Below are 72,089 nucleotides of genomic sequence, written 5' to 3' on the forward strand. Positions count from 1 at the left end.
GTGCAGAAACAAAAGTTCTCGGAATGACCTGAAACTTCATGGAGATTATTTTTATAATTAATCAAAAAATATTGGCAAAAGAATCAAGGCTAGGGGGCCCACACCCAGTCCACGAGGGTGGGAGGCGCACCTGCCCCCCTGGGCACGCCCCTGCCTCGTGGGCCCCCTGGTGCTCCACCAACCCCAACTCCAACTCCATATATTCATGTTCGGGGAGAAAAAATCAGAGAGAAGGATTCATCGCGTTTTACGATAAGGAGCCGCCGCCAAGCCCTAATCTCTCTCGGGAGGGCTGATCTGGAGTCCGTTTGGGGCTCCGGAGAGGGGAATCCGTCGCCGTCGTCATCATCAACCATCCTCCATCACCAATTTCATGATGCTCACCGCCGTGCGTGAGTAATTCCATCGTAGGCTTGCTGGACGGTGATGGGTTGGATGGGATTTATCATGTAATCGAGTTAGTTTTGTTAGGGTTTGATCCCTAGTATCCACTATGTTCTGAGATTGATGTTGCTATGACTTTGGTATGCTTAATGCTTGTCACTAGGGCCCGAGTGCCATGATTTCAGATCTGAACCTATTATGAATATATGTGAGTTCTTGATCCTATCTTGCAAGTCAATAGTCACCTACTATGTGTTATGATCCGGCAACCCCGAAGTGACAATAATCGGGACCACTCCCGGTGATGACCGTAGTTTGAGGAGTTCATGTATTCACTATGTGTTAATGCTTTGGTCCAGTACTCTATTAAAAGGAGGCCTTAATATCCCTTAGTTTCCACTAGGACCCCGCTACCACGGGAGGGTAGGACAAAAGATGTCATGCAAGTTCTTTTCCATAAGCACGTATGACTATATTCGGAATACATGCCTACATTACATTGATGAATTGGAGCTAGTTCTGTGTCACCCTATGTTATAACTGTTACATGATGAACCGCATCCGACATAATTATCCATCACCGATCCAATGCCTACGAGCTTTTCACATATTGCTCTTTGCTTAGTTACTTTACCGTTGCCACTGTTACAATTACTACAAAACTGCTACTGTTACCTTTGCCACCGTTACCGTTACTTCCATATTACTTTGTTGCGGGACAAGCTGCCTGGCAGGCCTATGTCGCGTCCGAGAGAGTTGGGCATTGGCTCTTTGGCAGAAGGCTCGTGCGAAGGCCGTGAGGGTGGCGGAGGACGCACGTGCCAAAGCCTTGAGTCCAGTCGGGCCCAAGCGCCTCATCTACGCTTGTCGGTACGTGGGCCGGGTGCACGCTTCCAGCAAGGAGGAGTACCTGTTGGCGCCGGATCACCACACCAGTGAGATCGTGCTCGCCCGCCGGCAAGCCGCCAATCAGCACCTCGCGAGTTGCAAGGCTGAGGAAGAGGCGTTGTGTCGGCGCGCTGGGAAACGGCCGCGCACCAGGGCACTTGTGGCGCGCTGCAAGTGCTCCTGCGAGCGCCGTGGCTTTTAGTAGGAGTATAATTTAGTTTCGTAAGGCGATCTCATTAGTTTTGGGATGCAAATGATTAATCGCGAACGTTCAGGAATTATTAGCGTCCTTAAGTAAGTATGTAAAAGGGAAAGTTTGGAAACCTTGTGTATCCGTACGCATTTTGTAAGTACGTGCATATAGCACAAACTTTACTACTCCTATATACTATCGCACTACACGTCTCTCTCTATATATGCTTGCAGACTGTGCTGCTCCCTCCGTCCAGGTGAATAAGTCATATTTGGTTGTGCATCGTGACCAAGAAGGAGGGAAGACTTATACACCTAGGCGGAGGTAGTACTACTATTACTTATGTACGTGCAAATGCACGTTTTAACATTACGATGCGGTTTTTGTAAAAGTAGAAAAACAACACTAGTCAAGCTTGTGAAACGATTCAATGCAAAAAAAATGCAAAAATGCTCGTTTGATTGTTTACTTTTAGCTTCCTTCTTTGTGGTTATTTCTATGTCGTACTTTGTACGGAGTATCTCACTGGTCGGAAAGGCATGCAAATTCCCAAACCGCTTCCTACACCCTGTATCGAATTTTTTGCCTAAGGCTGGTCATAGTTGGGAGTAACTTATACTAGTGTCATGCATATGACACTAGTCTAAGTTACTATCTCCATAGTGCAAAGTAACATAGTAGTAGTGTCATAGGTTGCTTCATTTATTAGCTCATAGACTCATTTTGCCTCGAAAAACGCTATGTTACAGTAACATATTATGTTACCACAAGCACCTCTTTCCTCATTAAATACTTGCCACATAAGCAAAATTGTCTTGGGATGTGTTAAGTTACTATCTAAGTTACCCCCACTATGGCTAGCCTAACAAGTTGTGTTGTGCAATTGGAATTCCAACTTGAGTACTACTACTAGTAGGAGTACCAGGGGCCAGTTCTTTTAGGCTTCTAGATTAGTAATCCCATAACTACTACCTCCGTCCTGGTTTATTGGTCCCCATTGTAATCTGTGTCAAATTTTAATCATAAATTTAACTAATGAAATGTTAGTGCATGCCACATGCACTAACATTTTATCAGTTAAATCTTTTGGTCAAAATTTAGCACAAATTACAATGGTGACGAATAAACCAGGACGAAGGTACTAGTAGTAGTTTAGAGGCCCAAATAAATGAGTGAGGCGCCTTAGGGGGTGTTTGTTTCCAGGGACTTTTTGGTGTAGGGACTAGAAAAAGTCCCTCTTATAGACTTTTTAACCAAACAGGAGGGACTACTTGGGACTAAAAGTTGCTTTTTGGGACTTTTCCAACAATGCCCCTCCCTGCACCCATTGCCCCGCCGGCCCATGGTGTTGTTTGGTTGTTATTTTTCTGTATACTAGGGGTAACATGGTCATTTAATAACCTCTAGGGAGGAACTAGGGACTTTTTAGTCCCTGGAAACAAACAGGGAGGGACTTTTTAGTTGGGACTAGAAAAAGTCCTAGGACTTATGAACCAAACAGGGCCTTAATGTTACTCTCCACTGTGACTAGTCTTATGGGAAAAGTCGGGGAAGAGACGACTTATTTTTTAAGCCGCTAAAAGAATTGTCCCTAGGAGTAGTAGCTAGGGATACTAGGAGTAGTAGCTAGGGATCGAGTGTGCGAGATGAACCAGAGACGAAATGCAAAAAAGACGGAGGGATGTGATGGTTGCTTGTCCGTTTATTTTACCAGGCCACTTATTACTGGGAGTGGTTGGGTTTTGTGATATGACGGCTTTACTGCCGCGCCACGAGCGTGGTGAGACCCGCGTGCAGCGCCGCCCTCTACACTAGTACTACATCGGTCATGGTTTATTAGTCCCCCATTGAATTTGACTGAAGATTTAACTGACAAAATGTTAGTGCATGTCAACAAAAACTATATCGTTGGATTTGTATTTGAACATAGTTTTCAATGATATGATTTTAGGTGACATGCATCAGCATTTGTCGTACAATATATAATGTTAGTTCAATTTTTGGTCGTACCAATCTATAGTAAGGTGCCCGTGCGTTGCACGGAACAGTGAAATGCATTGATCGGGGAGTTGTTTATTTTGACAAAGGATGTGGGGGTCATCTCATGTGTAACGGGTATCGATAGGTTTCTTTGGATATTATTTCATCTCTAGAGCTCACAAACATCCATGTGAAATAGATAAAAAAAAGTATCTTTTGCAAACAAAAGCGTTCAACTGTTCAACCTGCATCCAAAACTTGTGAAGAAATAACACTTATTGTGCTTTGCAAGAAATGATCTTTAAGAATTAGTTTTTGAGTATCGATTGTTATACATGTTGGCTACAGATGACATGACCCTTTCTTATAGTCAACAGTTGGCTATACTATTAAGTATTAACCATGCCCTTATACACCTAGACGGAGGCATTAAATCAGGATGACTTGGAAGGGGGCAGAGGAGATGTAAGAAATGGTTCATCATAAGTGTTTCACCAGTACTGTAGTAAAACTTTCATACATGGAAGATTCTAGACTAAACCATAAATGGATACACTTTTATTCATGTGCGATACTCCAATAGAGCAACATCATGCATGGAAGTATCCACATGCTTAGACAGCGGATTACATTGAGCGAAGACTAATGATCAACATTTAACTTGGTAATGCATATGTCCAGGTGAACCTCCTTGGAGTCCCCGTGCACATTGTTGGGGGTCAAATCATGCCATGCGTCTTCCATGTCCACATTGGTGGGAAGGTCCCAGCTCGGCACAGCCCTAGTCAGCTTGACGTAGCCAGTGTAGCAGCCCACGTACCTCGGGTAGTAATAGTGAGCACGCACCCGTACATCGGCCTCGTGTCAGTGTCAGCGTCAGCGGCGTCGCCCCTGACGCACACTACAGAGACGGGGCGGCGGCCTGCGCGGGCCTCACCGGTGCCCACGATCAAGAGGAAGACGCTGTCGTCCTCCTCCGAGACTAGCAGGCGGCGGTGATCCTCCAGCGACTCCGGCACGGTGAACGGGTAGCACATCTCATACTTGATGTTCTCCGCCAAGGGCCAGTAGTGATCGCCGCATGCCTGCGTGAGGTGATGCACGATGTCTGCCGGCGAGCCCCAAAACGGCATCGGGCACTCATAGCAGTAGACGAAGGGCTCCTTGGAGGCATCGACCAGGCCGTCCATGAAACGGGAGTGGCTGTAGGGGACGTTCCGCCAGTTGAATATATGAGCAAGTTACTACGAGATTTAGTCCGAATAAGCACAAAATAAATCATGCCGGCTATAACAGAGATTAAACTAATCATGTGGACTAGCATAGTAGATGAACAGATCGAATCTAGGACACGGACTAGAAACATGAATTCTACCACGATTTTGAACAGGAAGGACAGAAACACATACGGTGCAACGGGAGCAGCCCCCTTGGCGTTGAGGTTGTCGCCCATGTCGTTGAGGAAGAGGTTGCCGAGGTCGGGGAAGAAGTCATCGTCGGTGAAGTCGTCGCTGCCAGCAGTCGCGAGAGTGCGCTCCCCAAATTTCAACAGCACCCGCCGAATGGAGCGCGGGAGGGAGTGGCTGTAGGGGACGTTGCGGCCACCGAATGGAGCGCAGGAGTAGCCCACGAAGCAGTAGATGGTGCTCCTCCCTAGTCTCTACTCTTATCTCTATATCTACTACTCTTCTTTGTTTTTTATAATATACTAGTTCTAGCTGTCAAATCGAATAGTACTACGCCGTCCGCTGCATGCCCGGCTGAACACGCCTCCTCGCCTCCATCAAACCCCTCCGTTAAACACGCATGCAAACCGAGAAACCTACTCCGGCCCGCGGGAGGAAATTTGCCGGTTGACGTTGGAGAATAATAGAGTCACGTCCAATCCATTTGAGTTAATTGTGTGTATGATTCTCCCTCTATAAAAAGTTAATCCATCCTTAATCTTGTATTCTAAGTACTCTGTGGGTTCCACTGTCAGTACAGTATACATGACTTGCAGGCTGGCTACAGATTCGTACAGAAAGTTAAAATGAAACAAATCCATCCTTAATCTTGTATTCTAAGTACTCTATGGGTTCCACTGCCAGTACAGTAGCGAAAGAAGTATATATTAAAAAAAATATAAAAAGCTAAAGTTTAGGACAGAATTCGAACTCAGGTCATCGCACTGCGAGCATCCGGCGCGGACCAGTACACTAGGTGTTCATTGCGGACAATGCAAGAGGTAAACCTTTATAACAATGAGCCCGTCCGTTGCAACGGATCCAAAGTAGAATAAAACATAATCACAAATTTTAAAGAAAACGGTTTAGTTTTGATATACATATCACTAAAAATATCTTATGTTTCACTCCAAATATATTCTTTGGGCTGTTTTGATGAAGTAAGGGAGGAATGTGGTTGGTTTCAAGATACTAAGGGGTTTTGTGTAAACTGGAACAGAGAAGTGGGAATTGTTGCAAAAGGCCACAACTTACATCACAGTCGTTAGATGCAGATCTAATGGTCAGAAATGGCGGATGGCGGACACACCATCATCACCAACTGAGTCTTTTATAGGAGTAGGAGTAGAGAACAAACCGAGTTGGTGATGATGGTGTGCCTGCCATCTTATAATATAGACTGTCCGATCTATATCTGACGGGTAGAAAGCAAACAATGACAATTTTACAAAAGATACCTGCACCTCTCTCCACATTTACAGATAAGGCCTTGCCTTGTTCATCCTTATCTCCCACAACCTCATTGCTGAGCAATTAAAAAAGTAAGTCTCTGGAACAATCTGGCATGGTGGCCACTGCCGACGCCGTCCATCCCCATGCCTCCGCCCAGTCCGACCACCAGTCACCACCACGCCCCACTCCTCACCTTATCTATCATCTTTCTCGAGATATCATTATTTCGATGAAATGGTCGACATACCATTTTTCAATAAAATTCTCAAGATATCATTAGTTTTTACACATGGGATTACTCCTGCATGGGTCAATCACAACAGGTCTTTTGTAAAAAAATGCATCTTCATGTTCCATGCAATGCACGGGCATCTTGCTAATTTTTCTGCATATAATTCCAAACACCATGTAGACACGGTCTTTGACCATTTTACAACTATGTTAGTATCATTGTTAGTGGTCAGCCGGTGCAAGTTATAATCCCGGGTGTTTTAACTTTTTCTTAGTAATGATATCTGGTGATTGTTCGCCACGAGCTCAGTCCTGGCAAATACCATGTAACCATTGTTGGGGAACGTAGTAATTTCAAAAATTTCCCTACGCACACGCAAGATCATGGTGATGCATAGCAACGAGAGGGGAGAGTGTTGTCTACGTACCCTCGTAGACCAAAAGCGGAAGCGTTATGACAACGCGGTTGATGTAGTCGTACGTCTTCACGATTGACCGATCCTAGCATCGAAGGTACGACACCTCCGCGGACTGCCCATGTTCAGCTCGGCGACTCCCGCGAACTCACGATCCAGTAGAGCTTCGAGGGAGAGCTTTCGTCAGCACGACAGCGTGATGACGGTGATGATGAAGTTACCGACACAGGGCTTCGCCTAAGCACCGCTACGATATGACCGAGGTGGATTATGGTGGAGGGGGGCACCGCACACGGCTAAAAGATCAACTGATCAACTTGTGTGTCCATGGGGTGCCCCCTCCCCCGTATATAAAGGAGTGGGGGAGGGCCGGCCCTCTCTATGGCGCGCCCTAGGGGAGTCCTACTCCCACCGGGAGTAGGATTCCCCCCCCCCCTTCCAAGTAGGAGTAGGAGAGGGAAGAAAGGGGAAGGAGGGAGGAAGGAAAGGGGGCCGACCCCCCTCCCAATTCGGATTGGGCTTGGGGGGGCGCGCCCCCTCCTTTGCTCCTTTCCCCTCTTTTCCACTAAGGCCCATATACCTCCCGGGGTGTTCCGGTAACCTCTCGGTAATCCGGTATATTCCCGATCTCACCCGGAACCATTCCGATGTCCAAATATAGTCATCCAATATATCGATCTTTATGTCTCGGCCATTTCGAGACTCCTCGTCATGTCTGTGATCATATCCGGGACTCCGAACTACCTTCGGTACATCAAAACACATAAACTCATAATACCAATCGTCACCGAACGTTAAGCGTGCGGACCCTACAGGTTCGAGAACTATGTAGACATGACCGAGACATGTCTCCGGTCAATTACTAATAGCGGAACCTGGATGCTCATATTGGTTCCTACATATTCTACGAAGATCATTATCGGTCAAACCGCATAACTACATACGTTGTTCCCTTTGTCATCGGTATGTTACTTGCCCGAGATTCGATCGTCGGTATCTCAATACCTAGCTCAATCTCGTTACCGGCAAGTCTCTTTACTCGTTCCGTAATGCATCATCCCGCAACTAACTCATTGGTCACATTGCTTGCAAGGCTTATAGTGATGTGCATTACCGAGAGGGCCCAGAGATACCTCTCCGACAATCGGAGTGACAAATCCTAGTCTCGATCTATGCCAACTCAACAAGTACCATCGGAGACTCCTGTAGAGCACCTTTATAATCACCCAGTTATGTTGTGATGTTTGGTAGCACACAAAGTGTTCCTCCGGTAATCGTCAGTTGCATAATCTCATAGTCATAGGAACATGTATAAGTCATGAAGAAAGCAATAGCAGTAAACTAAAATGATCAAGTGCTAAGCTAACAGAATGGGTCAAGTCAATCACATCATTCTCCTAATGATGTGATCCCGTTTATCAAATGACAACTCATGTCTATGGTTAGGAAACGTAACCATCTTTGATCAACGAGCTAGTCAAGTAGAGGCATACTAGTGACACTCTGTTTGTCTATGTATTCACACATGTATCATGTTTCCAGTTAATACAATTCTAGCATGAATAATAAACATTTATCATGAAATAAGGAAATAAATAATAACTTTATTATTGCCTCTAGGGCATATTTCCTTCAACCGTTAGATTTCCATCTGACGGTGGCCTGTTTTTAAGCCATAGTATTTGACAAAACCGCCACCCTTACACACGTACTGTAACTGCGTCGCGGGCATTTGCAACTGCCATGTCTCCCAGCGAACGTTTGCTGGAGATTGGAGTTAGCACCGATGGCGGTTCATGGTCGTTCCCTACTCGAGCATTGAACTTTGTAACTATTTTAGATTAGAATATACTACTCCTCCAGTCCTACTCCACTACTACTCTACTCAAGCAAGTTAGGGCATAGTAGTAGGTACTGTAGGGAGTACCAGTACTGTGATCACTCAAGCAAGTTGTCTGGCATCGATATGACCCTACGCTGCTAGTATGTGTCTCGTAAGTCAAGCGGCATGCTGTAGTCATCATCACCTGTCCACTTCCCGCAGCACATATTCGCTTCTCCATCTTTGTTCGCACATAATCTCGTCCAATCTTCCATCCTTGCTAAGGCGCCTCCCCCCATCGTCCGAAACCCAAGCACTAACAATGGCAGAACCGAGCAGCATCCACCGAAAGAGTGGCTGGAATTCGCTCCCCACAGAGGTAATCAAGCTCATTGTTTCGCGTGTGGACAATCTCAGTACCATGCTGCTCGCCGCGTGCTCGTCGGGGCTGTACCGTTTACTCAAAGCCCTCAGGCCGGAGCTTTTTAAGCCAGCTCCTTGCTTGCTGATGCCGCCTGATCTTCAGAAACAGCATGTCACGCAGCATAACGATCGTAGGGTGGCGAGCATCAACCCCCTTGACTGCGATCCGATCCCCGTCACGCTCAACTACATTAACGGTATGTACTGGGTCGGCATGAACACATCTTGGATGGTGCTCGTCGACGATCGCGGTAGCTGGATGCTCGTGGAGGTCTACACCCGGCGATTGATCCCCCTTCCTTCGATTAACACTGCACTGCTTTGGCACCGCGGCCCAGAATACTCAGAATCTTACAGTAGCCAACATGATACCAAGTTTGATTTGCTCAAGGTTGTAATCTACCAAGTGCCCACAAGATCTGCGAATTATAAAGACTTCAGGCTAATTGCATTCTTCAACCGCGGTCTCGCCTATCTGACAGGTCACTGTGGTAAGTGGATAAATCTGCACGTCCATCGCAGGATCATACATCCTCCATGGTTCTCTGATGCCATTGAACACAAGGGCTTCATTTACGCTGTCGAGTCCTTCTATGGCTGGACGTATTGCTGGCCTATATGTTACTTTCCTATGATATCATGATGGCTTGCTTATATTACTGTCAACATTTACTGAAAAAATATTCATGCTCATAACATGTTGTTCTTAAGATTGACTACATTAAGAGCCCTTTTTTATTTGACTCCAACTTGATATGATGTTGTAGGCCGCCTGGTGTCCCTACCCTTCCTAATCCCAAAACCTTTCAAAGAAAAGCGGCATGGCATTTGCAGGTGGTTCCTGGCTCAATCAGACGACGGCGAACGATTGATGATCGTTCGCATGTACCGGACGTGTTGTTTCACGGAATACAATCACAGTCACTGCAAGGTCTTTGAGCAGGATCCCAGCTTCTCTGGGCCTTCAGGAATTTTTGACTGGAGGCTGGTAAGTAGCCTTGGTACACTCTCTCTGTTTCTCGGACTGAATTATCCGATTAACCAGGAGATAACCGACGGCAAGGATCATGATGGCAGTGCGGTTTCGTTCATCGGGCAAAACTATGTGTACACAGTGTACCATGCGTCTCTGCATGCACCATACCCTGATATGTGCTGCCACGCTCTGCAGCCCAAAGTAGGAGAGATGGTCGCAAGTATCAGACTTCGACCTGCTGGCTGGAGTTTCCCCCGTCAGGCACCCATCTGGTTCAAGCCGTCAGCCAATCTCCATAGCTTAATAAATAGTAACGTCTAGCTGAGCCAGTTAGCTAGATGCGTACACTTGGTGTAGTAGGATCTTTATTTAGTTTGATGCATACACTTGTTCTTTTTTTGGTAGCCCTTTTGTAATGATGGCTGATGTTTGGTTTGGAAGAGAGAGCTACGCTTTACTCTTCTGGCCTGCTTACTGCTTCTGTTGCACCCCCAGCCCTGGTTGATGATGCTGCTGTTTTCAATGTACAATCAGTAGTATATTTCGTATGTTGGTTGAATAAATGTGTTGTTAGAATGACAAACACAATGTTTTGGAAGTCGTTGCATGGTCCGATCCTTTAGTGCCCCATATCGTACGTAGCGCATACTATTTTTGGTACGAAACACATTTTCCACTTGTTGATAACATGCATCCCACTGATGAAGGCCGAATAGAGGAGCCCATAATTAACTTGAAGGTAGGCTCTCCCATGAATCCGACCAAGGTACATGCTCATGTTCCCCTAAACATGAATAAGTAAATAAATAAATAAAGATAAATTCTCATGCACCAGTTCTTTAAATTCACGATTTAACAGGAGGATATTATTTCCTATGATAGTGTCGTTACATTCAGTCGATATAATTCTTAGGCAAAGATAGCGACCTATCTTCTTTCTCCCACCATTTTCTTCCTGCAACCAGCGGACCCATGCAAATCGTAGTCAACGTCGTAAATAGTTCAAGTCCATTTTTATTCTTCAATAAGAATGTCCAACCCAGCCCAGCACATTGGCGACAACACTTTATCCTCCGCCTTGGTGCGCTCGCCGCGGCGCCGCCGTCGGGCCCTGTCAACGTAGTGAATCGGGAGAGGACTGTAGTTGTGAGTATGACAGTACGGACCCACCAGGTCCACTCCCGAACATAAGCAAGCGCCTCTTTTACTACTCAGATGCACCCCTCATTTTTTTACTCTAATCCACCCTGCTGATATCTGGGACCCACATCATTTTCAACGTATAGTCAATTAACGACAGAATTGCACAACTTTTTTGAGGTAGTAATTCGGAGGAGGAGGCTATAAACTGGGTTGTGCGGTCTCTGCGGCCCGTCTAACAACATGACCAGTCCAGCAGTTTTTTCTTTGGGAAAATAGGTAGCCCACTATTTCTTTTTGAAGAATACTCAAGCTAGGCCTATTTGTTTTCTCCCACTTACTGGGCTGCAAATCTTTCAAGATGAGGAGGGATGCATTCCGGCCTGGCCAAAGAGTATGGTCAGTGTCTCTTAAAAGTAATATCAAAGGGTTGAAAATTCCAAAAAAATTATAGCAAATGGGAAATTAGTTTCTATTTTGTTTTTGTTCTTCACTGATATTTTATATTTCATTGGATTTAACATTACATAGTACTAATTTATTTTTAAATTTGTGTTAGTATGGCTACTAATTTTTGGATTAAGAATATTTTGTTCCCCAGCAAAAATTTGCGAATTTTCAAAATTTCGCACATATTTAGTTCAATTTTTTAACCCTGGTACTGACAGAAAATGGGCAGCAATTCTAAAAATGGAAAATGTGCTGCAATAAATTCCATATGAATTAGAAAATGAGTAAAAATTATAAAAATAATAGCAAATGGATTGTACACGCCACAGATTTCGAGGCTGACTTGTTTACGCAAGGCTTTGTCAGTCAACACACGATTCTAGCAGCAGTGACTGTTGGATGTCCATCCAATGGCCGATGTGCTTCTTCAATCTCTGATCTTCCTGCTCCAGCCGTCTAAACTAGCGCCGGCGGGACTGCCTGCTCCCACCTCTTGTGGCCCGCTATGATGTCGCGCAGGCTTCATCGGCCCACCCTACTCCCTCCGCTGGCCTGGCCGCACGCAATCAACTGCCTCCTTATTACGTGAAAAAAATGATTCCTCCCACTAACATCTGGGGCGCACCGGTTGGGAGGCTGACCTGTCGGCCTACTAAGTTGACGCGTACGCAGGGCTTGTTAACCTGGTCAACAAACGATTCTAGCAGCAGTGACCATTGGATTTGAATCGAACGGTCCTGCTGCTTCTTCAATCGCTGCTCTTCTTGCACTAGCCGCCCAAACCAGCGCCGGCGAGACCGCCCGCTCCTGCCTCCCGTGGTAGGCTGTGCTGCCGCGGAAGCCTCACCGCCCCCTACTACTCCCACCGCTGGCCAGGCCCTGCGGCGACGACAACCTCACACCGCAGCCGAACCAGTGAACCCTCGCACTCCTCTCCGCGTGGGCTTCCACTGCCGCATCTTCCCCGGCTCCACGTCGTCCCCTTCCTAGGCCTCACCGTCGTCCACCGCCGTGGTGCTCTCGGCGCGACGTGGTCAACGTGGTCAAGGAACGACTTCCATCGGAAGAGTACTGTACGTGGAGAGGCTGACAGCTGGGTCCACGGCCGCAGCAAGGAAGTTCCTCCTTATTACGTGCAAAATAATTATTCCTCCACCTGACAGCAGGGACCCACCGAATGGGCCACCGTATTTTGTGAAAAAACGTTTCCCCCCTGACTACTGGGACCCACCAGCTACATCTTTGCATGCAAGGAAGTGCCTGACAGTCGGGACCCACTCGGTCGAAGCGTACGTAGCGTTGTCATTCTGGTTGCGAACGTGTACGTACATACTGGTCGATGTAGAGGCGCGCACGTGTCGTAGTAGAGGCGCGCACGTAGCATGTACACGTATGTACAGCGGCCAGGTTGCAAGAAAGTAAATACGACCACGTACGTACATACCGGCAGGGTCTCGAACGCCTACTCGCGCATACGTACGGCCAGGGCTCGTGTACATGGCTGGGTCGGAACGGAGAAACTGCGTCCTCGTCATGTTCATGGGGAGCCAACCGGCTAGGTAGGAACGGAATGCGTCGTCGTGTTCATCGGGAGCCAACCAGCTTGGACAGAACAGCCGATGGAAATGAGGCCTGGCGTACCGCAGAATGGAGGAAATGGCCTTGTGTTCGACCGGCCACGGTGGAAACGGGATCCTGTTCATCGGGAGGGGTCTGGCGTACCGCAAAACGGAGGAAACGGACCTCCTACGGTCGAAACGGGGTCCTATTGCTCGGGAGGGGTCTGGCGTAACGCAAAACGGAGGAAACGGACTTGTGTTGGAGCGCTATGGTCGAAACGGGGGTCCTGTTCATCGGGAGGGGTGTGGCGTACCGCAAAACGGGACTCCGCAGGATATTGTTCATCTCCACCTTCGACCTCCTCTAGCCTCCACGGGCTACTGTTCATCCACCGTCGACCTCCTCCAGCCTCCACGTTCGACTGTTCATCCACGGGCTCCTGTTCATCTAGCCTCCACCGCGCGCTCCTCCACCGGCTACTGTTCAACCAGCCCTCTCCACGGGGGTCCTGTTCAACCACCCCTCCATGGGCTACTGTTCATCCAGCCCTCCACCGGCTACTGTTCAACCAGCCCTCCACCGGCTACTGTTCAACCAGCCCTCCACGGGGTCCTGTTCATCCAGCCCTCCACGGGGTCATGTTCATCCAGCCCTCCACGGGGTCCTGTTCATCCATCGGCTCGATCGGTCGGGGTACTGTTCATCCAGCGGCAACGGCCTCTACTTCCACGGGTTCCTATTCATCCAACCCCCACCGGGAACTGTTCATCCAAACCCCACAACAACGCTCATTATTCATCCAGAGGCAGCATCGATTGGCTTCAGTTAGCAGCAGTAGCGAAGGAATCACTCGGGTTCAGTTAACAGCAAGGGATCGATCGATCGCTCGGGTTCAGTAATGCGTAGCCTGAAGTGCAATGCTCGGGTTCAGTTAGAGCCCAACGCCTCGCTCGGGTTCAGTTAGAGCCCAACGCCTCGCATACACGCCCGTACATACGAGAGAAACGCGCATCGCTCGGCCCCCGACCACCCACCGTAACCGGGAACTCCCCTATATTTTCCTCTCCCTCGCTTCTACCACGGTTTTTTCCGTCATGGACGGCCCAAAGAATGTCATGCAGCTGCATCTCCGGCCGGCCCAGGATGAAAAGCCCATTTTCTGTCATGATTTTTTGTCATAGAAGTAGGACCCCACCACATCTATGATGATACCGGGTTTTGTCACAATTATCGTCATAGAAGTGTCATAAGTATGACGAAAAAAATTTCGTTCGGCCCAAAATGTCACGGATGTGTCTTTTTTTGTAGTGCATGGGTATGTTCAAAGAAAGAAGAAACAACGATCTGCTTGAACTATTGAAAAGTGTGCATGCTATGGTTGGCAGAATGGAAATCAAAATGGACATCACTCCAAGCTCTCATATTTTCAAAGGACTAAGCCACCCAGTTTTAATCAAGTTGCTGACCCTCTGGAAGCCGATGACTGGCTAAGGACCATTGAAAAGAAACTGGACATAGCTCGTACTGAACAAAATGATAAGGTTCCATTGGCGACCCATTATCTGGAAGCAGCCGCAACTATTTGGTGGGACAACACTAAAGCTATGTGGCCAGCAGATAAAGAAATCACATGGGATAAATTTAAGGATCGGTTCCGCAAATATCACATCCCTTCAGGTATCATGAAAGTCAAGCAGCATGAGTTCCTAGCTCTCACGCAAAGTAACTTATCCGTCACCGAGTATTTGAACAAGTTCAATCATTTTCCCTCTATTCACTACATGATGTGGCCACCGAAGAGAGAAAGATCGACAGATTCCTTGGAGGACTGAATCAACACCTCAGATGCACTCTCAGTATGCTTGATTTTCCAGATTTCCAGACTCTGGTAAATAAAGCCCTGATTGCAGAATGGGAGCACAAACTTATTCAGGACAGTAGGCCCGTTCATGATGACCGCAAGCGAAAGTTTGAGCCCAAGAAGGAAGGACCCATATTCCAGAAGGCTCGTACCTGACAACAGTCACATATTGAGTATAAGCCCAATTAGCAGCAAAATGTTAACAAGACCACTACCCAAGTCAAGAATATTGTGACCAGCCCAGTACACGAAGATTGTCAGCGTAGCAATGCGTGTTTTACTTGTGGGCAAACCGGACACTACGCCAGACAGTGCCCCAAGAACGGCAAGTCAAATGCTCCATTCAAGCCGCAAGTTAATCACATGGGGCCATACCCTGGCCAGAAGACCATCCAAGGGCAAGTTCATCACCTCTCCACAGAAGAAGCCCAAGAGAACCTGGAAGTCGTCCTTGGTAAGTTTTTCGTTAATAGCATACCTGCAATAATTTTGTTTGACTCTGGGGCTTCCCATTCTTTTATTTTGCCGAGTTTTGCTGCCCAAAACAAGTTTTCTTGCTCGATTTTGGAAAAGAGTATGATGGTACAATCCCCGGGATCGTTGCTCAAAAGCAATTTGGCTTGCCGTAATTTGGAGATTTACATCAAGGGAGTCATGTTCCCAGCCTCTTTAATAGTCATCGAGTCTGCCAAGTTGGATATTATTTTGGGAATGAACTGGTTAACCAAACATCAAGTATGAATCAACTGTGCGAACAGAGAAGTCACATTGACAAACCAGGAAGGCCAAACCACAAAATACTTTGCTCGAAGAAGCATGCCCAAGAAAGAAATGGTCTTCGCAGCTCTAGCTGAAGAGTTTGATTTAATTCCTGTGGTCAGTGAGTTTCCAGATGAATTTCCTGAGGAACTGCCAGGAATGCCGCCAGACCGCGAGCTTGAGTTTGTAATTGACCTTGTGCCCGTGACCGCACCTTTATACAAGAAGTAATACCGGATGCCTTCATCCGAATTAGTGGAATTAAAGAAATAGCTTGATGAGATGCTTCATAAAGGATACGTTCGTCCAAGCTCTTCACCATGGGGATCACCCGCAATCTTCGTGGACAAGAAAGGCGGCAGTCTTCGGATGTGTGTGGATTACCGTCAGTTGAATGATTTCACTATCAAGAACAAATACCCGCTTCCGAGGATTGATGATTTGTTCGACCAACTCAGTGGGGCAAAAGTATTCTCCAAGATTGATTTGAGGACAGGATATCACCAACTTAAAATCAAGAAGAGTATATTCCTAAGACCGCGCCCACCACTCGATACGGTCTTTATGCATATACGGTCATGTCTTTCAGCCTCACCAATGCCCCTGCTTTCTTCATGCACATGATGAATAAAGTATTCATGGACTTCTTGGATAAATTTGTGGTGGTCTTCATTGATGACATCCTCATATACTCGAAAGGTGAAGAAGAGCACAAGGGACATCTCAGAGCAGTCTTGCAAAGACTCCGTGACCATCAGCTATATGCGAAATTCAGCAAATGTGAATTTTTGCTCAAGCAAGTCGGATTTTTGGGGCATGTTCTTTCAGCAGAAGGCATAGCTATGGATCCAAGCAAAGTGAAGGATGTGCTTCATTGGACATCACCCACAACAGTGACTGAGATCCAGAGTTTTCTTGGATTAGCCGGGTATTATCGTCGATTCATTGAAGGCTTCTCTAAGATTGCCAAGCCCATGACAAAACTCCTCAAGAAGGGTCAGAAGTTTGTATGGTTTGAGGACTCTGAGAAGAGTTTCAATGAGTTGAAGACCCGATTGACGTCAGCACCTGTGTTGACCCTACCCGACATCTATGGTAGCTTTGATGTATAGTGTGACGCATCCAGGAAAGGTATTGGATGTGTGCTGATGCAAGATGGCAAGGTTGTAGCCGACGCATCCAGACAGCTACGACCCCACGAAGGGAACTACCCAACCCATGATTTGGAATTGGCCACAGTTGTGCACGCATTGAAGATTTGGAGGCACTACCTGATTGGCGAAAGATGTCAGATATTTACGGACCACAAGAGTCTCAAGTATATATTCATCCAACCGGACTTGAATCTCCGACAGCAAAGATGGCTCGAATTGGTCAAGGATTATGAGCTTGGAATACATTACCATCCCGGTAAGGCCAATGTGGTTGCCGATGCCCTCAGTCGCAAGCCTGCCAACCTGAACGCCCTGATGGAGTCCTTGCCTCCCGAACTCCAAGAAGAGATCGCTCAGCTTAACCTGGTTATTGTTGAGGCTGACCTCGCCAGTATATTAGAAGTCACCGCTACCCTCGAGGAAGAAATCCGCATGGCCCAACTGGATGATGTCGTCCTGCAACACCATGTCAAGCGTATGCAAGAAGGCAAGACCCGGGATTTCTTGAAGGATGAGCAAGGTACGCTAAGGTTTCGAGGTCCGATTTGTGTACCTGAACAAGCAGACCTAAGAAGGAAGATCTTCGTAGAAGCACATGAACCTTCATACTCAATTCACCCAGGAGGTACCAAGATGTACGAAGACCTTCGACAAATATTTTGGTGGGATGGAATGAAGAAGGACGTTGCCTATTTTGTCGCTTGTTGCGACATATGTAACAAAGTAAAGGCGGAACATCAGAAACCCGCCGGACTTCTCCAACCTATGTAAGTGGGATGATGTCTGCATGGATTTCATCATAGGCCTGCCAAAAACTCACCTAGGCAATGATGCAGTATGGGTTGTGGTGGACATACTGACAAAGGTAGCTCACTTCATTCCTATCCGAACCACCTACCGAGCCGATCAACTCGCACAACTATATGTGTCCAGAATCGTTAGTTTACATGGAGTGCCAAGAACTATCACCTCCGACTGAGGTTCTCTCTTTACCTCAACATTCTGGTCACGTCTCCATCAAGATTTGGGGACCGCACTAAAGTACAACACCGCCTATCATCTTCAGACAGACGGGCAGACTGAGCGAGTAAATCAAATACTCGAAGATATGCTCCGAACATGCGCTCTGGCCCAAGGACCCAAGTGGGAAGATTGTCTACCTTATGCTGAGTTCTCCTACAACAACAGCTTCCAGACCAGCCTCAAGATGTCACCCTATGAAGCTTTGTATGGCTATAAGTGCCGCACTCCGCTAAACTGGTCTCAAACCGGAGATAGCCGCATTTTCGGAACCGACTTAATGATGGAGGCTGAAAAACAAGTCAAGGAGATCCGAGATAGACTACAAGTAGCCAAGTCCCGACAAAAGAGCTACTATGATTTCAAGCATCGACATATCAGTTTCGAACCCGGAGAGTATGTTTACCTCCGAGTCACCCCCATGAAAGGAGTCAAAGAGGTTTCAGGCCCGAGGAAAACTTGCACCCAGATATATTGGCCCATTCCCAGTTATGTCCTGAGTTGGTATAGTGGCTTACCACTTGGACCTACCATCGGAATTGTCAGAAGTGCACCATGTGTTTCATGTCTCACAGTTGAGAAGGTGTATCTCGCCACCCGAGAAAAGGACTGATATGGCAGAGATAGAGCTTGCTAAGGATTTAACCTATGAGGAGAAACCGTTCCGAATATTGGAAGAAATGGAAAGAGGCACCCGCAGTAAGCTGATTAAATTTTATAAGGTACAGTGGGAGCATCACACTGAGGAAGAAGCAACCTGGGAAAGAGAGGACTCTTTGAGAGCGTCTTATCCAGAATTGTTTTCCCAAGCAACCGAATCTCGAGGATGAGATTCATCTTAAGTGGGGGAGGTTTGTGACACCCTGGTTTTTGCCATCATGATTTTCTTTTGCCTTTTTGCTTTTATTTGGATTTTGAGTTAATTCATTTGGACTTAGCACTTGGGCATTGTTTTGATTTTCACCCAAGTGACACCCCTCACCTCTCACAACCTCTCTTGACCTCTCATTCATCACCACATTGCCTTGGAAGAAAAATCTTCTAAGGAAAATATTCATTTTCACCCTGAAAATGGAATATTTTCACCTTCACTCCAAAGCAACCCCTCTGTTTATTGCCCACAAAAATCTAAGAAAATTCACACGACCCCTTTGGACAGTGCCTCATCATCCTATGTAAAAATATCATGTGGTCATGTGTCCCAATTTTGGTAGGAAAATTTATTTGCATTCTGACCAGAAAATGCAGTTTGTACAGCAAGTGCATTATTCCTTGATATTTTGGAGCTGAATTTTCTTGAGCATCTTCACCTTAGTAACCTAACACTAAACCCCAAAGCTCAGCTCTTAACTCTTCCTGGTTTGATCACAAATTAAGCCACAAGTTTCTATCCAGAAACTCTTAGTAAGTGTTGTGATCAACTCACTCATCCTGGTAGTTTGCTTACTCCACTCCTAGCCTAAACACTCCACGGTCGACAGCCTAGACAAGGTTTGGCATCGCCTGGGCATCACCAAGGCACAGTGCACATGGTAACCGCGTGACACGGGCTCGGGCATGCAGTCGCCGTGCTCTGCGCCGCGCCCGAGCCTCTGTTGATCTCGTGCTCGTCTCAGCGTCAAGCCCAACATGCCGCACCGCGCCACCAACCTCGCTTCACCTCCCCAGCACCCTCGTTGCCGCTCGCCGATGCCGGAGCCGCCGCAGCGATCACGCGCACGCCGCACCAGAGGAGCACAATGCCCCCGTGCTCGAGTCAGTCCCCTCCCGTGCGTCCTGTGCTCGTCCCCGAGCTCGAACAGTGGCCGCGTGAGCCCTGGCCACTTCCCCCTCTCTCACTGACGCCCCTCGTCACCGTGCGCCGCTTCCAGAGACTCCGGCAAGCTCTCGAGCTCCGCCTCGGCCACTCCTATAAATAGACCCCTCCCGATCTCATTTCTCCTCACCTCTCCACCCACTCAACCTCCAAGACCCCGTAGGAAGCCGCAGCCCGGCCGGGCAGGCATCTGGCCGCCGTCCCCAACCCCAGCTCGCCGGCAATCCCCTTTCTCTGCCCCCTCCCACTCCGGTGCCTCTTGAGCTCAACCGACTGCGTGGGCGTGTTCCTGGTGGTCCAAAGGTGCTCTCTGACGCCGCTGGAGCCAGTGGAGCGACCTCACGACACCGGCATCTTCTTCCCCGACGAGCTCCACCCGCTGCAGCCGCTAGAGACGCCCTCGCCGACCTCGTCCATCCACCCCTCGCCGCGTTTCGGGTGCGTGCGTGTTTGTCATAGCCTTGCGCATCTCCCTATTCTTTCCACGATGGCCGCCAACCTCTCCTCGCCGGAGAAACACCGGCGACATGCCGCCCCTCCTCTATTTCTCTCCCCCCTCTCTGAAAACCCTGACGGGTGGGGCCCGCTGTCAGCCTCTCCACTCGCGCCCGAAGCAGTACAAGTGGAGGCGTATTCTCTGAAATACGCCATCGATGTCACCCCCGTGGATTTTCTTTTTATTCAAATTTAAATAAATTTTGACCAGAAACTTTGACCAGCTCTAGCTCCTAATCTATAAGTCCAAATGAGTTGATTCTTTTTTGCATTAGTTTTGTATTGAAATATTCTAGCAGCACACCAAATTTGAGATTTTTCCTTGCTGTCCAGAATTTCTTGTGAATGTCAGAGTGGTTCCTTATATTTTCTTTCGCTGTTTTTAAATATTTTCAGAAGGAGAAACTTGCCTTGAGGAGAACCAGGAGGAGTGTGACCCTCCTCTGTACTAAGGAAAGCCACACAAATATTTGCATGGTGTCATTTCAAAAACTATGATTTTCCAACTTGAATATGATATATTTCATGCATTTAATCATTAATTACTAAATATTGCTTATGTTAGTTCACTTGTTATGCTTGACTTGCTTAGCTTGCTGTAGTACTTGAGTGCATGACTAGTGTGATGCAGTAGAGTTATGTTGATAGTATGACTATGGTTTGGTTATGATCGGTATTATTTTCATAAAGGATTTTATCATTTTCACCATGCTAATGTCATAACTAAAAATGATTGGGTTAAAACCAGTGAGTTTAAACCAGTGTCTCTAAAGTGATTAGTAGTGCATGCAGAATGATTCTATGATGTTGATCCGTTTTATTTCAGTGATATGAGGATACGGTTGCATGTCAGATATTTGCATGTTGATGGCATACTATGGCTCGAGTTATTTTTATTTCAAGTTAAACCTGATGATAATTCAACTTGAACATAATGTTGATAGAGTCATGGTGCCACCGAATCGAGCTTCCCAGTGCAACCACATTTGCCTTTATGGGAAGGCCTTTATTCGGTCTGTTGTCATGCCTCTGGTTGATGCCTCCAACGAGGGAAGGTTATGGGCGTGCGGTACCCTAGCCCGGTAAGCAGACATAACCTTGTGTGCCCGTTGTTGATATGGTACCTTGTCCCTGTTTAGGACCATTTATGTTTTGCCACGACGGTGGCCACGGGTTGACATCGGGGCCACCCATGACTTAGCCCAGAGGGGAGTTGGTCGGAGTGGCCGGGAGAGTGTCATGACAATGGGTTGGTTCTGTTGGAATGCCGTTGGTACACCCGAATGCGAGTGCGAGGCCATGGATTCCGTGGTGTGGGTACAGTGTGCTAACCTCTGCAGAGTGCGTGTTAAATCTATCGATAGTCGCGTCCTCAGTTACGAACCCAGTTCATAGTAGGTCACACCATGGATCAACATAAATAATTTAATCTTGCACACTAAAGTTATATTGTTGGCACTGGTTATGTGATGGGATTGTTGAAACCATGAAGATGGTTGTTGTTGGAACCAAAGAGTTGGTTTCCGTTGTGATCCGGGAGTGATCACCGTATTGATGATGTTGGTTACAAGGTAACCTGTATGGTAAGGGAGTCCGAGGGACTCGATGCACCAGCATGTTCACTCCATGAGTAGTTTGATGAAACATTGCATTTAACCTGCTTAATTGTCATGTTATTGTTTCTCATTATGCTTTTACTTGTTGTGAGCTTGCAAGTACATTCAATGTACTGACCTGGCGTGTCATGCTAGCTTTCAGGAAATTCTTACCGGATCGCAGTGCTTCCCGTGTCTAGACCGTGTCCACAGCGCTGTCCCTATGCTATGGAGTCCCGCTTCGTCGTTGTTCCGCTGCCGCGTAGTTGTCGTGATCAAGGCCCCTTTCATGTTCATTAAATAATGTACATACTGTTCAGCCGCACCGTGTGTGCCGCTTGGCCTCGCTATCTGATGTAACATCGGACCTATGTTTCCGCTAGCATCAATAAAGCGGTTGTTTTCTGTACCAAGTTGTTGTGTGTTGCCAGAAGACTAGATCTCTGGGCTGGCAATGCAAGGTAAACCGGTTGCTCTGAGCCGGGGTGCCACATCCCCCCCCCCCCCCCCCGCTCGAACCCTAGCTTGCCGCCGCCATTGACCCCTGTCGGTCTGCCCGTGCCTCCTAGCTTAGATAATAAAGTTCAAGTTACCCACCGATTCCCATACCCTCGCCGCGCTGAGTTTTTGGTTGAGGCCTGCGGTGTCCCTCCCTGCCAGATCCACATCCCCTACACCAGAGAGTCGCAACCTAAGACCGGCAACATATCCCGGGGAGCCCGACGAGCGTACGACCAAAAAGAGGTTTATCATGGCCTCTCCGATGGACGATGGTGAGGTGGTCGCCGTTCATCCCAACCTGTCGATCCCAGAGGAATACCTCACCGCGAAAGCCGGCGAGGACATTGACTATGCCGAAGGCTTCACATTAGTGGGCTCGTATTACTATATCTTGGGAAAGCTGGCTACGATATCAAGCTCGTTAACAGCGATGGCTTCACGCGGGCCATGTCATAGGTTAAGTGGTCCATCCTCAGCCCCTCTGGTTCAACCGCCGGCGATCTCTTCGAAGGCCCTGCCGCCGATCTCCTCCGCCAAGCGGTCAAGGATTTGCGATCCTTTTACGTCATCGAGCCCATTTTTTCATTTCTGAACGACGCATTCTATGACGGAGGCTTGGGATCCTCATCTGCCAAGTCAGATCTCATCAACCACGACCACGAGAAGGGCACCCACAAAGGCTCTTCCAAGGTGAAACAGCCCATCTGCGACATCAAGGAGCACACCATGGGTTTGTTCTCTTTCAAGGGAAGGATCCCGTCCATGACAAGTGAGGCAATATCCTATCAGCAAATCTTACTTTTTCTAGCTAGCCAGCCCATACCCTTTGTTGTAGTAGCTTTTTCCATGCGGTGTTTTAACATGGCATGTTTAATTATTTCAGTTATGCAAAAATGTAATATTCAATAGGCTATGTGATGTTGAAGTATGAATTGTTCACTTCAGTTTCACGAATTGCTATATTTGGTTGTTTATAGTGAGCAGATGCCTTGTTTATATGTATTTGGCTGTTAGGTTGGTTGCAATGAGCATTTATCCAATTATCAAGCAGATGCCTTTTTTATCTGTATTTGGTTGTTAGGTTGGTTGTAGTGAGCATTTGTCCAGTTTTCAAGCAGATGCCTTGTTTATCTGTATGTGCTTGTTAGGTTGGTTGAAGTGAGCATTTTTTCCAGTTTTCAAGCATATGTCTTGTTTATCTGTATTTGCTTGTTAGGTTGGTTGCAGTGAGCCTCTGTCCAGTTTTCAATAGCTATATTTGGTTGTTATAGTGATCATATATGTCTGATTTATTTCAGTTATTCACAATATGATGTTCATTATGTGCAAATCGGAACTGTGCAGTTCGATTTCATCAATACCAGTTTGAACGGCTATATTTGGTTCATGTTATGCCTGGTGTAGTTAACACATACCCTTTATTTCAGTTTTACACAATTATCCAGTGCGATGTTTAAGCACGAGCCGCGTTCTATTCATTTTCAATAATACCAGTTTCAATTACAATATTTGGTGGTTGTTAAGCCTGTTGTAGTTAACATTCCCTTTCATTTTTTATCTAATTTAACAGCATGCTGAAACCAACACATTTCAGCTATCATTTGGAGATGATGTTATTTACCATTGCTATATTTGTTTGATGTTAAGCTTGTTGTACTTATCATGCCTTTCCATGTACTTATGCAGGACAATAATGGGAGTGGCCAACATTTTCCATCGGGGTTAGTTTCATCCCTCGGCTTGTACTCCCCTCGGTCGATCCATAATGTAGTGCATATAGATCCACACCTGGACACTTTTTAGCTTCTAATCTTGACTTGTTGCTTGTAGGTACATATGTCCTCGGCAAAGATCCACGCATTGACCCTTTTTGCGTCTGGGCAATGAGATATTCATGAACTAGCATCAAGTGAGGAAACTGATAAGGATTATTAGCAAAAAGATACGAACGGTGGGAATAAATTATTTTTTATGCTCTATCCAACACAATAGTGAGCTATAGGATGGTAATTACAAACTGTGTAGCCTTCTATTTTTACTACCCATAATGAGTTGTTTGCAACAATGTCTGAATCTTTTTCGTTTGCAGTAGTTCCCAAACAGTTTACTCAAGATTACCTCGCAAAGTACATGATTGGTGGACATGCAATGAAGGTTAAATTATTTCATCGAGACTATAAGGAGCATCGAGAAGTCCTAATGAAGACGGTGAAGGATGGGCAGGCGTCCATCACAAGGGGTTGGCCTAGAGTCGCGCGCATTACGCAGGGAGGAGGACACAATATGGGCATTCTGCTTCATCTTCTCCAGCAACCAAAATGTCTTTTGCCTCTCTCTTTACAGTCTTTAGTACAACTATGGTTCATCATTCTTTACTTGGTACTTCCGTAGTTCTTCAATATATGTACTTGTGCATCGAATTATGCATTCGTCCTTGAACCTATATTTGTAATAAACATGGTTCGATACGAAATAAGTGATTGCCTACTTTCAGATTCAAAATATGTGAATTTTGAATGCAAGGATTAAATTAGGGATAAATTATGCTCAGCAGGCCAATATACTGCACATGGTGTGCGAAAGCAAAACGTCTGTGATAAACGTCAAGATCAGACACGTTTCTCAGATCCACTACGTGAACAACAACAAGAGCGCACACAAATCCTTCTTATTAAATGTTTGCGAAAGTCACCTTATCACACACGCTTGGCAATTATGGACTGTTTATGATGACGTGCGTATCATAAACCTTTGCTCATAGAAGAACACATGCGATAGGCCTTCATCCGACGCGGGTACAACAGATGAATCGTGTGAGGTATATTCAAGCTTTGCATACAGTTTTATAGGAACTGTTGTATGCACTCTTACATCGAATCGCATACAGTCAAGGAAAAGTAAATGTGTGTGATTGTCGGCTTATCATACACGTTCTATAATCGTGAACTGTTTGCGATGGGGGTGCATCATAAACATAGCACCACATAATACCGACTACGATGGTAATGCGAGGATAAATGAGTATCAAAGGATGGAGTGTTTAGGATATTCGACATATCACAAACAGTTGTCTGAAGACTCGCGTTTGGGATAGATGTTGGCATCGCATACACTTAGTTATGCAAAACATATGCATTGCTACTCCCTATCCCTGACGGTTTCTGAGTCATGTGGGAAGGACCCCCCTATCGCACACATAGGCAAGGCCACGGTTTAAAATGCCGTCGCGGAAAGGGGTTGAAAACCGTTTGTATAGCAGCTCGCTGTACCAGTGACTCTTGTCAGTTTACATGATAAATTCCGCATGTGTCCATGTGATGTTTTGTTACATTTTTCCTTGTGTGAGACGATTAACGAGCCGTCAAGGTCTCCAGCCTCCTATTTTCTCTTCTTTCTTTTTCTCAAAGGACAAGAAGGGTTCCTCGCATGCAAGTTTCCCGGGGGGAGTGACGGTGTGGGAACCATCGAATGATGTTCAAGTTATCATTTTACGACAAGAAGTAAAACAAAGAAAATGCTAAGTTGAATTTTTTTGAAACAAATTCTTTGTTGTAGTTGCAATTTCTCCTTGAACGATTTTGGCCTTTGTATGAGAAACCTGCACGCTAAGGAACCTTGTCGTGATCAGCCGCGCTCTTACTTTGTTTCGAGTCCGCTCAACAATTTAAGTAGTTGTGCTGTGACTGTCAGGTGTAACCTAGCCAGCATCAGCACTTCTGGCAAGCTGCTAAGTGTTGGAAATATGCCCTAAAGGCAATAATAAATTGATTTCTATCATATTTCCTTATTCATGATAAAGGTTTATTATTCATTCTACGATTGTATTGATCGGATACTTAAATACATGTGTGGATACATAAACAAGTACCGTGTCCCTAGCGAGCCTCTACTAGACTAGCTCGTTGATCAAAGATGGTTAAGGTTTCCTAACCATAGACATGAGTTGTCATTTGATAACGGGATCGAATCATTAGGAGAATGATGTGATGGACAAGACCCAACCGTAAGCCTAGCATCAGATCGTTTAGTTTATTTGTTATAGCTTTCTTCATGTCAAGTATCTGTTCCTTAAACCATGAGATCGTGTAACTCCCTGACACTAGAGAAATACTTAGTGTGTATCCAAACATCACTTCATAACTGGGTGATTATAAAGGTGCTCTACAGGTATCTCCAAAGGTATCTGTTGGGTTGGCATGGATCAAGACTGGGATTTGTCACTCCGTACAACAGAGAGATATCTCTGGGCCCTCTCGGTAATACAACATCTTAAAGAGCTTGCAAGCAATGTGAATAATGAGTTAGTCACGGGATATTGTATTACAGAACGAGTAAAGAGACTTGCCGGTAACGAGATTGAACTAGGTATGGAGATACCGACAATAGAATCTCGGACAAGTAACATATCGCTAGACAAAGGGAATTGCATACGGGATTAACCGAATCCTTCATATCGCGGTTCAACCGATAAAATATCTTTGTGAAATATGTAAGAATCAATATGGGCATCTAGGTCCCGCTATTGGTTATTGACCGGAGAGGTGTCTCGGTCATGACTACATGATTCTCGAACCCGCAGGGTCGCACGCTTAACGTTCGTTGACGCTAGAGTAGTATAGGGATATTTGATGATTGATAACCGAATGTTGTTCGGAGTCCCGGATGAGATCCCGGACGTCACGAGGAGTCTCGGAGTGGTCGAGAGGTAAATATTTATATATGGTAAGTCATATTTTGGGTTCTGGAAAAAGATGCAGTTTTTTCGGTTTTGTACCTTGAAGCTTCTAGAAGGTTCCAAAGGATTCTGAAGGGGTCCGGAGGTCCACAAGTGGGTCCACCACGTCCCAAGGGCTGGCACGAGCTGAGGGGAGGCGCCCTGGCCTTCTTGGGCTAGGCGCACCAAGTCCTCAAAAGCCCATGTGGCTAGGCAAGGGAAAAAAGGGGAGTCCTAGTAGGAATAGGATTGGACTTGGAGTCCAAGTCCTCTTCCCCTTGGCTGCGCCCTAGGACTTGGAGGGGCTGTTCCCCACGCCCCTCCACCTATATATAGAGGGGAGGGGGCGCCCCAAGAGGACACACCAAACCCTTGGCGCCCCTCTCTCTCCCGTTACTCCGTAGTTCCTCCATCCTCGTTCTAGTAGCGCTTGGCAAAGCCCTACTGAACTAGCTCCACCACCACGTTGTCGTGCTGGTTATGATCCCATCTAGTTCTCCGCCTTCTCTTGCTGGATCAAGGAGGAGGAGACGTCATCGAGCCGGACGTGTGCTAAACTCGGAGGTGTCGTTCGTTCGGCACTAGATCGGTTGGATCGTGATCGGATCACGAAGAGTACAGCTACATCATCAACCGCGTTATATACGCTTCTGCTTCCAGTCTATGAGGGTACGTATACACACTCTCCTCTCTCGTTGCTATGCTTCTCCAAGATAGATCTTGGGTGTTCGTAGGAATTTTTTTGATTTTCATGCTTCGTTCCCCATCACTAAGGACCATTCCTCAAGCGCTCGCGGCAAGAGTTGTGCACCGGCAAGTTTCCAGCAAGCGTAGGGAATAAAATCATCCAAAGACATAATAAGTCAAGGAAGATAGCATAAATCCATTCATCATCACAGATTATATTACATCAGAAGCCAAATGGAGTTCTAATTCAAGATAAACGCTAATGGAACCGGGGAGAGGCCTCCCTGTTCATCTATAATAATTCAAGATAAACCTGTCTTCTACATGGACTACATTGGCGGCAAGATAGTACGAGAGGGAGCTAGTTCTTGTGTTGGCCCTTAGTCCTGGGGATTTTCCTGACCTTGTCGGCGAGCGGCGCAACAAGCTCTTCGGCAGCCTTGGTGTCTGCTCCCTCCGGCAAGCTCTTGAAGGCCTTGGAGATATCGATGCCAGGGTTCCGGTACACGATCTTGACGAGTACCTTGAAGAGAACGTCGCGGCAGAATTTGCGAGACTCGCCGGCGAAGCTGGCGGATCTCTCCTCATGATGCATCTTCAACGCCTTGATGAGATTTTTGAAGAAGAGCGTCAGCCTGGCACTTGGAACTTCATGCTCGTTGTCAATAAAGATGTAGTTGTCCATCTTCATGGTGGTCAATTGCGAACTGAGGCGTACAATGTCGACAATACCTGTGGTCCAGAGTTCCACGCTATCCTTCAGCTCATTGAAGGCCTTTTCAGCATTGTAGAGCGCAACCTTCTTGATATTCCAATTTGCCAGCAATTTCTTTTCTCTTTTCTTGCTTTCTCCAAGTTCCATTTCCAGAGTCATGAGCTTCAACTTCGGATCCGCAATGGAATTCTTGGCATGAGTGAGCTCTTGGTTCTTGGCGGAGAGTGAGGTTTGCAGATCCGCCATGGTGTGGGCTGTTTTCTCCATATCTGTCTTGAGCGCCAAGGACTCCTTGCCGGCAGTTGCAAGATCCTCTTCGAGCCTCTTCACTTTGGCGTCCAACTCCGCCTTGGCGGCCTCGGCAGCTTCTGCAGCCTTGACGGCCACCACGAGTTTGCCTGCATGTTCCAGTGCTTGAGCTTCCAGAGCTTCTTTGTGCTTTTGCTCTAGCTCCTGGGTCCGCTGCGCAAGCAGAGTTTGGATCTCTTCGTCCTTGAAACGTAGTTGGGCATCAAGAGACTCCTCTCTGGCAGCAAGGTCCCTTTCCTTTGCGTCAAGCTGTGCTTCTCGCTCGGATAACTTGTTGTCCAGAGCTGCTGCTTCCTTCTTGGCGGCATCGAGCCTTTCCTCTTCGCCCTTGATGCTTTGAAGCTTCCCTTCATACCATTTGCGGGTGTCTTCAACCCTCTCGTCCAACTTCTTTTCAGCCAACTCCACAGCCTGCCGCTCCGCTTGGATTTTATCCAAGTGTTTGTTGTAGCGTACTTGCACATCTTTGAACCCAGCAGCCATGGATTCTAGCTTTCTAAGAAGGCAAGATCAGCAACGCTGTCGTCAGAGTTGCCCGTCTCTTTGACGTTGCGAGACAAGGGAATGATAACCCCGGCAAATGCATCTTCAAGGGCAGTCTTCCTGGCATCAGATGAGCCGGTGGGCTTTAGATTGTTGCAATTGATGAGCAGGCACCAATGGATTTGTTGTTGGTTGCACTTCAGGCAAAACCGGATGGTTGACGGTGGTTGGATCTTCATTGCCGGCTTCTCTCATCTCAACATCCGTGCTGGCAGAGGTAAATGTGTTGCTGGGAGCCTCATGGGTTTCTCCAATAGCTTTCCTGGCTCCTTCAGCCTCAGATACTGCAGCCTCTTCAGCAGAAATTTTGGAAGCCTCATCAGCGGCGTTTTTTGCAATTTCCTGCACATCTATCATGGGCTCCTCCTCCTCCAGTGGAGTTGAGTCTACAAGATGACGAAGGGACAGCAAAGGACAAAAAGAATTCAAGATTCAGATCAATTTCAAGGAAACAAAAAGGGAAAGTTTACAAGGGGCTAGCTAAATTCACTCCTGGTGTATGGTTGCCCTAGAGGTTGTTATCCCTCTGATTTGATTATGATGCTACAATTGTAGCCAAATAATAAAGGGGAAAGTTTCGCGATGACTGGCCAGCTGAGTCTTCGGCCGTTCATGTTTCTCGCGCCCACCCTTTATTCACGTGCGGCGACACCCACCAACACCAGGGCACCACGTGCCCCTCCGACTCCAGGGCACAACCTCTCTTCCTCTACCCCTTATCCTTCCCTTCCTCTCGCCGCTACTCCTCTCCCCTGATTTCTCGCTGCCATGGCTGCTTCCCCCTTCCGTCTCCTCCCTCTCGCATGGCTACAAAGTTTCTCAACGATCCAGGGATACTGCAACAGACGAGGGATGTTGCAACTGTCACACTCATCGCCGGAAACCCCCTCGGCTGCGTACTGCGAGCTCATGGCCATTAATTTTTTGACAAGCTGCAACCGACGATGTCGCGTGTTGCTACCGACGTGTTTTTTTGCTGGAACCGGCTACGCGCTTTGTTGGAAGTTGAGGTCAACGGCCATGGCCAGTGATGTGTTTTGCTGCAATAGGCAAAAAAATATTGCCGGGACCGATCACTGGCGGCCATGGCGGCGACATGGGTGCTGCAACCCGCAACAGACAATGTTGAAACCACAATGTTCTTTTGCTGGAAGGTGTGAGGTATTTTGTTACAACCGACGACGTAAATGTTGGCGACCTGCACGACGACTACAACCGGCGGCGACATGGGTGCTGCAACCTGCAATAGATAATGTTGGAACCACAATGTTCTTTTGCTGGAAGGTGTGAGGTATTTTGTTACAACCGACGACGTAAATGTTGGCGACCTGCACGACGACTACAACCGGCGGCGACATGGGTGCTGCAACCTGCAACAGATAATGCTGGAACCACAATGTTCTTTTGTTGGAAGGTGTGAGGTATTTTGTTACAACCGACGACGTAAATGTTGGCGACCTGCACGACGACTACAACCGGCGGCGACATGGGTGCTGCAACCCGCAACAGACAACGCTGGAACCACAATGTTCTTTTGCTGGAAGGTGTGAGGTATTTTGTTACAACCGACGACGTAAATGTTGACGACCTGCATGACGACTACAACCGGCGGCGGGGGCCATGATGTTTTTTGTTGCAACTGTGACCACTTTTTGCTACGATCCACATTGAAAATCGTTGCCACGACGGCGACCGTGTTTTATGACCTGCACGGTGAGCTACAAGCAGCAGTTTTGCTACAACCATGTCTCCGTTTTGCTACGACCGTCAATAAAAAAGCTGCCACGACTGCCACCATATTTTTTCAACCAAAGAGGTGTGTTTGTCACGATGATAGACGGCGAGCGCGACGACGGCTGTGGTGGCGCAGGGTGGCCAACAGCCGCGGACGAGCACAAGGTGGCGGCGCGGGTGCAGAGGCGAAGAGGGCGCGACAGGGGCTCGATCCCGTGCGGGAGGAAGGAGAGATGCGGGAAGAAAAGAAACGGATCACACGGTCCTGGTCGCTTTAATCAAGCTGCAGCGAGGCGACCGCCCAAAAATTGGGCCAGCCGGCCAGTGCCTAGCACTGCCCATTAATAAAGGAGGTGTTGATTGGCAAACAAAAACTGGTGACAGATAATAACTTAATAAACTCGAATTATAGAAAGACAAGCCACACCTGATCTCGAGGACAAAGACGGAGACACATGATATGCACGCAGCACACACTGTTGATCCGAAAATGCCAGCGACCAGACCTAAAACTCCCGACAACATCCGTACAAACCAAACACGAATTGAAGGGTCGACTCGATCAGGGACGTTCTGATTTGTTCAAGTCAAAGCTGTCCGTCATCCTCCTACCACTCGATTTCACTGACTTTTCCTCCGGACGTACGGACAAGACGCCCGTACCACACAACCAACGTCGTGCGTGGGGTCTCATCAGCTGCAAGATCACACCCCCGTTTCTTTCAAAGCTTCTGTTTGACAAAGCAAAACATAAAAGCTTCCAATAGAATCGAATGCTTAGCATTGTCATCCAAAGAAACCATGAGTTGGTTTGGTTTAATTATATACAGTGCTCTTTATAACTTTTTGCCACGATCGTTTGCTATGAACCAAGCGTGTCCGTAATGTTCCATGGATGGCTATGCATGAGCTTCATATCGCATGCATGGTAATGGCGACGACTTTTCAGTAACATGGAGAAAGTGATGTGCTAATTGCATTTCACGAAAGATGCAACGCAATCAAGTCTCCATGGACTTAAATTAGCGGTGGGGTGGGGTGGCGTCACTTACTTAACCTCCATGGCGATGCGAACACCTTTCTTGCCATTTCTACTCCTAGTCCATCTCTTGTCCAACCGCGGATAGATTTTCCTAACAAGGGCCCGGAGAGGAGAAACCTCCCAGCTGAGTGCTCACACTGCTAGAAAAGAGTGTACGAACAGCTAAAAGCCAATCACGTACGCCATGATATAATAATACTGCATTGACCGCCAATGGCTGATCCTGTAAAGCCAACAAGAAGGACCGGACCTTGCCGTCTCCAGCGTCCACCGGCTGGTTGTGTCGTGCGCTAAGCAAGCTCACCCGGGTGTTGTAGTTTCTCAACTTATTTTAGATAAACAACTCATAATTTGTCCGTTCATGCTGCAAGTTTTCTCTTGTTGAGCAGATTTGAAGGAGAGAGGACCGGTGAGATGGCAGCATGGCAGCGCAGAGCCAATTCATTGAAGCCCACGCTACCGACCTCCTGTTTTTCGAAACGTACCTACTTCTACCTGCCTGCTGGATTTGGCCACGTGCAGCGGCAGCTCACATTCATTAACGCCACCTTTACTTGCTCTGCCGGACGGCTTCAATTCCCTTCATCTTCCCTTCCCTTCCTCCTAGTCCCAGGAATGCACCTGGGTAGAACGGGTCTACATTGCCTTGGCCCTCGCCCTGTGACACCAAACACCAACGACCCAGATCCAAGCACGTCCGACCGGCGACGGTGCAGAGCCGTTGAATCACCCCGTCCGGTCCCAGATATGTACAGATACAGGAGGGCAAGCCGAAGAAGCTTATTTTCCTACGACTTTGGTCATATGATGCGTGCGTGTACTGCGCCTACCACCTTACTAGTACGTACTGTGACGGCCTACTAGTACTGTACGTACAACATGCATGCATGCATGCTTAGTGTTTTTGACGTTGTAGCTCATGAAGACAGGGTCCATGAACATGCATGCAGGGTGGAGGGAGGACGGTGCCATTACTGGGGAGACCCTGCTGCCTCCTACCCTCAGCAGCGCTGTTCACTCGTCTGTATCTGCATCTGTATGGGTGGTGTTGGTGCAAGCAAAGCAAGCAGAGAAGAGAGGGTGAGAGAGGTGGGTGATGGATGCATTCAATGTGCCTTTCCATGGACAGAGATACCACTACCAGATCTTTGTCGCTATGGGCCGGGAGACCGGCCACACCACACATCTGCATCCAACAAGGAGGAGGAGAAAACTAACCTAACCTCTCGGAGTTATTTCGCACCAATCAATTCCCTAGCTACCCGTTCCACATGAATCTCTTTTCTTATCCTCTTCTTCTTCTCGGTAGTAGTAGTACTTGCATCTCCCGCACCCGGCTTGCATGGAGCATGCTTATGTTATGTGCACCCCAACTGAAGAAACGTACTCAGTAAACGTTAGGAGTATTAGTTTCCAACAACACTGTTCACATCCCATATGTATGTGCTGCAAGAGAATATACATATCTTTTTTGGAATTAATATGGACTTGTTAGAAAAAATATGATACTTTAGGTGCTTTATAATGACATGTAATCTCATCTTGGATAGAGTTGATAAGCACTTTTAGTTGTTGGATAGAGTATATCTACTATTGTTGGGCATGAAAAGCGCAGCAGAGTGAGGTTTCCTAACACCAAATTAGGGGAACGGCCAGTTTGCATGGATGGGACTAGGACTGATTATTCTTTAGATAGTCGAAATTACCACCAAATCGCAAACGAGTCCATACTCGTCCTTGGAGAATAAAGCGCTCGTTTCAGTGACCTTTTTTTAGACACTTCAGTGACTTTTTGGTTACAAGAACAGATGGGGCAGAACTGCACAGTAGTGCGCAAGTACTTTTTTTTATCCAAACTCCATGAGTACAATCATCGATAGTCCGACCCTCTTGATACTCTGAAATTCGACCCGAACATGAGTATACATATTGCATGCATCTGACCTTTATTTTGCAAAAATTGCAGTACTCGTATGAGGCAATGCACTCTGTGTTGTAGTACTACTAATAATAATTTGCGCGGGATGGAGTGCGACTTCCGAAGCAAGCTTGTACGGAACCTCCTCCACTCCACCATACCAGCAACATGCACACCAACCAGGCTGCAAGGAAAGATAAAGTAGCTACCCTCCCCTAGCGGATCCCACTAATCAAAACAATGGCTAGGACAAGTTGCCCCGTGCATATCAGGATGGGGGGAGGAGGACCGGGCGGGTAGGTGACCAAACCGACGGACAAGATTCCTCTATCTTGCATTTCCTTGCTTCTTTTCCTTTCTTTGCTTCTCCTCCCTTTCATGCACTATCGCACACACAAAGACATGCTGCTAGTGCTTAGTGCTAGGGACGGGTTGGTTTTCTAGAATCTTAGAAAGGAGGAGATAGCTACCTAGCGTGGGATGCTAGAAAAATGCCGGGCCATCGATGCGCGGGGGGAGGGGCAATGAAGCTTGTTTCAAACTCGATACTTTTGCATGGTCTCATGAGGTAACAACAGTTAGAAAAACGGTGGGTTCACGTTCCTCCTCTGCATGTCCCAAATATTTGGAAAAGAAAAAACCAGCTCATCGTTAGAGGCGTGCTAGATTTGAGTTAAAATGTTCAATAACTCTTGCGAGATATGCCATTGTGTAATAAAAATATCAATCAACGTAGATAAATATTCCGAAATTAAAGTGTATGCCCAAAGGAATCTGCCTTTGTGGCCTAGATCGCCATACGCCACCACGCTCGTCCCATACCTTCCATCTCTCGTGCATCACCTCAATATTTGAAAATTTGAAGGGCATACACAGGGCAATTGCTCATCAAAACGGTCGCCGCAGGTAAGAAATAAGATAGTATCGCCCTTTTGTCCCGGTCGCCGGCGGAACCGGAAAACTAATATAGTTGCATTTCCTAAGTAGTAAGATATTTTCGACCAACCGCCAAGTATTTTTTTGCGGGACAAACGTAGAATTTTCATGTAAAAGAACTAGTCATTTGATGTTGAACCACTCCCCCTCCAAAAACCAAGAACTGAACCTCACCCCAAAACCCAGCCCCGTTGCATTCATTAGGCTGCACCTACTCCTGCTGGTGTGCTCGCCGGGTACACCTACCAACTAGCCCCCCTCCTCCCCCAAAAGAAAAACGAAACGAAACGAAAAAAAAATCACGAAGCGAATAATTAAACAAATAAGAAAGAGAGGAGGGGGGAGAGGAAGGGAATAGGACAAGCGGCAGTCGAGCAGAAGAAGCGGAGCATACCTACCTACCAAATCCAGGCCTAGGGCTTTGCAACCACTCGCCCCACCTCCCCCCTCTCCTCTCATCGCACCAACTCGGTCAAATGGCCCAGAGGGATCCGCGTCAATGGGGCCCCGCTCCGCTCCACCCCCGTCCTCCTCCTCCTCCCCTCCTCCCCGTATAAAACCAACTACCCACCCCCGTCTCCCCTCTCTCTCCTCCTCGCTCGCTCTCAAAAAGCTCGCACGCACGCACGCACCACCAACACCGCACCGCTCCTCCTTTCCCTCAGACCCACCCACAGCCACAACAGCATATATCATCAGTCCGTTACTCGTGTGCGGCGCCGGCGGCTCCTGTCTTCAACGTACCTACGTGCCGGCCGGCGGCATGGGGAGGTCCCCGTGCTGCGAGAAGGCGCACACCAACAAGGGCGCCTGGACCAAGGAGGAGGACCAGCGCCTCATCGCCTACATCAAGGCCCATGGCGAGGGCTGCTGGAGGTCCCTCCCCAAAGCCGCAGGTATGTGCCGCGCGCTCATCGGCGACCAAGACGCGTGTACGTGTACGGCAACGGGTGAATGATGTGTGTGTGTGTGTGCATGGTGCGTGGTGCAGGGCTGCTGCGGTGCGGGAAGAGCTGCAGGCTGCGGTGGATCAACTACCTGAGGCCGGACCTCAAACGGGGCAACTTCACCGAGGAGGAGGACGAGCTCATCATCAAGCTCCACGAGCTGCTCGGCAACAAGTAACAATTCTCATCCTTCTTCTGACGGTGATATATCAGTGGAGAAAGACGGATCGATCGATCCACGGGCGTACGGCGTTATTTATTTCTTATATATCGTGTCGGTCTTGCGCTTGTGCTCTCAGGTGGTCGCTCATCGCCGGGAGGCTGCCGGGGAGGACGGACAACGAGATCAAGAACTATTGGAACACGCACATCAAGCGCAAGCTCCTGGCCCGCGGCATGGACCCGCACACCCACCGCCCGCTCAATGCCATCGCGGGGGCCGCCATGCCGGCGCAGCAGCTCCGGGCCGCGCACCAACACCAGTACGCTGCTGCCACACCCGGGGGCCACCACCTCCAGCCGCAGCAGCAGGATCCCTTCGCGGCTCTCTCCAGCTCAGCCGAGCCCGCCTGCAGCCACAGCAGCGACGACGAGCCGGCCGGCTCCGCCACGCCGCCGCCACCGTCGCGACGGCACCTCGGCATCGACCTCAACCTCTCCATCAGCCTGGCGCCCTACCAGCCGGGCGACGACCCGGCGGTGAAACAGGAGGCAGCAACGACGGCGAGCCACAACAATGCAACAACGTCCACGTCGGCGGCGTGCATGTGCTTGAACCACCTCGGGTTCCAGGGCGCCGGCGAGGGATGCCGCTGCGGCGGCGCTTCCTCCGTGCCCATGCAGCAGCAGGCCAGCACGCAGCACATGTTTAGATTCATCGCACCGCTAGAGGGCGGACGCCAATAGTAGCACTAGCAACAGTAACATTCGGACATATAACTAAAGCCACACATGGTTAATTATTAATTAAACTAGCTAGCTCTCTGTAACATGTTCATGAGGAAATTAAATCTACTACTCCTTTCCTATTACGTAATTTGCAGCTAGCATCGGGCCATGCATGCATATGCATCATCGCCTAGGTGACATAGTTCATGAATAGATCATCAGCTAGCAGCTCCTACCTTCTTTCCTTCTTGTCTTCATTAATATTGCCATAGGAGGTTCATCATCTTCCACTAGATCTAATCAAGCGTATCCCTAATTTAGGGGAGTTAGGTTCATCATCTAGGGAGTGAGTGATGCAGACTGATGAGAGTGGGAGTGAGCGTTATGGTGCTGGCTGGTGGTGGTTATGGGAAGTTAGGTTCTTGGATGTCTGCAAGGTAGCACATGACATGGCCATCCAGTGACATCACTGAATGGTTGAGTTTTCTATGCATAAAAAAAGGTTTGTCCGCCTTGTAGAGAGGAGAGGGGGAGTGGGAGTGGGCAGCATGTGAGATGCCCATATTTTCTGGTTAGGTTGGTAGGTAGAAGGTATGGGAGAGGTGTTAATGAAGGGGATAAAGTGCCATGGAGGAGGAGGAGGGGAGGGGCATGGACTGAGGAGCTTTTTGGTTAGTTAATGACTTAATGGTCAGAGAGCTTGGCGTGTGCTGTGTCTGGCCTTCTTGGGGGTGGATGTGGATGCCGGAGTTGGTGGGCTAATTAGTAATTTAATCATGGATCAGTACCACAGTTATCTAAAGCCAGCTTCAGGTTTTTTGAGGCGGATGGGGGCCAGTCAGGGTATCAGTAGTTTGTTCGGTCTGTCATGTTGCTCTACAGCTATTTGATCCACAGGTATTCCAGTTTGCAGCAACACAAGACATAAATAGGCCTTTGAGCAGTCTGGATCTTTGGGAGCTGTTTCAACCTAACATAAGTACTTGTCCTTATGTGCCCACTTATCGAACAATCCCGTGCTTATACCTCTCTTATACCAATGGCATGTGTAGCCATAAGAGTTTTTCTTTTTCATGCATACGTTGGCTTTGTTCGGCTTCGCCGAGTACCCGATAAAACCAACTCAGCAAACTCGAGGCACTCGGCACAGTTGCGGATTCGGGCACTGATGCAACTGTGTCCGTATCCATTTGTTTTAGAGGACGGAAGCATCAAAATGATGCGGGTTTGCAAAACAAAACGGCCAAAACTAAAAGAAAAGGCCCAAAACAGAAAATTCAAAAGCAGATATTGTCCCGAAACAACTATCTTACTTTCTACGTTAATAAATATGAGATGTTTTGGATATTTCAATATACGAACTGAAATAAGTGAACAACCACATTCGGTTCAAAAAAAATTACTCCCTTTGTGAACGGAAGGAGTAGATTCTGAGAGCATTAGAAGTCAATTTAGCTAGACAACTGAAAATAGAGGTTAATTCCAGCAAAGCGTTCCTTTCAAGAAAAAGGGGGTTGTACAGAGAACAATGGTCCATTAGTTCCCTTTTCTTCTGGGCAAGCAAGGCACAATTAGGCCATGCATAATGCTAGGTGCTTAGACAAGTATTTAGAAAAATATACTATTTTTTCTTAAGCAACAGTGCTTATTTGCACAGTGGAGATGCCTAAATAAGCACATGCGCTCTATAAATAAACACTAGTGCTTAAACAAAAACCCTAAGTACTTATCTAAACACATACCATTGTACATGGCCTTAATGTTGGTATTTTTGTGTCAAAAAGAGTTGAAACATGACAACACTATTGCTCTAATTCATCATGCTACAATCATAAAAGTTGCAGATTTTATTCTCAAGCCTCATGATTTTGGCGGAAAGGGGAAGGACGGTGTTAATACTAAATTACCTATGCCGCCTCAAAGTTAAAATGCCAAAGTCGTCATGGAATTGCTGACCACCAGCTCTCTTTTCTGCATCTACATTCCATAATGCTAATCTTGAAACAGAAGCGAAGCACCAGGTAAAACATGTTGGTGATTCTTTCTTTTCTTACCATATGTCACGCCACCCATCTTAATTTGTTCGCACTCAAAACAAGGTCAGCAACTGAGAACAACTAGCAGTTGTCTGTTCTGTGTAAAGACGGCAGGTAACTCAGTAAGACTAAGCAATCAAGTGGCTGCACGCCCAAAATGTTCTGAACATTAACTTCCGTAAAACAATGCCTGAATATAAATAATACGTCGATGTAGCTTCTAGTCCTGATCACTAGCTAAATATAGAGAAAATCGGGTACAGTCGATAAATAAAAGAGCTTGGCTGGTAGGATGCATACTTCATTTTCGCTCCAGATATAAGCCTCTATGCGGATGTGATATGGCAAAATAACCAAAAGCTGAAACACCAACCCCTCACCATTTCTCTGGCGTCCCTACTTGAGATCTCAATTATTATTTTCCATGGTGAAAGTGCAGTCACATGGTAGGAAATTTTTTGAAACCTTCGTAGATTGGATATCTCCGGGATATCTGGTGCAATCATTTAAAACTGAGGAGGCTTAGTCGATTATCTTGAAAATGACAAAGCCAAAACGTTCGCTTAACAAAAGCACACCTGTGTAAAGAGCAGGTTTGTCTTGTCTAGTCAAATCACACGAGCTTATGGCCCCCACAGAGCCGGGCTCAGTAGCAGCAGATCCAGCATACGGCAATAATTAAGAGCTCTCATGATCTTGGAGATAGGTTTGTTGGGATATGCCTATGAAAAGCTGCACACAATCTTGGACATTGGTTGTCGTTGAAATGCGCCTGTGAAAACTTGCACCATTTTGCAATGTAAATAGACAGCAGCGACAAAGTTTCCAGAGTCTGAGGCAGGTGGCTCAACCAATTATGCTCTGGCTCAGAGTTACAGTTGGTCTAAGTTTTCTTGCTGGGAAGAACAACCACGTAAATGACATGAACCTTCCACCCGATCTTTCTGCCCCTCCATGAAAATGCCAAATTCTTACCCTAAAGCCTATAACGACTTGTGATCTACTGGCAACATGGAGCCTACGCAGAACATCATGTTAATGGTGGGGGCCAAATCGGTTCTCATGCCAAGAAATATCTGTGGTTAGGTTACTGAAGATCTATTCTCATTTGACCACCTGAATCTCACAAGGTGAGGCAAAATCCATTCTTACCCCTCATCAACAGTCTCCCAAAAGCGCCACGGGTGACGAAACAGTTCCACTCAATAAGTATCCATTCTCTGCTGCCACCGCCAACCAATGCTGCTGCAAACAAACCATCCTGTGCCCCACATCCATATTCTTAGCAGATGATGATCCATCAAGCTCCTCCTGGATAGAGACGAATTTCAGCATCTGGAGGTACCGTGTCCACGACCATCGAATCATTTCATCGAGGCAGTCAGCGATGCAGGCACTGCATCGGTTCCTTGGAGTCTTGGGAAGCTTCCTGCGCAAAAATAAAAAATAAAAAAAATGGTGCACAACTCGTCGAACCGCTCAAATAGATCGATCGTAGCCCACATCCGCAAGAAATCTGAATCTTGGGAGAGTGGTCTTCCACTAGCACCAACTTGGGAGAAGAAGGTGGTGGTGATGGATGGACAGGGAGAGGACGGAGGCAGCCAAGGGGTTTTGGGTGATACATTGGGCGGTGGTAGGCTGGTAGCTGGTGGTTGGTAGCTCGCATGACGTCACCCCCAAAAAGACAGCGGCGTGGCTGTGCGCCCTCCAAATTGCCCGTTGCTCCTTCCTTTCCCGTATCATCTCACGCCTTTCCTTTTCAAACGTCAATCTCCATTGGCCTGGGCGAGCTTTTGGTGGCTTTTGGGAAAAGCGTTGCCTTTCGTGGGGGGCTCACCTTCTAGAAGCCCGGGTGACCCCTCCCCACCCGCCAATGACTTCCCCACGAATGGTCAGTGGATGCAGCGTCCGGTTGCAAACCGTCTCCCTCAGTGATCTCCTAGCTCAACGGCAATAGTGCTGAGTCGCCCTGGGGTTTTTCTCCAGAATGAAAGGTGCGTCTGGTACTATACTAGAGGAAAAAAAGTTGGGAACGATGACAGCCGGCCATTTCCTAGTCTTAGCCTCAGCAGAATTCAACAGCTTATCGATTAACTCCGGTCCAGCATAGCAGATCCGACATGCACCTTTCGACTTTTCGACCTTGCGTCCAATCGCCATTGGCCCACACACTGTCCAATGAACGGTCAAGATCCAGGTGGGTAAACTTTGATCAGTATATAAAATCTTGTCGCCCACATCTCGTGCTCTCGCTAGTGAGCGGTGACTACCAGTGGTGACTGCTGATATTTTGTTAAGAGAATGCGAAAAAGTGAGCTCCTTATCCATCTGCCTAACCATCCCAACATCACATTCATATGCTCATGATGCTCATCCCCTTAAGATCTTGTCCCCTTGCCCATGTGTCTTTGTGGGTGGTGCATACCTGGTTATGTAGGAGACATGGACCGTGCTGGGAGTGTGCACAGGCATCCCAGCCACATGAATGCACACATATGTCAGTGGTGCTCCAAGCTAGTACCATGTCCAGTCTGCATCAACTCTTGTTTTGAGGTACCACCAGATAATTATTTCAGAGAAAAGTACCGTGCAGGAGCTTCTGGGGGTATGGTCCGCTGTGCGCATCTAAGTTGCAGGTACTTTCACTCTTTCAGTTTCAGAAGTCAATACTTCTTCGATCAAGGCACCAAGCTCTTGATTACAGCTTAAATTTTGATTGATCCTGTTTTAAAGGCAGTCACGTCAACCGCAAGACCCGAAAACATAGTATCCTGCAGATGGGGGAAGATCCAACCGAAAGGCCAATGCTGAGACATTGAAAACTACTTTTGTGGTATTTAGCCAAATCACAACAAGAAAGAACTGTGCAGATTTGATGAATCTGTTGGATAGTGCAACAATAAAGTGGTAGAAAATGCATTTATGGTTGTTTGAAATTTTGTGCTAAGATTAACCATAATCAGCCTACACAGGTCCCTATCTCTACACCCAGAATGGATTCCTTGTGATGAGTTTAGTATTATACCTTGTTATTTTGTAGTCTCTGAGATAAAGATGTGCAGTCATCTTGCGAGTGTTAATCGGTGAACTGCATGCTATGCTTATAAAAGTACAGAAGCTAGTAGTAAAATGTGTACAACATAGTTTTGCTATTCCTGCAATTGGATGAATGCTGACCGATGGTAATAGAGAACGGCCGGAACTAGATGGATAATTTACTACAAGCTTCGTTTAGGGTGCAGTTCAGGCCATTTTTACACCTTATTAGCAGGCAGTCTGGCGCGTTGCCTTAGCCTGTTTTCGTGTTTCAGTTTGTGGTCACTGCGGATCCATTTTTTGCAAATTTCTCACTGTATTTCTACAACAGAGTCAATTCAAAGACCACATACTTCAGAAATTAAAAAATCTCTTCCAAAAGAAAACTAAGTAACATAATTTGAAAAGATAAGAGCACTATATTAGGCACATATCTACCTGATATTGTTCTTCTTAAGACTAGAATAGTACTTTATTCATGGCTGCACGCCTGCACCTCAAAGATATGGTATAGGTACTCCATTATGGATATGGTATAGGTACTCCATTATGGACATTAGAACAATTGGTGAGGTTCTCCCTATCAACAAAGCGAAATGCCCAGCTGGTTTGACTGCATGTTAAATTACTCTCAATCTGTTCCGACATGCTGCACAAATGGCATGAGTGGGGAGACACGTGCTTGGCTGTTTTATTTTATTTTTTTTGGCTTCTGAAAGTCATGGCCACATAAACTTTTTGGATAAATCTGTTCTCTGAAGCAAAAGAGACGAAATGAAGTAAAGATGTTTTGTAATTCATACTACATAGGATAGGGTAGGTTAGGTCTATCGAAGGTTCTATTTCTACCCATGAGAAGGACCCCGCAAAACCAAAAAACTAAAGTAGGTGAGATATTGTGGAGGCATGCAGACATGATGCAAAGCCCAGTATAGCTTTACCTAACACAACAGTCTGAGCAACTGAAAGATGTTATATGATGTATCTGTAACATCAATGATGAAGAGTGCATTACCCCTTCTAGAATGAGGTAGGTCGGGTTGGAAAAAAAAAACTTAAGATCTTTGTCATTGCATCACAACCCGCACCTAACAAGAGAGGTAAAAGAAAGATATTATAACCTCCAGTGCACCCACCAGGCCACTTTGGTATGACAGAAAGCATGAAGATAGGGTAAGCTCAATTAATTCGAAGTTTCTATGGATCTTTGTCGTTGCATCATCCAGGCTACCTAACATGCAGATAAAATGAGATTTATTTTCATGTTTTGAGGTATGACATCACTGGAACATTTTTTTTCATAATTAATCACACCATATTTCTTTCTAACTCCTATTTCCAGCTAATGGTGCAGAAGAATAAAAAATTCTGGTAGTTGCATTCTGTTGTTCAACTTTCAAGCAATACCAACTAGTTAATATAGTAATTAATGTCACTCTGACCTTCCCATGATAGCTCAAAGAATAAGGTGAACATCTAAATCATGTACGTGATGACATGACTTTGTGCCGGTGAGGTACCTAAATTTGTATGACAATATGGACAAGAGGAGCCTCTGTAAATGTTGAAGTTAAGCCTTTTTGTTGAGTTATATAAAGGGGTTTTCTTGTTAGAGAAGAATTATCAAATAAGTAACTGTTTATTGTGACAGATGCTTAGCTAGGTGTGTTGAGTTTAAAGGCACAATTAAAAGCAATCAGTCACAGAAAAAAAGATACGCCATAAGGACAGTATCACCCAAATGTCTGGTGAAGAGAAAGACTGGGCAAGAACTCACAGATTTCTAGAAATGCAATGCTTTCTGAAGAAGCCGTCCTAAGAACAGGCATGTTGTGATAATCTAGAGCATAGGCAAACACAACATTATGTGACCTTGGAGCATCTGGGCAGATGTTCGGAAAAAGATGCCGCTAAATGGAGTGGCCAATTCAGTGAAACAGATTCACACAAGACTACAGGAGATAGATCACATCATGCTGCATTTAGACATGACAGTGCTGGGCCGTGGACCTGAATCCCAGACCACCATTTAAATCACATTTCAAATTCGCTGGACATATAATAGTAAAAAAAACAATGAAAACTTGTCCTACATTGTCACTTTCGAATTTATTCCCTCCTTTCAAGTTTACAAGGCCCGCATGTAATTTAAGGTCAACTTTGACCACAAATTTGGGTAACAAAAATATTAACCATATGACATAAAAGGTATACTGTTGAATTCATATTCGAAAGAAGTTTCCAATGGTATAGTTTTTATGGCACATATATATTATTGGTCTAATCAATGGTAAAATAATCTTAAAATATGTGCGGGCTATGCAAGCTCGAAAAGAGGTAGTACGAATCTAATGAGATTGGAGTTTTCTTTTTTGTGAGCTTCTTTTTTCTTGATTTATATTTTTATGAGGGGTTTTTCTTGATTTATATAACTTTGTATATTCTATTATACCAACATCAGGTTCATTTATCTGGGCCGAAGTGGGCTTACTACATGCTCTTTGAGTTCTCTAAGAAAAGTGGGCCAACGTGGGCTAGAATGACCTACTGCTGGACCTGTTACAAGATCAAAATTTCAATGCACCAAACATGATAGGGGTGTGCTCATAAAACAGCAGATAATCTAAATTGGTATGTAATGAACTACTCCCGCCGTCCCAAAATAAGTGACTCGACTTTGTACTAACTTTGCAGTAAAGCTAGTACAAAGTTGAGTCACTTATTTTGGGACGGAGGGAGTATTTAGTACAAAGTCGAGTCACTTATTTTGGGACGGCGGGAGTATTTGCTAAAAACATACACAGATCCACCTTGATAAGCAAGGGACGATATACCTTGAAATAAATGACTTAAATGATCACTTTTGGATCATACAAATGCCTTCGTTCAGAACATCAGGGTTATCCACGTGTCTTGTGTTCGTGATTGCGGCATCACATTGTCACTTCCAACTTGAGGTTGTGCTGATGTCCACCCCTGAAGAGTCGTACTGAAAATATATGGTCAACATGATTTGAACTGCATGTACTTGTGTAATATATGAAAAAAAAAAACAGAAACTAGAAATGTCGCCCAATTTTCAGCCCGGCAATAATTAACCATTTCAAAAGATTGCTCTATTCAAGGATACAAATACTTGGAAAGCCACTCTGTGCATGCCAAAAGCTCTTGATGTATTATAACTCAGGGGTCGTGTTATCCAGGAAAAGCCCTTTCTGAATCTACCCTATAAGAATCTCCTATTAATCTAACAGATTCAAATAGCACAGAGAAAAAAAGTGCATGCATCTTTAATTAGCATTCAACTTGGACAGACTAAAGGTCAGCATTGGTCAGTGACCAAATAGCAGCATATAAATGCCGCTAATAACAGAGGTGTCTCAGGTAGTACAGCCTTCCTGGAATGAGGACAGCATGCAGTATCAGAGCGGGCAAGCTGATAGCAAATTCAGGCGGCTGAGAGCATGCCTGGAGCAACAATTCACATATTCTCCCAATAAACCAAAAGCAATTGTCATTGACGACAAGACAGCCACTCAGAATCTCAACCACTGATCTCGCAAACGAGAATACAATTTCTGCAACACCTACTTGATGGCTGTAAGCCTGCAACTGACCCAAATCCCCTCGAACAATGCCCAAACTGATGCACTGTTCATGATTTTTTTTTTCCTTTTAGTGTTACATTCCTCGAGTGCAAAACCCAACGACCAGCAACTCGAAGCAGAGCCATTTACATGTTGCACATGCGCACCTGCACGCACAGAAACGAAGAAGGTACCACTGGGTCAATACACCAAGCAGGTGCTGGGCATGGGATGATGGGAGGCAGCTCAAGCGCACAGAAACGCAGGCAAAGACGCCAATGGCGAATGGCGAATCAAGTGGCAGTTACGTAAATCACACCGTCCCTGTCCGTGCTAACGACCAAGCGAGGCACGCGAAACCACCCCAAAAACTGCAGCCACGCAAGTTCCCCACCCCCACCGGCTGCTCCAAAAGCCGAAACCCCCGAACCCGACGAGCCCTCCTCGCGGAAACCCCACCGGCCGCCGATCACCTTAGCGACCAGAGGCATCCGACAAAGCGCATTAACACGGACAAGCTGGAGACGAATCGGAAACACCGGAGCAGCGCGAGCTGACTCACCCCCGGCAGGAAGAGATACTCGATGCGTTCAACGCTCCCGGCGCCGGCTCCTCGCCCCATTTCCGCCGCTGCACCAGCCATGAACCGGCGACCGGATCCCTCTCAGCGGCGGCGGCGGCGGCGGCGGCGACGATGACTCTCAAATGGATCGGAGAAAATTTTGCGGCGGTTTGGTTTTGAGTTGGGCTGGTTTAGCGCGAAAATGGCGGATGACCGGATTCTACTTCTCGCGGCGTGGGTGGCCTAGGGTGTGGGGCCCACTTGCCTTTTCCACCTTTGCAAGGAACCGTTTTCTTATTTGCTAATCCAGCGCTAACAATCATCAGAATCACCAACAAGTCCCCCAGGGTTTGGATTGGAAGGCGTTGACAAAATTCTTGGTAGCTTACGAGACAATTTAGCTATTTGGAGCTTTGCGTATGGAAGACACCTCATGAAAAGTAGATCTTCCATAATTTTTCGTCATTGTTGATGTCTTTTGTTTGTATTGTTCTATGTGTGTTCTTTATAAAGCCATTTAGAGGGCGTGTATAGAGCCTTGCCCGATGAGGCTAGTGTGCAAATTGAGTTGTAGTTTTAGTGCGTATTGAGAACTATGTCAACTATGCACGAGAGAGTATTGCGTTTAGTGGCCGAGCTCCGCCAAACCCTTTATCTTTTTGTCGAAAATACATTTTTTATATTTCAAAAATATTTGAGAATGCAATAGCGTATGAAATTTCATGAACGTATATATTTATATGTGATGTACATAAAAAAGACAAATACATAGGTTCAAATGCGTTTTTTTCTTTGTCGTATTTGGGCCAGATTTTTGTCTTTTGTGTGGCATGCGAATAATTGTATTATTTGATGAATCTTTACATGTATGGATATACTTAGAGAATATGAAGTTGTATTTGTAGTTTTGTTGACATTTTATAAACTTTTAGATATATTTTTTAATAGACATCATGCAAAGGCTGCAATTCTTTGGAGATCTTTTAAGTAAGGGTTGAACACTACTACCCCTATTTATGAAGCTTTCAACTCAGAGGCATTGTTAAGCAAGTGTAAAAACTTATCTGAGCTAGATGCTCCTTTCAGTAAAGAAGAAATTGATGAGGTTGTAGCACACGTTCCCATAGATAAAGCTCCTGGTCCAGATGGTTTCAATGGTGCCTTTGTCAAGGCCTGTTGGGATATCATTTCTGAAGATTATTATAAACTCATCTAGGATTTCTATCATGACAATATCAATCCTCATAGCATTAGTAGTTCCTATATCACTTTGGTTCCTAATAAGGATAACCCTACCACACCCAATGATTTTAGGCCCATATCTTTGCTCAATTGCTCTATCAAAATTATTACAAAGCATCTGGCACAGTACGTTATAGAAGATCATTCTTAAGCTTGTGCACATAAACTAGTATGGTTTCTTAAAGGGGAGATTACAAGATTGCTTTGGTTGGGATTTTGAGTACTTGCATCAATGCCATCTCCCCAAGCAAGAAATCATTATTGTCAAGCTAGACTTTGAGAAGGCTTTGATTTAATTGAGCATGAACTCATCCTGGAAATTACGGAGGCCAGGGGATTTAGCCAGAGATCGATTGGATTTTATTTTTTGAAAAGGGGAATATATTAATATCGCGACCAATTACACCCAGCCTCTGCACCTAAAAGATGTCGCAGAGACATCCAGGATGCACATAGCCAAAGGAAAAAAAGTAAGGAAAAAACAAAGGTCTTGCCAAAGTGATGGACTCCTCTCAGCAGCCGCACACAAACCATCACCAAATACAGCACCGGAAAAACATAAAACGTCTCCAAAAGCAACGCCTCCACAAAGGAAACAATGGAAAAGCATCGTCGTTGCTCGATCCAAGATCTTAGGTTTTCACCCTAGAGAAGTCCGAGCTCTCAAAATAATTCCCAGCGGCAAGGCAATTGCCAGGCACAACCAATGAAGGCCAGATCTTAGGTTTTCACCCTGAAAGTCCCAGCTCGGAACCCAAGGAGCACCACTAAAAATGAATTCCTCCAGTGTTGCCGCTCCCACTTGACACTACTTCTAATGAGAGTTATCAAACACCTCGCTAACTCCATTGCCTTGAAGGCCCTATCCGTCTAACTGATCCTTCGATCTCAGCCACCATGAACTTATCCAGAACTGTCTACACCATAGAAATCGAGGAGCCAACATGTCCCATGGTGTCAACGAACAACAAATCTTCGTGTCACACCCTCATGGAATCTCGTAGGCTGAAATGGACGTGCACGGCCCAATTCTATCTGATCCAGATATCTTAGGCAAGATCTCCAACAGCAATTCCGAAACACGTCGATGACCAGATCTAGGAGGACCGATCATGCAGGATGTTGCCATGACGCGAGAGGAGCACGAGGACCGTCACCTTCAATATCGCGGCAGTAGGCCCCCACGCCGCCCCAATCCAGTCTGCCGCCGCCCGATCGCAGCCATGGGCCGAGCACCAACCCACCCAGATCCAGATCAGATCGGGCGATCGGCACCATCCATGCGCTGCAGCATGCGCGCAGCTAGCCCGCTGTCGCCCGACCACAGCCATGGGTCGAGCACCAACCCAACAAGACCTAGATCAGATCGGGGGATCAACACTGATACGTCCAAAACGTATCTACTTTTCCAAACACTTTTGCTCTTGTTTTGGACTCTAATTTGCATGATTTGAATGGAACTACCGGACTGCGCTGTTTTCAGTAGAATTGCCATGGTGTTGTTTTTGTGCAGAAATAAAAGTTCTCGGATTGAGTTGAAAATTTATGGAGAATTATTTCAGAATATATAAAAAATACTGGCAAAGAGAGTTACTAGAGGGGGGCCACCAGGGCGCCACAAGCCCAGGGGGCACGCCACCCCCATGGCGCGCCTACCAGTCTTGTGGGCACCTGGTAACTCCCCGCAACTCTATCTCCAACTCCATAAGTACCTATTCGCCCAGAAAAAATCAAAAAGAAGGAATCATCGCGTTTTACGCTACAGAGCCACCGCCACCTCATGTTCTTCATCGGGCCGGGAGGGCTGATCTAGAGTCCATTCTGGGCTCCGGGGAGGGGGATTCAACGTCGTCGTCATCATCAACCTTCCTCCATCACCAATTTCATGATGCTCACCACCGGGAGTGAGTAATTCCTTCGTAGGCTTGCTGGACGATGATGGGTTGGATGAGATTTATCATGTAATCGAGGTAGTTTTGTTAGGGCTTGATCCCATCCACTATGTTCTGAGATTGATGTTGCTATGACTTTTCTATGCTTAATGCTTGTCACTAGGGCCCGAGTGCCATGATTTCAGATATGAACCCTTTATGTTTTCACCAATATATTTGTGTTCTTGATCCTATCTTGCAAGTTGTACGCACCTATACGTGTTATGATCCGCATACCCCAAGGTGACACTAATTGGGATTCTTTCCGGTGATTACCGTAGTTTGAGGAGTTCACGTATTCACTATGTGTTAATGCTTAGTTCCCTTATGGACCCCACTGCCATGGGAGGGTAGGACAAAAGATTCCATGGAAGTTCTTATGGCAAGCACGTATGACTATATACAGAATGCATGCCTACATTACATTGATGAATTGAAGCTAGTTCTGTGTCGCCCTAGGTTATAACTGTTACATGATCAATGTCATCCAACATAATGATCCATCACTGATCCAATGCCTATGAGCTTTTCAGATATTGATCTTTGCTAAGTTACTACTATATATAGCTGCTGCTGTTACAATCATTACAAAACTGCTACTGTTACCATTACTGCCACTGTTGCTATTGCTACTACCGCTATCAAACTATCATATTACTGTGCTACTTATCACTCTGTTGCAGATATTTAGTTCTCCAGGTGTGGTTGAATTGACAACTCAACTGGTAATAGTTGCAAATATTATTTGGCTCCCCTTGTGTCGAATCAATAAATTTGGGTTGAATACTCTACCCTCGAAAACTGTTGTGATCCCCTATACTTGTGGGTTATCAGGCACCTCCACACGCTACAACACACGCACAGCCACCACCGTCCTCCCGTCGACCCCAGGCACCTGCGACCTGCGTGGAGGAACGCAGTGCCATCAGCCACCGCAAAAGCCCCCAACTCGATGGCAGTCACCCAGGGACGCTAGAGCCCCGTCGTCGCCGGATCTGCGTGAGCTTTTCCTGGAGAAGACCATGGGGCGGCGGCGAGGGGATAGGGAGCACGGGGGAGGAGGTCCCAGGGAGGACGACGCGGGAGCTGGGCCAGATCGATTGGATGGATTAAAAGCATATTTGAATCAGGAACTTCGGTTGTTCTGTTAAATGGCATTGATACATCTCCAACGTATCAATAATTTTTGATTGTTTCATGCTGTTATCAATCTTGGATGTTTTATATTCATTTACTGGCAACTTTGCATCATCTTTTGGGATTAACCTATTGACATAGTGCCCAGTGCCAGTTGTTGTTTTTTGCTTGTCTTTTACTTTGCAGAATATCAATACCAAACGGAGTCCAAATGCCACGAAACTATTTGGAGATTTTTTTCTGCCCAGAAGACAACTAGGAGTCAAAGAAGTGCACGGGTGGAGACCCGTGGGGCCTACAAGTCACTGTGGCACGCCAGAGGCCCCTAGCGTGCCCTGGTGGGTAGTGGAGCCCATGAGAAGCTTCTCCACCGACATCCCCTCTATAAATACTCTAAAATCCCCCAAACCCCAGGGGAGTCGAGAGAGTACATTTTTCGCCGCCGCAAGTTCCAGAACCACGAGATCCAATCTAGAGGCCTTTTTCGGCACTCTGCCGGAGGGGTCAACGATCACGGAGGGGGTCTTCATCATCCTTGTTGCCCCTCTGATGATGCTTGGGTAGTTTACCACAGACCTACGGGTCTATAGCTAGTAGCTAGATGACTTCTTCTCTCTCTTTGATCTTCAATACAATGTTCTCCTCGATGTTCTTGGAGATATATTTGATGAAATGACTTTTTGCGGTGTGTTTGTTGGGATCCGATGAATTGTGGGTTTATGATCAGTTCTATCCATGAATATTATTCAAGTCTTTGCTGAAATCTTTTATGCATGATTGTTATAGCCTCGTATTTCTTCTCCGAAATTTTGGTTTGGTTTGGCCAACTAGATTGATTTTTCTTGCCATGGGAAGAGGTGCTTTGTGATGGGTTCAATCTTGCAGTGCTCAATCTCAGTGACAGAAAGAGACATGACACGTATGTATCGTTGCTATTAAGGATAAAAAGATGGGGTCTATTCCTACATGAATAGATCTTGTCTACATCATGTCATCGTTCTTATTTCATTACTTCGTTTTCCATGAACTTAATACACTAGATGCATGCTGGATAGCGGTCGATGTGTGGAGTAATAGTAGTAGATGCAGAATAGTTTCGGTCTACTAATATTGGACGTGGTGCCTATATACATGAGCATTGCCTTGGATATCTTCATGATTATTTTCTTTTATATCAATTGCCCAACAGTAATTTGTTTGCTCACCGTATGCTATTTTCTTGAGAGAAGCCTCTAGTGAAAACTATGACCCCCGGGTCTATTTTCCTATCATATATAACTAGAAATACCTTGCTGCATTTTTTATTTATTTATTTTATTTTGTGTTTTTGCTAGATCTATTTACCAAATCTCATACAATTTAATCTATCTCAATACCGAGGAGGGATTGACAACCCCTCTTATGCATTGGGTTGCAAGTTTTTGTTGTTTGTGTGCAGGTGATGTTTACATAGTGTTGCTTGGTTCCCCCACTGGATTGATAACCTTGGTTTCATAACTGAGGGAAATACTTACCTTTGTTGTGCTGCATCATCCTCTCCTCTTCGGGGAAATACCAACACAGATACAAGCAACCAGACATACCAGGGAAAGTTTTTTACTTCAAAAGGGGTGTTAGGCATGGTTATCCTCTTTCACCTCTGCCACTTGTCTTAGCAGCAGATGTACTCCAGTCAATATTTAATCAAGTTATGAGAAATAATATCATTTCACCTCCCCTAAGAAGATATTAATGCCTTGATTTTCCAGTAATACAGTATGCTGATATGCAAGTCTGGTTATGCCTGCCGATATCACTCAAGTATGTCAGATCGGAAACCTTTTGCTTCATTTCTCTGCACAAGCTAGACTTAAAGTGAATTATCATAAATCTGTTGGCAAACGTAGTATAAAACAAAAAAATTGCCCTACGATCACCCAGGAACAATATGTAGATGCATATAAGGTTTGGATCACGTTTGTTACCGACTCCGGAGTGCGGCAGAAGTAGATGAGTCGGTGTAGATCATACTTGGAGTCCCTCGAACCGTAGATGAACGATCCCGTGAACGCCCACGAATGATCCCTGATAACCCACAAGTATAGGGGATCAATTGTAGCCTTTCTCTATAAGTAAGAGTGTCGAACCCAATGAGGAGCTAAAGGTAGAATAAATATTCCCTCAAGTTCTATCGACCACCGATACAACTCTACGCATGCTCAGCGTTCGCTTTAGCTAAAACAAGTATGAAACTAGAAGTACTTTGTAGGTGTTGTGGAATAGGTTTGCAAGATAATAAAGAGCACGCAAATAAAAACTAGGGATAGTTTAGATAAAGAAACAATTACCTTTGTTTAACGAATGTGAAAAAGTGGTGGTAGGAGTTGCGGAATTGTCCCTAAGCAATTGACTATGTTACTAGACCGATAGCAAGTTTAATGTGGGAGAGGCCACTGCTAGCATGCCATCCCTTACTTGGAATTCTATGCACTTATGATTGGAACTATTAGCAAGCATCCGCAACTACTAACGTTCATTAAGGTAAAACCCAACCATAGTATTAAAATATATTGGTCCCCCTTCAATCCCGTATGCATCAATTTCTATGCTAGGCTGAAGTTGTTGTCACCCTTGCCCTCCAATACATAGTCCTATCAACATACAACTAATCTGTGTGATCCACACACGCGCTCATATGATGGGCACCAAAGGACAACAACATAACCACAAGCAAATTAAACCAATTATAGCAATTCACCAATCACCGATAGGACAGCAAAAATCTACTCAAGCATCATAGGATGGCAACACATCATTGGATAACAATATGAAGCATAAAGCACCATGTTCAAGTAGAGGGCACAACGGGTTGTGGGAGAGTGAACCGTTGTGGATAGATGGGGGAAGGTGATGGAGGTGTTGGTGAAGATGAAGGGGTTGTTGGAGTAGATCACCGTCACACGATGATTGCCCCGGCGGCGTTCCGGCGCTACCGGGAGAGAGCGAGAGAGATCCCCCCTCCTTCTTCTTCTTCCTTGACCTCCCCCCTAGATGGGAGGAGGGTTTCCCCTCTGCTCCTTGGCCTCCATGGCGGCGGAGGGGCGGGAGCCCCTCTGAGATTGGATCTCTCTCTCTCTCTCTCTCTCTCTCTCTCTCTGTAACGCCCACGATGCGGCTATATCTCCCACGTGTCGAGGCACGACTTAGAGGCATAACCGCATAGTGGGCGTTACAAGTTGGTAATCAGAGCCATCCCCGACTTAGGAGCCCCTGCTTGATCGAATCGCTGGTGTTGTTGAGTCTAGAACAAAAATGTTTTGAGTCTTAGGATTATATATATCGGAGAGTAGGATTCTTTTTACTCCTCAGTCCCTTCGTCGCTCTGGTGAGGTCTCCTGACGTAGAAGTTTTGACTCTTCTCTCCTCAAATTTCACTAATTTTTTTTTAGGATCACGCGGGTATATTGGAATCGTTCCGATGGTTTTGTGACGAGAACATTGTTCTTGGTGCCTCCTGACATTTAGGGGTTGTGGCAGTGTCCCGGGGAGTTGAGCTCCGAGGTGTTGTCGTCACAATTTTATCGTTGCAGTTCTGGAATACCTGAGTTTCGCCGACATCGAAATCTCTTTTATGCAGTTGTTGGTGAGATCACCTCGACGCCACCTAGTACTGGGGCGGGAGTTCGGGAGTATTGCCATAACTTGCATAACTGATGTTTTTCGAAGGTTGAGGTAAACGATTTCCGAAGGTTTCTTGGTTATGTGTTGACGGATGGATACAACTGGATCTAGGGATTGCTAGTTTGGGTGATATATTTTGTGTCCCCTGTATCCCCAACACCAGATTGCATAACCAGAAAGTTTCGGGAGTTTATAAGTGGGAATTCAAGTAGCCTTAGGATATCTTTCCGACAGACGCATGATATGAGATTGGGGTTCGACGTCTAGTGGTCCGCCTGTACACGGTTGGTTTTACAGTGGTGTCGTAGTGTCTTAAAGAGTCCTTGGCTATGCCGACACGGGGACGCTTCGTATGTCATGTGCACAACCTTGTACATGATGGTGCTGTACGATTGAGCCCGTGTGGGCCCCACCATGAAAACTTCGGACGAAATCTCTATCATATGTTTGTTCTGGCTTATTCTGCAAGCCAATACTTTGTGTTGTTTTGAATTGTGATATTCGAGTTGCTTCGAAGTCAAATGTTGATTCCATATCTTTTCCAAGTGGCTTCTCAACTAACGGAAGTGTGATGATTTACTACGGAATTCATTCGTTCATCTTCGTTCGAATGTTTATTGTGAAGACTATATGTTGCAATTTCTATCCATTGATTCTACTTATCTATTTGTCTATCAAGATGCTAACGGATGTCACCCTCTTCAGGATGGCTCCGCCAACGCGTCAGAATCCGGAACGCAATGAAGGGAGTCAAGCGAACCCTCCGCCACCACCTCCACCTCCGGAGGCATGGCAAGCTATCATGGCAGCCACCAACGCCAATGCTCAGATGATTCTGCAACTCTTGCAAGAACGCACCCAAGGGCAAGGCAATCAAGGTCAAGGCAACAATCAGCCTCACTTCGCTACACTCAACCAGTTTCTCGCAAATCAGCCCAAGTCTTTCAGCTACTGTGCCGAGGCCACAGATGCCGATGATTGGCTCGTGGACATCAACAAGCATTTTGAATGTAGCAACGTCAGGCCTGAGGACTATGTCAAGTTCGCTTCTTTTCAGCTCAAGGACCAAGCTGCTGATTGGTATCAACAATACAAAGATTCCAGAGGAGGTCGTGTGATCACTTGGACTGACTTCTGTCGGGATTTCAAAGCGCACCACATTCCACAAAGTGTTGTTGAGAGCAAGCGTGAGGAGTTCTGCAATCTCAAGCAAGGCAACATGTCTGTGTATCAATACAACATCCAGTTTCAGAAACTTGCTCGCTTCGCTAAACAAGACGTTCCTGATGAAAAGAGCATGATCTATCACTTCAGAGGTGGTCTTAGAGAGGATCTGCAGTTAGCTCTTGTTCTAGTTGAGCCTACTCAGTTTGATCAATTCTACAATATGGCACTGAAGCAAGAGGCTGCTCAGCTCAAGTGTGAGGCTTCTAAGAAGAGAGTCAGAGACGCAGTTCAGTCTTCTTCTTCCTCACTTGTGGCAGCTAAGCAACAGAAGTTCTGGTTGCCTCCTCCTCCTCCGTTTCGTCAGCCTTACCAGCAGAAGAACAAAGGTGGCCATGGTTCTTCCAACTCTTCCAACTCTGGCTATCAGAACAAGTCTCAGAATCAAGCTCCAAAGTCCAATGCTCCTTATCACCGTCCACTCTCAGAGGTGACTTGCAACAAGTGTCAGCAGAAAGGTCACTATGCTAACAAGTGCTTCAACCAAAGGCGCCTTCCGCCTCCTCCTCCTGTCAGATCTTCCAGCAATGCAGTGGTCAAGCATAATCCAAAGTCTGCAAAGGTGAACATGATGAATGCAGCTCAAGCAGAGGAATCTACTGATGTGATAATGGGTAATCTCCCTATTAATGATATTCCTGCAAAAGTCTTATTTGATACTGGTGCATCACATTCTTTCTTGTCATACCCATTTGCATCGAAGCACAATGTTGACACAGAGGTTTTATCCAAAGTTATGCAAGTTGTTTCTCCGGGAAAGCTTTTGACTTCTAGTTTGGTTGCTCCCGATGTTTCCATCAAGATGGGGAACTATAAATTTCTGTCTTCTCCAGTTGTTCTTGGTGACTCGGATATTGATCTAATTCTCGGGATGGACTGGCTTTCTAAGCACAAGGCTCAACTTGATTGTGCTGCCAAGGAAATTCAATTGACACACTCTTCTGAGGATGTGATTATTTATGCCGCTCGTGATGAAACCATTCGGTTGTTTTCGCTCAATGAGAAGGGCGAATTGAGTGCCATCTCTCAAATTCCAGTCGTTTGTGAGTATCAAGATGTCTTTCCAGAAGAGTTTCCGGGTATGCCTCCTCACCGGCCAGTTGAGTTCGTTATCGATCTTGAGCCAGGCACTGAACCCGTTTGCAAGCGTCCATACAAGCTTGGACCCAACGAGCTGAAGGAATTGAAGAAACAGCTCGATGAACAAGAGCGTCTGGGTTTGATCAGACCGAGTTCTTCTCCATGGGGTTGTGGTGTTCTCTTTGTCAAGAAGAAGGATGGCACGGACCGACTTTGTGTCGACTACCGTCCATTGAACAAGAAGACAATCAAGAACAAGTATCCACTTCCCAACATCAATGAGCTATTCGAGCAACTCAAAGGTGCTAAAGTATTCTCCAAGCTTGACCTTCGTATGGGTTATCATCAGATTCGCATTCGTGAAGAAGATATTCCCAAGACAGCATTCAGAACAAGCTTTGGTTCTTATGAATATACTGTCGTGCCTTTCGGCCTTGTGAATGCTCCTCCAGTATTCTCTTGGATGATGAATTTCATCTTCAACCCCTATACCAATGAATTCGTCCTGGTGTATCTCGATGATATTGGTCTTCTCCAAGAATAAGAAGGATCATGCCAAACATTTGCGATTGGTGCTCGACAAGCTCAGAGAGTATCAATTCTATGCGAAGTTCTCCAAATGTGAGTTTTGGCTCGATGAAGTTCTTTTCCTTGGTCACATCATCTCTGCCAAGGGCATCGCTGTTAACCCCGAGAAGGTGTCCGCAATTGTGAATTGGGAACCTCCTTAGAATGTCAAGCAGCTCCGCAGTTTTCTGGGTCTTGCAAGCTATTGCCGAAGATTCGTTGAGAATTTCTCCAAGATTGCAAAGCCTCTTTCCAACCTCCTCCAGAAGCATGTGAAGTATGTCTGGTCTCCTGAGTGTGACGTTTCTTTCAACACTCTCAAAGAGAAACTAGTCACAGCTCCTGTCTTAACTCCTCCTGATGAATCCAAGCCATTTGAAGTTTTCTGTGATGCTTCTCTCCAAGGTCTCGGTGCTGTGTTAATGCAAGAGAAGAAAGTTGTGGCCTATACCTCTCGTCAGTTGAAGCCCAATGAGAAGAACTACCCCACTCACGATCTTGAGTTGGCGGCAGTTGTCCATGCATTAATAACGTGGAGACATCTCTTGTTGGGAAGACAAGTGGACATTTTCACCGATCACAAGAGTCTCAAGTACATCTTCACTCAGCCCAACCTCAACCTCAGGAAGACTCGATGGGTCGAAATGATTCAAGAGTACAATCCGAGTATTGAATATACTCCAGGCAAAGCCAATGTCATTGCAGATGCTTTGAGCAGGAAGGCTTATTGCAACAGCCTAATTCTCAAGCCATTCCAACCGGATCTTTGTGAAGCTTTCCGCAAGCTGAATCTCCAAGTTGTTCCTCAAGGCTTTCTTGCCAACCTCATAGTCTCTCCTACTTTGGAAGATCAAATTCGTGAGGCACAACTCCTGGATGCCATGGTGAAGAAGGTGAAACGTGGTATCGACAAGGGTCTTTCCAAATACAAGTGCTATCGCATTGATGACAGAGACACTTTATTCTTCGAGGGCCGGATTGTGGTTCCTAAAGGTGATCTAAGGAAAGTCATAATGAATGAAGCGCACAATTCTCTTCTGTCCATTCATCCTGGAAGTACGAAGATGTACCATGACCTCAAGCAGTCGTATTGGTGGACTCGAATGAAATGAGAAATCGCTCAATTCGTGAATGAATGTGATGTCTGCCGAAGAGTGAAAGCAGAACACCAACGACCAGCTGGTCTCCTCCAACCTCTTGCTATCCTAGAATGGAAGTTTGATCATATCGAAATGGACTTCGTGACTGGATTTCCAAAGTCCAAGCGTGGAAATGATGCTATCTTTGTTGTCATTGACAAGCTCTCTAAAGTGGCTCATTTCCTTCCAATCAAAGAATCCATCACAGCAGCTCAGTTGGCAGAGCTATACACCTCCAGAATTGTCTCCTTGCACGGCATTCCACAATTGATTTCTTCTGGTCGTGGAAGCATCTTCACCTCTAAGTTCTGGGACTCCTTCCAGAAGGCCATGGGCACAAACATTCGGTTCAGCACAGCTTTCCATCCTCAAACTAGTGGCCAAGTCGAGCGAGTCAATCAAATTCTTGAAGATATGCTCAGGGCTTGTTTCATTTCCTTTGGCATGAAATGGGAAGATTGTCTTCCATATGCTGAATTCTCCTACAACAATAGCTTCCAAGCGAGTTCGGGCAAGGCCTCATTCGAGATTCTCTATGGCAGAAAGTGCCGTACTCCTCTCAATTGGTCAGAGACTGGTGAACGCCAACTTCTTGGCAATGACTTAATCACTGAAGCTGAAGAAATGTGTAAAGTCATCCGTGATAATCTCAAAGCCGCGCAATCGCGCCAGAAGAGTTACTATGATAGTAAGCATCGTGATGTGGCTTTCGAGATCGGAGACCATGTCTACCTCGCGTCTCTCCAATGAAAGGCACTCGTCGCTTCGGTATCAAAGGAGCTTGCCCCTAGATACGTGGGTCCTTTCAAGATCATTGGCAAAAGAGGCGACCTCGCCTATCAAATTGAGCTTCCTTCCAACTTCGCGAACGTGCACGATGTGTTCCACGTGTCACAGCTCCGCAAGTGCTTCAAGACGCCTGAGCGCACTATCAACTTCGAAGATATTGACCTCCAAGAAGATCTGTCTTATCATGAGCACCCCATTGCTATTCTTGAAGAAACTGAGCGCAAGACTCGCAACAAGTCAATCAAATTCCTGAAAGTGAAGTGGTCGCACCATTCCGACTGGGAAGCCACCTGGGAACGCGAGGACCATCTTCGTTCTGAATATCCGGAGTTCTTTCAGTCCTAGATCTCGGGACGAGATCCTCTCGTAGTGGTGGAGTGTTGTAACACCCCACATGTAACTTTCCATATTTGTAACTCCAACTCTTGCCATTTTCGGCTATGTGCTATGATATTCCCTCTGTGGTCGGGTTTTGTTTGTCGTTTTGCATTTTGTCCATGTCATGCATTTCATACCATGTCATCATGTGCATTGCATTTGCATACGTGTTCGTCTCTTGTATCCGAGCATTTTCCCCGTTGTCCGTTTTGCAATCCGGCGCTCCTATCTCCTCCGGTGCACCCCTCTTGACTTCTTTCGTGAGCGGGTGTCAAACATTCTCGGAATGGACCGAGGCTTGTCAAGTGGCCTTAATATACCACCCGGAGACCACCGGTCAAGTTTCGTTCCATTTGTAGGTCGTTTGGTACTCCAACGGTTAACCGGGCATCCGCAAAGTCCATTTGTGTGTTGCAATAAAATCCCCCTTCAAACCAGCCCAAAACCCACCAAACTCTCTTCCATGCTGTAGGTCGTTCGATCACGATCGTGTGGGCAAAAACCGCACCTCATTTGGAGCCTCCTAGCTCCCTCTACCTATTTATATGTGAGCCCTCCCGAAAACAATCGCAGACGAAACCCTAACCCGCTCCTCGCGCCGCGCCGGACGTGTCCGCCGCCGGCCGGACAAACCCGCCGCCGCCCGCAGCCGATCACGGCGCGCCACGTGGCAGCCCGTACACCGCCGCCGCCGAAGCCCGCCGACCCCAGCGCGGGCCCGCGGGGCCCGTTCGCCGCCGCCGCCCGGCCTCCGCCGGCTCCCGCGCCAGCACCGCCGCCGCCCGGCCCCCGCCGTGCGCCGCCCGGCCTCCGCCGTGCCGCCCCCGCCGCCGGTGCCGCCCCCGCCGCCGCCCGCGGGCACCAACGCCGCCGCCCTCCGGTGCTCCTCCTCACCTCTCCCTCCGGCCACCGCACCGTCCTCTCCGGCGAGCCGCCCGCGCCGCCGCACGGGAGCTTCTCCCTCGAGCTCTTCCTCGATCTGGATCGGGTCAACTGCGAAGCTTGACTTTTCCCCGTACCCCGAATTTTCCCGAGTCTTTGATTCCTACAGCATGTGCCCATGTTCAACATTGCATAACTCACTGCGCATAGCTCCGTTTTATTTGTGTAATATATCGAATTGTTCGCCTCGTGATGCTCTACATTTTGTTCAATTGCACCATGTTCATTAGAGGCAATCTTGATGCCCAAATCTCTGGTGCAAGAGTGCTAGTTGCCGTTACCTGCTGGTTCTTATCAGAACTTGGAGATTTGTCATTTTTGTATCATTTAATCTGTGCATCTTATAGGCATGAGCTCTACATGTGTTTTGTTGTATTGCATGCCATGTTTCCAGTGGTGTATGCCATGTATTTTTGTGATCTCTGTGGTGACTAGCACAAGCATGCAAACTAGGCTCCGTAATGTTTCTGATTTCAGGGACAGTAAATTCTCTCTATCTTTGTCTGCTGTTATTTTGTTGCCATGTAAACTTGATGCTACAGAGAGATCCATGCATATTTTGGAGATGTTCAGTAAGGATGTTTTGTAGATATTGTTGTAATTGATCCATTCCCGCCCTTTTTTGCATTTATGGAGTGCCTTAAAATGACTCAATCTTGCTCTACTTTTGCTACAAAATATTTCTGGCAGATTGTTTACGTGTTATTCAATTTTGCCAAGCTTATTGTAGTTGATCCATACATGCTATGTATTTGCTCTTTCCATGGATAGCTTCATAAACATGCTATCTTGCTGTAGGTATGCTTGTTTTGTCATGCATTGCTTTGTGGTGATTGCATCAAGCTCACCAAGATGCCCTCATGTTATTGTTTCTGCCATGCTCTGTTTTCTGCTAAGTCTGAACCCTGATAACGGAACTTGCTATGTTTACATGCTTGCCATCATATCTTCTGGTCCTTTTTAGCTTATGGTCAGTAAGGGACTTTTGTCATATGCATTTAGTAGAATACTGACATGCCTTGTTTTGCCATATTAAGTTCCTGTAGAATATTGATTTCGTGCTCTGAACATTGCTACCTGATGCTGTTTTCTGCCATGCCCAGTAATTTCACTAAGTCTGTGAACCTGATATCTTTTGCACTTTTGCCATGCTTGTTTGAGCTTGTTATGTTGTGATCTAGCCGTAGCTCAGTGTTCATCTTTTGTTAAGTACCTCCTGTAGATTACTTCCATATGCTTTGTTGCTATGTTGGAGTACTGTAGCATTGTTACTTGTTGCATTTTAAGTGCTATTTTGCTGTTAATCGCAGATTCGCGTCATTCTTGTTTTGCTTGCCATTTGCAAACCGTGCACCCGTTTCCGGTGATCTTTATATCGATTTCGACCGAAATCATCCCATCTTTCCAGTGACATGCTTGGTTTGCCAAGTTACTGCCTTGTTCATCATTTTCCTTCCGGAGCACGCATATGCATCGCATATCATATCTCGCATATCAACATGTTTTGCATCATGTTGCTTGTGCATTTCTCGTGATTGATTGTGGTTCCGTTGCTTGTGTTCTTGTCTTGGGTAGAGCCGGGAGACGAGTTCGTGAACGAGGAACCTATTGAGTACGCTTACGAGGATCAAGCTTTCGACAACTCTGAGAACCTTGCAGGCAAGATGACCACCCCTCGAAATCACTTCTATCTTTGCTTTGCTAATTGTTCGCTCTATTGCCATGCTACGCTACCTATCACTTGCTATATCATGTCTCCCATATTGCCATGTCAGCCTCTAACCATCCTTTCCTAGCAAACCGTTGTTTGGCTAAGTTACCGCTTTTGCTCAGCCCTTCTTATAGCGTTGCTAGTTGCAGGTGAAGTTGAAGTTTGTTCCATGTTGGAACATGGATATGTTGGGATATCACAATATCTCTTATTTAATTAATGCATCTATATATATTTGGTAAAGAGTGGAAGGCTCGGCCTTATGCCTGGTGTTTTGTTCCACTCTTGCCGCCCTAGTTTTTGTCATACCGGGATTATGTTCCTTGAGTTTGCGTTCCTTACGCGGTTGGGTGATTTATGGGACCCCCTTGACAGTTCGCCTTGAATAAAACTCCTCCAGCAAGGCCCAACCTTGGTTTTACCATTTGCCACCTAAGCCTTTTCCCCCGGGTTTTCGCGAGCCCGAGGGTCATCTTATTTTAACCCCCCCGGGCCAGTGCTCCTTCGAGTGTTGGTCCGAACTGAGTAGACTGCGGGGCCCCCTCCTGGAAACTCGAGGTCTGGTTTTACTCGTAGGATGTCTCATCCGGTGTTGCCCTGAGAACGAGATATGTGCAGCTCCTATCGGGATTTGTCGGCACATCGGGCGGCTTTGCTGGTCTTGTTTTACCATTGTCGAGATGTCTTGTAAACCGGGATTCCGAGACTGATCGGGTCTTTCCGGGAGAAGGTTTATCCTTCGTTGACCGTGAGAGCTTATGATGGGCTAAGTTGGGACACCCCTGCAGGGTATTATCTTTCGAAATCCGTGCCCGCGGTTATGAGGCAGATGGGAATTTGTCAATGTCCGGTTGTAGAGAACTTGTCACTCGACCCAGTTAAAATACATCAACTGTGTGTGTGTAGCCATGATGGTCTCTTCTCGGCGGAGTCCGGGAAGTGAACACGGTTTGAGTTATGAATGACGTAAGTAGGAGTTCAGGATCACTTCTTGGTCATTGCTAAATGACGACCGTTCCGTTGCTTCTCTTCTTGCTCTCTCTTGCGTATGTTAGCCACCATATATGCTTATTGTCTGCTGCAGCTCCACCTCATTACACCATCCTTTCCTATAAGCTTAAATAGTTTTGATCTCGCGGGTGTGAGATTGCTGAGTCCCCGTGACTCACAGATTCTACCAAAACAGTTGCAGGTGCCGACGATGCCAGTGCAGATGATGGGATCGATCTCAAGTGGGAGTTCGATGAGGAACGTGGTCGTTACTATGTGTCTTTTCCTGATGATCAGTAGTGGAGCCCAGTTGGGACGATCGGGGATCTAGCATTTGGGGTTATCTTATTTTCATTTGGATCTTGACCGTAGTCGGTCTATGTGTGTATTTTGGATGATGTATGAATTATATTTATGTATTGTGTGAAGTGGCGATTGTAAGCCAACTCTTTATCCCATTCTTGCTCATTACATGGGATTGTGTGAAGATGACCCTTCTTGCGACAAAACCACTATGCGGTTATGCCTCTAAGTCGTGCCTCGACACATGGGAGATATAGCCGCATCGTGGGCGTTACACTCTCTCTCTCTCTCTCTCTCTCTCTCTCTGTTTCCTTCTATTTCTGCGTTCCCAGATTCTGGCCTTTCACCGTTTCTTAAATTCCTAGAGATTCGTAACTCCGACTGGGCTGAAATTTTAACATGATTTTTATCCAAATATTAGCTCTTTTACGACCGAAGAAGGGCTCTAACCGCCTTACGGGGTGGCCACAAGCCTCCTAGTCGTGCCCTGGGGAGGGGGACGCGCCTCCAGGGCTTATGGGCCCCTCGGGCATCGTCTCGCGTTGATTCCAATTCCCAAAAACCACATATATTCCAAAATAAATCTCCATAAGTTTTTATCGCGTTTGGACTTTCTTTGCTATGGACATTGTGCGAAACAAAAAACATGCAACAAACAGGAACTGGCACTGGGCAATGGATCAATATGTTAGTCCCAAAAATTGTATAAAAAGTTGCCAAAAGTATATGAAAGTTGTAGAATATTGACATGGAACAATCAAAAATTATAGATGCGAGGGAGACGTATCAGCATCCCCAAGCTTAATTCCTTCTTGTCCTCGAGCAGGTAAATGATAAAAAAAGATAATTTTTGATGTGGAATGCTACCTAGCATAATCTTGATCATATAATCTAATCATGGCATGAATATTAAGACACGAGTGATTCAAAGCAATAGTCTATCATTTGACATTAAGACAATAATACTTCAAGCATACTAATAAAGCAATCATGTCTTCTCAAAATATCATGGCTGAAGAAGTTATGCCTACAAAATCATATAGTTTGGCTATGCTCCATCTTCATTACACAAAGTATTTCATCATGCACAACCCCGATGACAAGCCAAGCAATTGTTTCATACTTTTAATGTTCTCAAGCCTTTTCAACTTTCACGCAATACATGAGTGTGAGACATGGATATAGCACTATACGTGGAATAGAATATGATGGTGGAGGTTGTGTGGAGAAGACAAAAAGGAAGAAAGTCTCACATCGATGCTACTAATCAACGGGCTATGGAGATGCCCATCAATTGATGTCAATGCGAGGAGTAGGGATTGCCATGCAACGGATGCACTAAGAGCTATAAGTCTATGAAATCTCAAACTGAAAACTAAGTGGGTGTGCATCCAACTTGCTTGCTCATGAAGACCTCGGGCATTTGAGGAAGCCCATCATCGAAATATACAAGCCAAGTTCTATAATGAAAATTCCCACTAGTATATGAAAATGATAACTCAAGAGACTCTCTATATGAAGAACATGGCGCTACTCTGAAGCACAAGTGTGGTAAAAGGATAGTAGCATTCCCCCTTCTCTCTTTTTCTCTCATATTTTTGGGCCCTCTTTTTTGCCTCTTTTTTAATTTTATTTATATATATATATATATATATATTTTCATCCGGAGTCTCTTCCCGACTTGTGGGGGAATCATAGCCTCCATCATCCTTTCCTCACTGGGACAATGCTCTAATAATTATGATCATCACACTTTTATTTACTTACAACTCAATATTACAACTCGATATCTAGAACAAAGTATGACTCTATATGAATGCCTCTGGAAGTGTACCAGGATGTGAAATGATCTAGCATAGCAAAGATATCAAAAAACGGACACGCCATGAAAATATCATGCTAGCTATCTTACGATCATGCAAAGCAATATGACAATGAATGCTCAAGTCATGTATATGATGATGATGGAAGTGCATGGCAATATATCTCAGAATGGCTATGGAAATGCCATGATAGGTAGGTATGGTGGCTGTTTTGAGGAAGATATAAGGAGGCTTATGTGTGATAGAGTGTATCATATCACGGGGTTTGGATGCACCTGGGAAATAAGCCCTAGTGGAAATAATAAAGTTGTTATTTTATATTTCCTTAATCATGATAAAGGTTTATTATTCATGCTAGAATTGTATTGACCGGAAACCTAAATACATGTGTGAATACATAAACAAATACTATGTCCCTAGTGAGCCTCTACTAGACTAGCTCATTGATCAAAGATGGTTAAGGTTTCCTAACCATGGACATGTGTTGTCATTTGATAATGGGATCACATCACTAGGAGAATGATGTGATGGACAAGACCCATCCATTAGCTTAGCATAATGATCGTTCAGTTTATTGCTATTGCTTTCTTCATGTCAAATACATATTCCTTCGACTATGAGATTATGCAACTCCCGGATACCGGAGGAATGCCTTGTGTTCTATCAAACTTCACAACGTAATTGGGTGATTATAAAGATTCTCTACAGGTATCTCTGAAGGTGTTTGTTGAGTTGGCATAGATCCAGATTAGGATTTGTCACTCCGAGTATCGGAGAGGTACCTCTGGGCCCTCTCGGTAATACACATCATAAGCTTGCAAGAAAATGACTAAGGAGTTTAGCCACGAGGTGATGTATTATAGAACGAGTAAAGAGACTTCTTGGTAACGAGACTGAACTAGGTATGAAGATAGCGACGATTGAATCTCGGGCAAGTAACATACCGATGGACAAAGGGAATTACGTGTGTTGTCATAACGGTTCGACCGATAAAGATCTTCATAGAATATGTAGGAGCCAATATGGGCATCCAGGTTCCGCTATTGGTTATTGACCGGAGAGGTGTCTCGGTCATGTCTACAAAGTTCTCGAACCCATAGAGTCCGCATGCTTAACGTTCGATGACGATATAGTATTATATGAGTTATGTGATTTGGTGACAAAATGTTGTTCGGAGTCCCGAATGAGATCACGGACATGACGAGGAGTCTCGAAATGGTCGAGGGGTAAAGGTTGATATATAGTACGATGGTATTCGGACACCACAAGTGTTTCGGGGGGTACCGGGTACTTATCGGGTCACCGGAAGGGGTTCCGGCACCCCCGGCAAAAGATATGGGCCTTATGGGCCAAGAGGGGAAACACACCGTCCACAAGGGGCTGGTGCGCCCCCCATATGGGCCGGTCTAAGGAGGAGAAGGGAAAGGAAATTGTGGGTTAGGATTCCCACTTCCTTCTCTCTCCCCCCTCTTTCCTTCCCCCTCGGTTATATATGGCAGCGGGGCGCGTCTTGGGAGGGACTCCAAGTAGGATTCCTCCTACTTGGGCACCTCCTATGGCTACTCCTCCCTCCCTCCCACCTATATATATGTGGGAGGGGCGCCTAGCACCCACCAGACAATTGCCTAGCCGTGTGCGGCGCCCCCTCTACCGTTTACACCCCGATCATATTTTCGTAGTGCTTAGGCGAAGCCCTGCGGAGATCACTTCACCATCACCGTCACCATGCCATCGTGCTGACAGAACTCATTTACTACCTCGACATCTTGCTAGATCAAGAAGGCGAGGGACGTCACCGAGCTGAACGTGTGCAGAATGCGGAGGTGCCGTGCATTCGGTACTTGATCGGTTAAAGCGCAAAGAAGTTCGACTACATCAACCGCGTTGTGAAACGCTTCAGCTTACGGTCTATGAGGGTACATAGACACACTCTCCCCCTCGTTGCTATGCATCTCCATGGATATATCATTATTGCGTGTGCGTAGAATTTTTTTTGTTTTCCATGCAACGATTCCCAACAACACTGTCGAAGCTTGCACCGACTCTCGAGGTGAGAAAGGGCAATGCACGATACCGAAGAGGCTAGCAATGATGGAAGGGTGAGAGTGCATATAATCCATGGACTCAACATTAATCATAAAGAACTGATACGTCTCCAACGTATCTATAATTTTTGATTGTTCCATGCTATTATATTATCCATCTAGGATGTTTTATATGCATTTATATGCTATTTTATATGATTTTTTGGGACTAACCTATTAACCTAGAGCCTAGTGCTAGTTTCTGTTTTTTTCCTTGTTTTTTAGTTTTACACAAAAGGAATACCAAACGGAGTCCAATTGACGTGCCAATTTTTGATGATTTTTTATGGACCAAAAGAAGCCCCCGGAGTAAAAGAGTTGGGCCAGAAGAGTCCCGAGCCATCCACGAGGGTGGGGGGCGCGCCCTACCCCCCTGGGCGCGTCCCCCTATCTCGTGGATGACTCGGAGCCCCCCCTGACGTGAGACCTACACTTTATAAATACAGAAACCTCCAGAAAATAACCTAGATCGGGAGTTCCGCCGTCGTAAGCCTCTGTAGCCACCAAAAACCAATCGGGACCCTGTTCCGGCACCCTGTCGGAGGGGGGATCCCTCACCGGTGGCCATCTTCATCATCTCGGCGCTCTCCATGACGAGGAGGGAGTAGTTCACCCTCGGGGCTGAGGGTATGTACCAGTAGCTATGTGTTTGATCTCTCTCTCTCTCTCTCTCTCTCTCTCTTGTGTTCTTGATTCGGCACGATCTTGATGTATCGCGAGCTTTTCTATTATAGTTGGATCTTATGATGTTTCTCCCCCTCTACTCTCTTGTAATGGATTGAGTTTTCCCTTTGAAGTTATCTTATCAGATTGAGTCTTTAAGGATTTGAGAACACTTGATGTATGTCTTGCATGTGCTTATCTGTGGTGACAATGGGATATTCACGTGATCTACTTGATGTATGTTTTGGTGATCAACTTGCGGGTTTAGTGACCTTGTGAACTTATGCATAGGGGTTGGCACACATTTTCGTCTTGACTCTCCGGTAGAAACTTTGGGGCACTCTTTGAAGTTCTTTGTGTTGGTTGAATAGATGAATCTGAGATTGTGTGATGCATATCATATAATCATACCCGCGGATACTTGTGGTGACATTGGAGTATCTAGGTGACATTAGGGTTTTGGTTGATTTGTGTCTTAAGGTGTTATTCTAGTACGAACTCTAGGATAGGTCGAACGAAAAGAATAGCTTCGTGTTATTTTACTACGGACTCTTGAATAGATCGATCAGAAAGGATAACTTTGAGGTGGTTTCGTACCCTACAATAATCTCTTCATTTGTTCTCCGCTATTAGTGTCTTTGGAGTGACTCTTTGTTGCATGTTGAGGGATTGTTATATGATCCAATTATGTTATTATTGTTGAGAGAACTTGCACTAGTGAAAGTATGAACCCTAGGCCTTGTTTCCTAGCATTGTAATACCGTTTACGCTCACTTTTATCGCTTGTTACCTTGCTTTTTTTATAATTTCATATTACAAAAACCTATATCTACCATCCATATTGCACTTGTATCACCATCTCTTCGCCGAACTAGTGCACCTATACAATTTACCATTGTATTTGGTGTGTTGGGGACACAAGAGACTCTTTGTTATTTGGTTGCAGGGTTGTTTGAGAGAGACCATCTTCATCCTACGCCTCCCACGGATTGATAAACCTTAGGTCATCCACTTGAGGGAAATTTGCTACTGTCCTACAAACCTCTACACTTGGAGGCCCAACAACGTCTACAAGAAGAAGATTGTGTAGTAGACATCAAGCTCTTTTCTGGCGCCATTGCCGGGGAGGTTAGCGCTTGAAGGTATATCTTTAGATCTTGCAATTTGCAATCGAATCTTTTAGTTTCTTGTTTTATCACTAGTTTAGTCTATAAAAGAAAACTACAAAAAAATGGAATTAAGGTTGCCTCATATCCTTCATATTTTTAATGTCTTTTGTGAAAATAAGGATTCCGATAATTGTGCCAAAGTGTTAGAAGAAGAATGTACTAAAATGTTTGGCACTAAATCTTTGAATGACGAGCATGATTGCAATGTTGTTAGTATGAATTCTTTGAATAACCATGATGCTAATGATATGCAAAGCCACAAGCTTGGGGATGCTATGTTTGATGAAGATGATATATTTTGTCCCCCAAGTTTTGATGAGCAAATTTATTATGATGATAGTATGCCTCCTATTTGTGATGATTATATTGATGAAAGTGGGTTTGGAAGAGTGTCAACTTTAGAAAGTAATGGTCCCACTATTTTGGAGGATGTTTAATATTATTGTGATAATTATGAAAGTGGATTTGGAGAGGTCATGACTTTATTTAGTGATGAATCCACTATTTCGGAAGAGGTTCCAATTGATTATGAGAACAAAATTGCTATCTATGATGATTATTGTGATGACTTGTATGCTATTAAGAATAATGGTAACCATGAAACTTGTCATCTTGATTTTAATTTTCAATTGGATTATGCCTCACATGATAGTTATATTGTTGAATTCATTCATGATGCTACTGGAAATTATTATGAGGGAGGAACATATGCTTGTAGGAATTGCAATAATATCAAGTTTCCTCTCTATGTGCTTAAAGTTTTGAAGTTATGCTTGTTTTGGCTTCCTATGCTAGTTGATTATTGTTCCTATAAGTTGTTTGCTCACAAAATCCCTATGCATAGGAAGTGGGTTAGACTTAAATGTGCTAGTCATATTCTTCATGATGCTCTCTTTATGTTTCAATTCTTATCTTTTATGTGAGCATCATTGAAATCATCATGCCTAGCTAGAGGCGTTAAACGTTAGCGCTTGTTGGGAGGCAACCCAATTTTATTTTTGTTCTTTGCATTTTTCTCCTGTTTAGTAATAAATAATTCATCTAGACTCTGTTTAGATGTGGTTCAAGTAGAACCTTTGGGAAGACTTGGGTGAAGTCTATGCGATTTTGCTGTAAAAAACAGAAACTTTTGCGCTCACGAGATTAGCTGCCATTTTTTACTGGAGAGTGATTTTAGGTTTATTCTTTTTGAAGATGATTAATAGACAAATTACTCAGGTCCACCAATTTATTTTAGAATTTTTGGAGTGACATAAGTCCTCGAATGATACAGATTACTACAGACTGTCCTGTTTTTGATAGATTCTATTTTCTATGTGTTGTTTGCTTATTTTGATGAATCTATGAGTAGTATCGGAGGGTATGAACCATAGAGAAGTTGGAATACAGTAGATATTACACAAATATGAATTTAGAATGAGTTCACAACATTACCTAAGTGGTGATTTATTTTCTTATACTAACAGAGCTTACGAGTTTTCTGTTAAGTTTTGTGTTGTGAAGTTTTCAAGTTTTGGGTAAAGATTCGATGGACTATGGAATAAGGAGTGGCAAGAGCCTAAGCTTGGGGATTCCCAAGGCACCCCAAGGTAATATTCAAGGACAACCAAGAGCCTAAGCTTGGGGATGCCCCGGATGGCATCCCCTCTTTCTTCTTCGTTCATCGGTAACTTTACTTGGAGCTATATTTTTATTCACCACATGATATGTGTTTTGCTTGGAGCGTAATTTTATTTTCTTTAGTTTTGATTGATGTTTGAATACTATCCCAAGATCTGAATAATATCCCAAGATCTGAAATTCTTAAATGTTAGAGAGTCTTCACATAGTTGCACAATTATTCGACTACTCATTGATCTTCACTTATATCTTTTGGAGTAGTTTGTCATTTGCTCTAGTGCTTCACTTATATCTTTTTAGAGCACGACAGTGGTTTTATTTTGAAGAAATTATTGATCTCTCATGCTTCACTTATATTATTTTGAGAGTCTTTTAGAACAGCATGGTAATTTGCTCTGGTTATAAAATTAGTCCTAATATGATGGGCATCTAAGATGGGTATAATAAAAACTTTCATATAGAGTGCATTAAATAGTATGAGAAGTTTGATACTTGATAATTGTTTTGAGATATAAAGATGGTGATATTATAGTCGTGCTAGTTGAGTAATTGTGAAATTGAGAAATACTTGTGTTAAGGTTTGCAAGTCCCGTAGCATGCACGTATGGTAACCGTTGTGTGACAAATTTGAATCATGAGGTGTTCTTTGATTGCCTTCCTTATGAGTGGCGGTCGGGGACGAGCGATGGTCTTTTCCTACCAATCTATCCCCCTAGGAGCATGCGCGTAGTGCTTGGTTTTGATGACTTGTAGATTTTTGCAGTAGTTCTTTATGACTAATGTTGAGTCCATGGATTATACGCACTCTCACCCTTCCATCATTGCTAGCCTCTTCGATACCGTGCATTGCCCTTTCTCACCTCGAGAGTTGGTGCATACTTCGCCGGTGCATCCAAACCCCGTGATATGATACGCTCTATCACACATAAGCCTCCCTATATATTCCTCAAAACATCCACCATACCTACCTATTATGGCATTTCCATAGCCATCCCGAGATATATTGCCATGCAACTTTCCACCGTTCCGTTTATTATGACACGCTTCTTCATTGTCATATTGCCTTGCATGATCATGTAGTCGACATCGTATTTGTGGCATGGCCACCATTCATAATTTTTCATACATGTCACTCTTGATTCATTGCACATCCCGGTACACTGCCGGAGGCATCTACATAGAGTCATATTTTGTTCTAAGTATCGAGTTGTAATTCTTGAGTTGTAAGTAAATAAAAGTGTGATGATCTTCATTATTAGAGCATTGTCCCAGTGAGGAAAGGGTGATGGAGACTATGATTCCCCCACAAGTCGGGATGAGACTCCGGACGAAAAAAAGAGGCCATAAAAAAGAGAGAAGGCCCAAACAAAAAAAATAAAAAATTGAGAGAAAAAGAGAGAAGGGGCAATGCTACTATCCTTTTACCACACTTGTGCTTCAAAGTAGCACCATGATCTTCATGATTGAGAGTCTCCTATGTTGTCACTTTCATATACTAGTGGGAATTTTCATTATAGAACTTGGCTTGTATATTCCAATGATGGGCTTCCTCAAAATGCCCTAGGTCTTCGTGAGCAAGCAAGTTGGATGCACACCCACTTAGTTTCTTTTGTTGAGCTTTCATACACTTATAGCTCT

The 72,089-nt window shown here is 45.7% G+C and overlaps 1 protein-coding gene and 1 long non-coding RNA gene across 2 annotated transcripts; one reads left to right on the forward strand and one right to left on the reverse strand.

The window, feature by feature from the left end:
- The first annotated feature begins 35,537 nt into the window (after positions 1 to 35,537).
- LOC109759220 (uncharacterized) lies at positions 35,538 to 36,918 on the forward strand. The gene is made up of 3 exons (XM_020318044.4): positions 35,538 to 35,836; positions 35,932 to 36,061; positions 36,187 to 36,918. The coding sequence occupies exons 1-3, from the start codon at positions 35,704 to 35,706 to the stop codon at positions 36,791 to 36,793; spliced, it is 870 nt and encodes a 289-aa protein (XP_020173633.1). The 5' UTR covers positions 35,538 to 35,703; the 3' UTR covers positions 36,794 to 36,918.
- Positions 36,919 to 44,591: 7,673 nt separating this feature from the next.
- LOC120962763 (uncharacterized) lies at positions 44,592 to 46,229 on the reverse strand. Its single transcript, XR_005753650.1, has 2 exons — positions 46,000 to 46,229; positions 44,592 to 44,839 (listed from the first exon to the last, which is right to left on the reverse strand). It is a non-coding gene; the product is annotated as an uncharacterized lncRNA (long non-coding RNA).
- Between the last annotated feature and the right edge of the window lie 25,860 nt (positions 46,230 to 72,089).

This window comes from Aegilops tauschii, chromosome 4 (assembly GCF_002575655.3).
Source record: "Aegilops tauschii subsp. strangulata cultivar AL8/78 chromosome 4, Aet v6.0, whole genome shotgun sequence".
NCBI classification, from domain to species: domain Eukaryota; kingdom Viridiplantae; phylum Streptophyta; class Magnoliopsida; order Poales; family Poaceae; genus Aegilops; species Aegilops tauschii.

Bases quoted from the DNA above. Each gene is read 5' to 3' on its own strand.
- LOC109759220 (XM_020318044.4), top strand. From the start codon at position 35,704: ATGGGGAGGTCCCCGTGCTGCGAGAAGGCGCACACCAACAAGGGCGCC. The intron at 35,837-35,931 runs GTATGTGCCGCG...TGCGTGGTGCAG, and splicing joins GTCCCTCCCCAAAGCCGCAG to GGCTGCTGCGGTGCGGGAAG. The intron at 36,062-36,186 runs GTAACAATTCTC...TTGTGCTCTCAG, and splicing joins CACGAGCTGCTCGGCAACAA to GTGGTCGCTCATCGCCGGGA.